Source organism: Somniosus microcephalus, chromosome 4, assembly GCF_052327205.1.
Source record: "Somniosus microcephalus isolate GS21.2 chromosome 4, FLI_Smic_1.0, whole genome shotgun sequence".
Lineage (NCBI taxonomy): Eukaryota > Metazoa > Chordata > Chondrichthyes > Squaliformes > Somniosidae > Somniosus > Somniosus microcephalus.
This window is the reverse complement of record NC_140990.1, coordinates 57,183,598-57,255,493: the sequence shown is the minus strand read 5'-3', so window position 1 is coordinate 57,255,493 and position 71,896 is coordinate 57,183,598. Positions and strand designations below refer to the sequence as shown.

The window sequence follows — 71,896 nt, the reverse complement described above, 5'->3', positions numbered from 1 at the left end:
GCCTGCCATTGGTCATTCACTGTTTTCCTGGACTATCTTTGTTTCCAGTCCACCTGTGCTCGATCCCTTCTCACATCACAGAAACTGGCTCTCTTCCAGCTGGGTATTTTCACCGTTGATTTTTCTTTGTCCCTTTCCATAACTACTTTAAACCTATTGATATTGAGATCACTGTTAACCAGATCCCTCCTGCCCCAGAACCGATGAGAGACCCTTTAAATGTTCTGACTGTGTAAAGAGGTTTCAGAGTTCATCCAACCTGCTGACTCACCAGCGAGTTCACACAGTTCCTCAAAGAAAGGAAGATGTTTTAGAAAGGCTGGCAGCACTAAAAGTTCGCAGCCATCTCAGAGTAGTGATCCTTTAATTACAATCTCGCAGAACTTGGAGAATCACTGTCCCTTTAACTACCACAAATCCCTGTGTGGAGGAGAGGGGGCGATACAGTCTGTCCCAGTAACTCGCAGAACAGAATTAACGACACTGTCCCATTGGGGCTTGACCCTCCCCACTCCCTGCTTTTCCTCAAGTGTCTCATCCTTAAAATTCTCATCCTTGTTTTCAAATCCCTCCGTGGCCTCACCCCTCCCTATCTCTGTAATCTCTTCCAGCCCCTACAACCTCCTGAGATATCTGCGCTCCTCTAATTCCGGCCTCTTGAGCATCCCCGATTTTAATCGCTCCACCATTGGCGGCCGTGCCTTCAGCTGCCTGGGCCCTGAGCTCTGGAATTCCTTCCCTAAACCACTCCATCTCTCTACCTCTCCTTTAAGATGCTCCTTAAAACCTACCTCTTTGACCAAGCTTTTGGTCATCTGCCCAAATATCTCCTTATGTGGCTCGGTGTCAAATTTTGTTTTATAACGATCCTGTGAAGAGCCTTGGGATGTTTTACGACATTAAAGGCGCTTTATAAATACAAGTGGTTGTTGTTGTTTCCTGAAACTAATAATAAATTCCCCAGAGGGAAAACAACTTGTCCTTTTACTCCCAAATATTAGAAAGGTTGTTCCACAGAAGCACGAGGTTTATCTGCTTTTATTGATGAATTTAAAAAGTCTATATTAAAACCTGAGCCAGTGTGTTGTGAGACAAAGAGCCTTGTGTCCAATAAGGGGAATAAAGGCCCACAGCCTCCCCTGGCCCCGGGCCCTGAACAAGGGACTGGGGAAACTCGCTGCCCTGTGGATCAGACAATCAGCCGGCGCTAGTCCCGCCCAAATAACAACAGAAAATGCTGGAAAAACTCAGCAAGTCAGGCAACATCCGTGGAGAGAAATTTGAGTTGACGTTTCGGGTTTGACCCTTCTTCAAAACTGGAGAGAAAAGGAACTAGATCGAAGGCAGGGCTGCGATCGGACAAAAGAATGAAAGAACCAAAAGAAGTAAAAGAGATTAGAAGCTAGATGAGATGGTAATAGGCTGTGATTAGGTGTAAAGTGTACTGGCAGGGCAAAAGATAGCTGCCAGGTGTGAGAGAGAAACAAAAGGAAAGGGGGGGGTGGGGAAAGGAAAGGAGTGGAAAAATATAAGTGAAAATGAAATAGGGGCCGAGGTTATGATCTGAAATTGTTGAACTCGATATTGAGACCGGAAGGCTGCAGACTGCCTAATCGGAAGATGAGGTGCTGTTCCTCGAGTTTACGTTGAGCTTCCGTGGAACAGTACAAGAGGCCAAGGACGGTGAGGTCCGAGTGGGAATGGAGCGGTGAATTGAAATGACAGGCGACCGGAAGCTCGGGGTCACCCTTACGGACTGAACGGAGGTGTTCCGCAAAGCGGTCACCCAATCTGCGTTTGGTCTCCCCAATGTAGAGGAGACCGCATCGTGAGCAGCGAATACAGTATACTAGATTGCGAGAAGTACAAGTAAATCGCTGTTTCACCTGGAAGGGGTGTTTGGGGCCCTGGACAGTGGGGAGGGGGGAGGTATAGGGGCAGGTGTTACATCTCCTCCGCTTGCACGGGAAGGTGCCAGGCGAAGGGGAAGGGCTGTTTGGGGTGATAGAGGAGTGGACTAGGGTGTCTCGGAGAGAGCGGTCCCTGCGGAATGCTGAAAGGGGAGGGGAGGCTAGTCCCGCCCCTCCGGCTCCCCGATTGGTTGGAGGACCCACCACCGGCTCGCTCCTCCAGCCCCGCCCCGCTTGCTTCCTATTGGTCGGAAGCTCCCGTCAATCAGGCAGTGGGCCCAGATCATGTGTCCATGAGGCGGTGACGTTACTGAAGCCGCGGGCCCTAGTCACGTGTCTCTGAAGACGTCTGACCCGCTCCGCAAAGCTGAATCCGCTCCGTACGATTCCCGGGACCCTCGGACTCCCAGGTTTGTGTTCACCGTCATTTATTTCCCCGTCTCTTTCCACTCGTCCGTCTAGCTGAAAAAACTCGCTTTCTGCCGGTAATTCCGACTCTTCAACCGTTAACGACCGTTGCCCAGTGTGTCGCCCCGGAGCATGCGCACCAGCAGCTGGTCCTGGTACTCTGCTACCCTGAGCATGCGCACTAGCAGCTGGTTCTGGGACTCTGCCCCTGAGCATGCGCACTAGCAGCTGGTCCTGGGACTCTGCTGCCCCTGAGCATGCCCACTAGCAGCTGGTCCTGGGACTCTGCCGCTAAGCATGCCCACTAACAGCTGGTCCTGGGACTCTGCTGTCCCTGAGCATGCCCACTAGCAGCTGGCCCTGGGACTCTGCCCCTGAGCATGCGCACTAGCAGCTGGTCCTGGGACTCTGCTGCCCCTGAGCATGCGCACTAGCAGCTGGCCCTGGGACTCTGCCCCTGGGCATGCGCACTAGCAGCTGGCCCTGGGACTCTGCCCCTGAGTATGCCCACTAGCAGCTGGCCCTGGGACTCTGCCCCTGAGCATGTGCACTAGCAGCTGGCCCTGGGACTCTGCCCCTGAGTATGCCCACTAGCAGCTGGCCCTGGGACTCTGCCCCTGAGCATGCCCACTAGCAGCTGGCCCTGGGACTCTGCCCCTGAGCATGTGCACTAGCAGCTGGTCCTGGGACCCCGCTGCCCCTGAGCACGCACACTAGCAGCTGGTTCTGGGACTCTGCCTGAGCATGCGCGTTCTAAACCCCAACAAGAGCAGCGCATGCGGACATTGAGGTGCCCGGAGAGGAATCTGTCAATTGCCTTTGATCAATAGCCCTCATGGTCTTGAGGACCTCCATCAGGCTGGCCCTCATCCTTCGCTGCTTCAGTGCAAAAAAAAAGCCCCAAACTTCTCCAATCTCTGTTACTAACTGCTCTTTGGAACAGAGGAGACTGAGGGAGATTTGATTGAGGTGTATAAAATTATGAGGGGCCTGGATAGAGTGGGTAGGAAGGACCTATTTTCCTTAGCAGCGAGGTCAATAACCAGGGGCCATAAATTTAAAGTAATTGGTAGAAGGATTACAGGGGAGTTGAGAACTTTTTTCACTCGGAGGGTGGTCGGGGTCTGGAACTTTCTGCCTGAAAGGGTGGTAGAGGCAGAAACCCTCATCCCAGTTAAAAAGTACATGAAGTGCTGTCACCTGCAGGGCTACGGACCAAGAGCTGGAAAGCTGTTTTTCGGCTGGCTCGGGCACGATGGGCCGAATGACCTCCTTCTGTGCCCTAAATTTCTGTGATTCTATGATAACCCCTCCATTGCTAGACAGTCTGGGTCAAAATGGAGTGATAAAGAGAAACAAAGAACTTAAAGAAAGAAAAGAAAGACTTGCATTTATATAGCGCCTTTCACGACCATCGCACATCCCAAAGCGCTTTACAGCCAATGAAGTGGAGTCACTGTTGTAATGTAGGAAAAGCGGCAGCCAATTTGTGCTCAGCAAGCTCCCACAAACAGCAATTCCATAATGTATAGAATTTTGGAACAGTTCCTGCAGATTGGAGGGTGGCAAATGTAACCCCGCTATTAGCCTAACATCAGTTGTAGGGAAAATACTAGACTCGATTATAAAGGATGTGATAACAGGACACTTAGAAATATCAACGGGATTAGACAGAGTCAGCATGGATTTATGAAAGGGAAATCGTGTTTGACAAACCTACTGGAGTTTTTTGAGGATGTAACTGGTAGAATAGATAAGGGAGAACCAGTGGATGTGGTGTATTTGGATTTTCAGAAGGCCTTTGATTAAAGTCCCACATAAGAGGTTAGTGTGCAAAATGAAAGCTCATGGGATTGGGGGTAATATACTGGCATGGATTGAAAATTGGTTAACAGACAGGAAACAGAGAGTAGGAATAAATGGTTCTTTTTCGGGGTGGCCGGCGGTGACTAGTGGGGTACCGCAGGGATCAGTGCTTGGGCCCCAGCTATTCACAATATATATCAATGATTTGGATGAGAACCAAATGTAATATTTCCAAGTTTGCTGACGACACGAAACTAGGTGGGATTGTGAGTTGTGAGGAGGATGCAAAGAGGCTTCAAGGTGATTTAGACAAGTTGAGTGAGTGGGCGAATACATGGCAGATGCAGTATAACGTGGATAAATGTGAAGTTATCCACTTCGGTAGAAAAAACAGAAAGGCAGAGTATTATTTAAATGGTGATAGATTGGGAAATGTTGATGTACAAAGGGACCTGGGTGTCCTTGTACACCAGTCACTGAAAGCAAACATGCAGGTGCAGGAAGCAGTTAGGAAGGCAAATGGTATGTTGGCCTTCATTGCAAGAGGATTTGAGTACAGGAGCAAGGATGTCTTACTGCAGTTATACAGGGCCTTGGTGAGGCCACGCCTGGAGTACTGTGTGCAGTTTTGGTCTCGTTACCTAAGAAAGGATATACTTGCCATAGAGGGAGTGCAGCGAAGGTTCACCAGACTGATTCCTGGGATGGCAGGACTGTCGTATGAGGAGAGATTGGGTCGACTAGGCCTGTATTCACTAGAGTTTAGAAGAATGAGAGAGGATCTCATTGAAATGTATAAAATTCTGACAGGGCTAGACAGTCTGGATGCAGGGAGGATGTTTCCCCTGGCTGGGGGGTCTAGAACGAGGGGTCACAGTCTCAGGATACGGGGTAGGACATTTAGGACTGAGATGAGGAGAAATTTCTTCACTCAGAGGGTGGTGAACCTGTGGAATTCTCTACCACAGCAGGCTGTGGATGCCAAGTCACTGAATATATTTAAGAAGGAGATAGATAGATTTCTAGACACAAAAGGCATCAAGGGGTATGGGGAGAGAGCGGGAATATGGTATTGAGATAGAGGATCAGCCATGATCATATTGAATGGCGGAGCAGGCTCGAAGGGCCGAATGGCCTACTCCTGCTCCTATTTTTCTGTTTTCTATGTTTCTATGCAATGTGATGATGACTAGATAATCTTTTTTTTAGTTATATTGATTGAGGGATAGATATTGGCCAGGACACCGGGGATAATTCCCGTAATCTTCTTCGAAATAGTGCCGTGGGATCATTTACGTCCACCCGAGAGAGCAGACGAGGCGTCGGTTTAACGTCTCATCTGAAAGACGGCACCTCTGACAGTGCAGCAGTCCCTCTGCACTGCACTGTAGTGTCAGCCTGGATTTTTGCTCTCAAGTCTCTGGAGTGGGACTTGAACCCACAACCTCTGACTCAGAGGCGAGAGTGCATTTACTCGCCGCCCTTCACGGCCCAAGGATGCCCATAACGCTTCACGGCCAATTCATTGATTTTGAATTGCTGCCACTGCTGTAATGTAGGGAAAGGCGCCAGCCAATTTATACTCGGGGACCCTCCGTTATTCCTTCCCCTGGCTTCCCTCAGAATCCTCGGATGGAAACCATCATGTCCCTGGGATTTGTCCCCCCTCCATTTGAGGAATGTCTTCAGTCCCGTATCTTGTAGCTTTTAAAAGCTCTTTAGAATAATTTGTCCGTGACTACACTGTTGTGGAGTATTTTAAACCAACACTCGACACAAGGTTTTAGATCAATCGTCAAGTTGTCTTTATTACACCGGTGGGGAAACAGTCTGCTCTGTCTTAGCCAGACCTTTCCAAATTGGTACAGCAAACACTACATTTTTATACATTACAATACACATGGCCATCTCATGCACAATTCATTCCTGCCACCCGATTGGACCTTGGCCCGCATGCATCTTCACTGATTGGTTGCCTATGCTGCGTTACATTAAAGCACCGCCTTTATTATCATCCGTTATCCCACAAGCTGTTGTTGCACCTCTGACCTTTGTTTATGCCAGATGGGTCTCATCAACATTGTACTTCTGACTCATTGTCCTCCTTTCCTGCCTCTCTCGGCCTCTTTCATTGTTTTACTTTCCTGCCAAAACAGAACTTACATCCTCTTGGGTCTCTTATGGTTTCCACATCTGACTATGTTATCCACTTAGAAAAAGCTTTCTACTGCAAAAGGCCCATTAGATTATTGTCTTTATTACACCATTCAGTGAAACTGCCAGCGATGTCAGTTTAACTCTTTCCCCACTGCAATCCCCCCTTTTGGTACTTGGCCCTTGCCCAAGTTAAACCACATGTATAAGCATCGCTGTGCCTCCTGCCCCATGCGGTGATCAGGCGCTGGTTCGGGAGGCCCTGCATACCCATCATGTTTAGAGCAATCTTGTGTTTTCCGACTCGCTTTAGCTCTTTGTTTGATCCGTTTCTTTTTACAAGTGGTGCATGCTGCTATTCCCCATCCTATAGCCATGACTAACTGTACTATCCCTAATATATGAGAAATGATGCGGATCCATGGGTGTATGTTGACATTCATTCCCCAATCCCACAGCTTCTCATACCACGGGACGTCCTGTAGCTCTACCTCTGTCCCTTTCTAATTCCCCAAGATTCCTTTGCAACACTATGTATTGTTTCACCATCTTACTTAAATCCTCTTTCATTTCTTGCAGATCCTCTTGCAGGCGGGGTATTGGGGCCCTGGCCGGATCTTCATAATTAACCAACTCATCCTTTAGACTATCTGGCACATTTAGTTTTATCTCCTCCCTTGAATGTACATACACCAATCTGGTGTGTCCAATTGTCACAGGGATCTTTGGTGTAAAGCAAAAGTTAGGCATTGTGATTGCACATACAAGGTTACTATATTGGTACTCAGTCTCTGTGGTGACTATACAATACTCCCCTTCGCCTCTGTATCCCGAGCGGGTGTGATGGTGATCAACATGTGATAATTCCAACACACACCCCTCTGTCTTATTATAGCCGCACTCATCCTTAGGGCCTTCTCCTACCGGATGTGGGCATATCGTAAGCGTGCCTTTCCCGTGGCATCCGTTTAGGGAGACTCCTCTCATAGTACCATTCTTCCTGATGGCATAGGTATCAATTGGATAGTATTGGAGGTATGTCTCACCCCTCACTATGCCTATGTTTGTTACCTGGTACTGTGGGTATGGAGTCGTGTCTAGTCCCACCACTGGTATCAGGAGTACCATGCCTATCATTGCTGTCACTTCTGCTTTACATTTTTGTATCACTGGATATACTCTGGTCATCCCCTTGAGGGTAGAAGCACTGAGGGCCTGGATTATGGCTCAGGCCATAGAGCTGTGTGCTGTTAATCCAGTCTGGTACCTCGCCTCGCGGTATCTGTGCCAGATTATGTTTTAACTGTCCGGTGATCCATTGGCCATAGGCATGACACAAGCCTCTCCCTACCCCGTCTTTTGCCTGTTCCTCATCTCTATGGTTTAGTTTGTTGATAATGCTAGCATGGTCCTCTATAACCTTGATTCCCTCGAGTAATTTCCTTATCGTATGTCCTCCCAACTCTGATCCTTGTCGAACCAAACCAGTTTCCTTCTCTAAAATCTGCTGTATTACCCTTTGTAGTCGTTCCACATGACTCTGGACTCCTTGTAGATCTAGGGCATTAATGAATGATGTCCCCGTGTTTATTCCCGTGAGTATATCGGTTCCTAAGCTCCTCTTAATCCTTTGGTGGAATGCAGCATATCCCCTAAAATTAGTAGCCCCTGTCGCATCAGCAGCTTGGTTAATTACATTCTTCATCATATATGGATACAATTCTCTAGTTTTAGTAAACCTTTCACAATATCCTGGCCATTGTAACATGGTTAAGTTCATTAGCACCAGTACAATTTCATGTCTCACGTTACCATACAATTGTCCTCCCTCGGTAAATAATACTAGTCCATTCATGGGTCCAGGTTTCATATCTGGACATTGTAGCATCCTCGGTTCGCTTGTCTCTTCTTTCTGTGTATTGGGAGCCGTGGATGAGACTCCGAATGTGATTGTTCCATTAAAACATGGTGCTTCTTCATCATGTACTTGTCGTGTAATGTGGGATGTCCCTTTGCTTATTTCATGTCCCAGCAGTAATCCCACCTTCATGGTGAAGTTTCCCTGTAAATTAAGCAGAAGCCTGGTCGTCACCAGAGGTTAGTTTATCTCCGGTGTTTATTCCATTGTTCCTGTGGGATTTAAGATCAGATGGGTTATTGCTTTATCGTTTTAATTGGGTCCAATGTTTCCATCTACCCTTTCCCCTCATATCTATACATGCGTACGTATCACTGGTCATAACCTCAAATGGTCCGGTCCATCTAGGTGAGAATCCCGATCTCTCTGGCAATATTTTAACAAATAACTGCTCGCCCACCTTGGGTAGGGGCTCCGAGGCCCCCTGCTTTTGTGTATTTTTATCTCTGATGTCTTGTTGTTCTTTAACTTCTTGTTTGAGCTGCTTCAATTGATTATCCAATGTTTGTATGTATTTCCTCACTTTATCTTTTAAGGGTCCTAGTCCCTCACTACCAGATGCTACTCCTTCCAGCAGACACATTGCTCGTCCAGTCCTGAGTTCATATGGTGTCAGTCCGGTCACCCTGTGATCCTTTTTCCATATTCCATCTCTACCTTTGGCTGCGCCTCTCTTTGTCCACTGCTCCTGCTCCTCCATTTCGGTCTCCTCTTGGATTCTTTTAATGTTCACTTCCTCTGCTGTTATTCCACCTGCTGCTCTTGCTGCCTGATCAGCTAGCATATTTCCTTTTTGTTGCTCGCTCACTATCTTGCGGTGTGCCTTTATTTTAATCACTGCTCCCTCTTCTGCTCCTTTTACCGCTTCTACTGGGTCTCTCACTACCTCCTCATGCTGTATTTGTCCTCCTCCGGAGGTTACATATCCTCTCCTATTCCACGCTATCATATAATCACGCACTACCCCAAACGCATACCCACTATCTGTGTATATATTTACTCGTTTTCCCTTTGCCAATTTCAATGCTTCCGTGAGAGCCACTGGTTCTGCTACTTGAGCTGAGGTTCCTCCTTCAAGCCCTCCCTTTGCGACTGTTTCTCCGTTCTCGGGTACTACTGCCCAGCCGTGTGTTGCTCCCCATTTATATATCGGCGAGATCCGTCTACATAAAAGGTGTTTTGGGGATTTTCAAGGGGCGATTCTTATACGGTTCCTCTGACCTCTTCTTCGATTACTAACTGACACTCGTGTGCCTCACCCTCTGATAGCATTCCCTCTGCGGGGTTGACTCTATGTTCCCTTATAATCTGGACAGATCCGTCCTTGGGTATCAATACTGCTTCCCAAGCCACCCTCCTTCTGTCTGATACAGCCTTCATTTTGCCTGTGTTTAGCAGGTCCACACTGTGTGTTGCGTGTGTAATATTAGCTGTCCTGACATAGTGACGGGCTCGCATATCCGCACCGCCCATGTGGCGCAGTCAAGGGCCGCCACACATCTCGCCATTTCTCTAGCCACGGGGGTTTGTTGGGTGGAGTAATAGGCAATTGGCCTCATATCTCCCCCGTACTCTTGGGTGACTACAGCGTTATAGAAGTTCCCGTCTATACTATAGTATATATGGAATGGTTTGACTATATTTGGCAATCCTAGTGCGGGTGCGGATGTCAGGGCTGCTTTTAATTTTGCATAAGCCTCGTCCTGCTCCGATTCCCATTCTATCTTATCAGTGGCGGGTCTCCCCCTTTAACTAACCGTTGAATCGGCTCTGCTTTCCCTGCAAAGTCTGATATAAAATTCCTGCAGTAGTTAAACAGTCCCAACACTTTCCTCACTCCCCGGACGGTCACTGGCCTTGGCATGTCTTTTATGGCTGCCTTTCGTTCCTGCGGGAGTGCCTTATACCCCTGGCTCATTTCGTGCCCCAGATACTTTACTTTGGACAGTCCAACCTGTACCTTTTTGGGGTTCAATTTAAAGCCAGCTTTCTGAAGTGTCTAGAGGGTGGCTAGTACTGCTCCCATGTGTCCTTTGGCATCCTCTGATGCAATCATTACATCATTGACATATTGGAGTAGGGCGCTCTGGTACTTTGATAGGTCTAACCCGTCTAAGGCTTGACTCAGTACACGGTGGAATATATTTGGACTGTTGTGGAACCCCCGCGGGACCCTGGTCCATGTGTACTGTCTATCCCCGACAGTAAAGGCGAATTTCCCTTGTGATTCCTCTGCCAATGGTATGGACCAGAACCCGTTCGCTATATCCAAGACTGTGAATATTTTAAAGTCTGGTTTCAGACCATTAAATATCTTATTCAATGCGGTCCACACAAATTTACACCAACCAGAATTTCACCGTGGCCACAATAAAAGTCTGGTTTTAATAGGTTAATTAACCTCATAACTCCAATCCAATCCAGATCAATTTTTTTTAACTAACCAGTATCACTTGGAAAAGAAAGAAACCATAGCTTCGTTTTCTTCCAGGCACATTGGCAACTGTGACTTCAAGGCTGAAGCTTATCTTTTGTAAAACAATTAACAAACTTAAAACAACACGCGCTTGTCCATCATTCAAGACAAGTCTTCAAAGGGTTAAACAGATTTTAGCTCTCTGTACAAAAGAGTGGGTGGAGCTAAAACAAACACAACAGACATTTTCTTTCAAAGACAGAAAACTTCCCCACTTTTAACACACACTTTCACACAAACCGAGATTCCAGCATTCCTTTTAAGATTCCTTTCACTCAGCAAATCCTGGATTTTACTTGTTTTGGACAGAAACTGATATCATCTGTGTCGATAAAACTTAAATTTTTTTCCTTATTCCCTTTCCTAAATTACTGGTACTCGAGTACAATTTTGGCACCGTTTTTGGTCCAAATTCGAGTACGTCTACTCAACTCAATATGCACGAGCCACTAATTCCTTTAATTTTGTTTCTTTAGCCCACCATTCTCTTTGTTTGGCCGGTGGGTCGTTCGGTTGCCAATCTTTTTTAACCATTTTATCAATTAATCTTTTATTTTTGTCGCTAAATAGCAAGTCAGAGACCCCACCGGTCCCCACTCGAGTTTTTCACTTCCCATGGTTCATTGTTGTCAGCGGTACGTCCCTTACTTTACTCTCAGTGAGACGGTACTTGTAACCGCAGTTGTCAGAGGTACCTCCCTTACTTTACTCTCACAGTGAGACGGTACTTGTAACCCCAGTTGTCAGAGGTACCTCCCTTACTTTACTCTCGCAGAGTGAGACGGTACTTGTAACCGCAGTTGTCAGAGGTACCTCCCTTACTTTACTCTCACAGTGAGACGGTACTTGTAACCGCAGTTGTCAGAGGTACCTCCCTTGCTTACTCTCGCAGAGTGGGATGGTACTTGTAACTGCAGTTGTCAGAGGTACGTCCCATACTTTACTCTCGCAGAGTGGGATGGTACTTGTAACTGCAGTTGTCAGAGGTACGTCCCTTACTTTACTCTCGCAGAGTGGGACGGTACTTGTAACTGCAGTTGTCAGAGGTACGTCCCATACTTTACTCTCGCAGAGTGGGATGGTACTTGTAACTGCAGTTGTCAGAGGTACGTCCCATACTTTACTCTCGCAGAGTGGGACGGTACTTGTAACTGCAGTTGTCAGAGGTACGTCCCATTACTTTACTCTCGCAGAGTGGGACGGTACTTGTAACCACAGTTGTCAGAGGTACCTCCCTTACTTTACTCTCGCAGAGTGAGACGGTACTTGTAACCACAGTTGTCAGAGGTACCTCCCTTGCTTTACTCTCGCAGAGTGAGACGGTACTTGTAACCCCAGTTGTCAGGGGTACCTCCCTTACTTTACTCTCACAGAGTGGGATGGTACTTGTAACTGCAGTTGTCAGAAGTATGTTTTAGACTTTTTCTCCAAACTTAACGCACTACTTGCAACTCATACCCCGCCTATTCTTCCACGCGTTTCACCCTAACCCCAAGACCGCTTGACTTATCGATGCAAACCTTTTAGTTCTTTGATTCCAAAGGGGGCGGTGGACACGAGACGGTGTTGCCTTGCCCTAACTGTACGTGGTATTTAAAAATACTCACGTTTTTGGCTCAGCTTCACTCGCCCGTGCCTCCCGTCTGTGTGGATCCTGTTCGTGACGCCAATTGTTGTGGAGTATTTTAAACCAACACTCGACACGAGGTTTTAGATCGATAGTCAAGTTGTCTTTATTACACCGGTGGGGAAACAGTCTGCTCTGTCTTAGCCAGACCTTTCCAAATTGGTGCAGCAAACACTACATTTTTATACATTACAATACACATTTCCAGCTCATGCAAAATTCATTCCTGCCACATGATTGGACCTTGGCCCACATACATCTTCACTGATTGGCTGCCTATGCCACGTTACATTAAAGCACCACCTTTATTATTGGGAAAGTATATGTCCGTTGATGTAAAAGACTACTGAGCACTTGGTTTGAGTATAAAACAAGGCTTTAATCAACTGTTTCACAACCATGAGATTTCTAGTTACATCATTAGTTCCTGGTTACAGAAACATCCTGAGCAAGCTGGGCCCAGGCACGAGTATTTATACTCCTTGGACGGCGCCACCAGCTGGCCGCCCAGTGTTACTTCATGAGTCATGATAAGATTCATGACATTCTTCCCGCCTGAAAGTTTTGGAAGTCCAACGACTTCCTTTTAGTGGATTAGGCGGACCACGAATAGCCGCAGTCTTTTAGATCTTCGCTTGTAGCTGGAAGACGTGTCTCCTCGGACTGTGTCTCGGTCCCTGGGTCGCTTGGTCCGGATTGATAGATCGACAGGGCCCGTGTCGCCTTGATCGACCTGCGGAAGACCGGGGAGATCGTGACTCCGGGTGCGGGTCCCCACTGACGCAGAGCTGGGGTCATCTTGTTTGGTAGCTGGGGATTGACCGGCGTCCTGGCTTCGGGTGGCCATCCCCTGGGAAGCGCTCGGCTCCCCGAGTTGATCTGGTGGAGTAGCCGGCAGATCCCTTGATGTCCCAGGTAGGGCATCATCCTCAAAGGAGCGCAGAGCGTCGGCATCATTACCACGGATTCCTCCACCAGTTGGATCCGTGGGACTGGTTGCACAGGGAGCCAGATTTCGGAGTGAAACGGTGGACTCCCGGCCATCAGGGTACCGCACGTGCGCGTATGTGAGATTAACATCCGTTAGTTCCACCTCGTTGATGTGGGGATCGTTTTTGGAAGATCGGACAAATCTTCAGAGCAGCACGGGGCCGGGAGCTGCCAGCCATGATGGTAGGGACGTCCCATGAGTGGAGCAACGCTGGAACCTCAAGAATCGCTCGTGAGGAGTGACATTGGTGGACGTAGAAAGAAGAGACCTGATGGAATGCAACACGTCAGGGTGCACAGTTTCCCACTGCTGGTCTGGTAGGCTGCGTGACCTCAGTGCAAGACGAACAGCATTCCAAATGATAGCGTTGTATCTCTCAACCTGTCCGTTTCCAATAGGATGATATGGTGTTGTTTTACTTGTGGCGATTCCCCGTTGGGAAAGATAACTTTTGAGTTCACTTGACATGGAGGAGGGACCCCAATCAGAGTGAATGAAATTGGCCGTACCGCAAAGGGAAAAGACTTGATTGAGGCATTTGATCACTGTGGAAGTAAGCATATTGGGACAGGGGAAAGCAAAGGGAAATCGTGAATACTCTTCCACCATAGTAAGTAAGTAGGTGTTTCGTGTGGAGGAAGGCAATGGCCCTTTAAAGTCAATGCTGAGTCGCTGCATAGGCTGCATAGCGTGCATGAGCGCCATCCGATGGACGGAAGAATTGCTGTTTTAATTCCGCACAGATTCTACAGGTGGAGCAAGTTCTTTTCACATCTTCCGTAGAAAATGGGAGATTTTTAGATCGCACAAAATGCAACATACGGGTAACGCCAGGATGGCATAAGTCAGTATGAAGATCCGCAAAAGCCGAAGTTGACATAGAAGAGCAGAATGCACGCGTGAGGGTATCCGGGGCCACATTCTCTTTGCCGGGTCGATGATGTATGGTGTAGCCAAAGACGGCCAATTCCATCCTCCAGAGTTGTATTTTGTTATTCTTGATCATAGTGCATTTATGGTTATCCAGCATAAAGGCCACGGAGCGCTGATCAGTTATAAGCGTGAAATGACAACGAGCGAGAAAATGACTATATTTACGTACTGCTTTGATGATAGCCGTAGCCTCCTTCTTGACAGGAGGATAATGGAGCTCGCTACCCTGCAAAGTTCTGGACAGAAATGCAATGGTTCGACCACCTTGATCTGAGATCGCCACCTCCGATGCATTGCATGCGACCACGAAAGGGAGATTTTCATCGATGGAACGAAGTGTGGCTTTTTCCAGTTGTTGCTTGAGGAGGTTGAAAGCTGAAATAGCCATTGGCTCCAACGGAAATGACTTCGCGTGAAGCAGGATCTTGTCGGAGAAGTGGGGTATCCACTTCGCATAATAGGCGAACATGCCGAGTGCCTGACGAAGAGAGCCAAGATTCGTAGGGGGAGGGAGCTCCTGAAGCGGATGAAATCACTCCAGATCCGGTTTGATGACACCGTTGCCCACCCAGTAGCCAAGGATGTTGACTGATGGTACGGATTTCACAGATTTGGACTCATTTAAGGTTAAGTTGAGACGACGGAGAATGTCAAAAAATTTCTGGAGGTTGGCATCATGCTCCTTCTGGTCATGACCAGCAATGGTGATATTATCTAGATATGGAAAAGTATCCGTTAAGTTCTCCTGTTTGACTAGGCTATCCATTGCCCATTGAAAGATGGCCACCCCATTGGTGACCCCAAATGGAAGGCGACAAAACTGGTAAAGCCAACCATTGGCCTCAAAGGCCGTATACTTTTTGTCAGAGTCCTTTAACGGTACTTGATGGTATGCGCTCTTTAAATCAAAAGTTGAAAATACCTTGTAGTTGGCAAGGTTATTGACCATGTCATCGATGCGTGGTAGTGGGTAGGCATCCAGGTCGGTATACTGGTTAATAGTTTGTGAGTAATCGATGCAAAGACGTTTCTTGTGTTGCTTCAGAGGATTTTTAACAACGACAACTTGAGCCCGCCAGGGAGATGAACATGGCTCATTTATACCGTCAGCTAGAAGGCGAGAGATTTCTGCCTCGATAAAGGATCAATCATCTTGGCTGAAACGTCGTGCTTTAGTGACTATGGGCTTACATCGGGGGGAAAGATTGGAAAACAAGGAGGGCTCGTCGAGCGAAGCCGCCGAAAGCGCACAAAACGGTACTTTGGAAATAGTAAGCTCTGGCTTTGACCCTCCAAACTCGATCGAAAGTGAGTCTTTTGAGTTGTTTCTGGAAATCCTGTCCCAGGAGCACATCACTGCATAGGTTCTTGAGCACCCCGAGCTGGGTGGAGAAATAAGTGCGGCCATTGAGAATAAGGTCGAAAAGACAAAAGCCGGAAGGGTTGGTGGTCAGTGTCGTCAGAGCCATTGCAATTTCCCTGTCTGAGGGGTAAATACGCAGTTTTAACTTACTGACAGCCCGCTCACTAATGAAGCTGTCAGAGCTGCATGAGTCAATTTGTGCACTCAAAATGTGTCCATTTACCGAAACCTTCGTGGCTACATGGGACAGACTTTGGGGAAAAACAGCTGTGATAGGAGATGGGGCAGTTTTACCCTTGACAGCTGTAACCTTAGTAGTGGTTCTTGGGGGAGGAGCAGTTTTATAGATTACAGCTGTAACCTTAGTAGTGGCTCTTGGGGGAGGAGCAGTTTTATAGATAATAGCTGCAAAACTAACAGGGGCTCTCGACTGGTATACCTTAGAAAAGTGGCCTTTCTTACTAACAGAGGCTCTTGACTGGCATACCTTAGAAAAGTGACCTTTCTTACTGCAATGATTGCAGACTGCGTTATGAGCAGGACAAAATTTCCTATAGTGGAATGCACCTCCACAGAAGAAACACTTCCTTCCAGATTGCCAAGATGCCGCTCGGGCAGGGTCGTCATCAGTGAAGGCTTCTAGGGCAGGGTTGTCTTCAGCTAGGTTAGAGTCATCATCAGTGAAGGCTTATGCCCGAGACCTATCGAAGGAGTCATTAAAAGTGATAGCAGCAGCCCGCGCACGTGGTAAAAGATAGGTATCTGCATTCCTCTTTGCTAAGTCCAGGGAACCTGCCTGGTCGTAGGCAGCCTGTAACTCAAGGGTTTTATTCTTCAACAGACGCTGGCGTATGAAGGGAGATGCAATCCCATTAATAAAGGAATCATGAATTAACTCCTCCTGGTACTGCTCAGCTGTGACAGCTTTAAGATTACAATCCTTGCTGAGCCTGCAAAGCTTTTGAAGGAATTCGTCAAGTGATTCCCCGGGTTGTTGTCAAGTTGTGGCCAGTAGATGCCGAGCAAAAATGTTGTTTGGGACCTTAACATATAATCGCTGTAATATTAGGATAGCAGAGTCATAGTCTACACAGTCTTCGATATAGTCAAACACATGAGATACATAATTAGCAAGTATCTCTAATTTATCAGGAACACTTTCACCACACACCCTGAGGAAGTTGCTGAAGGTGCGATACCAGTGTTTCCATACCTTTGTAGTTGTAGGTGAATTCAGGTCCAGGTCAAGACGGGCGGGTCTGAGTAGTTTGTCCATGCTGGATTGATTACTACGCCAGAGTTCCCTTCTACAGTTGAAGTCATAACTGGCTGTTCCCGAAATCACTCAGAGCGTGGAGCCGATACACAGTTGATTAAATTGATGTAAAAAGACTTCTGAGCACTTGGTTTGAGTATAAAACAAGGCTTTAATCAACTGTTTCAAAACCATGAGATTTCTAGTTACAGAAACATTCTGAGCAAGCTGGGCCCAGGCCCGAGTATTTATACTCCTTGGATGGCGCCACCAGCTGGCCGCCCAGTGTTACTTCATGAGTCATGATAAGATTCATGACATCCGTTATCCCACAAGCTGTTGTTGCACCTATGACCTCTGTTTATGCCAGATGTGGTCTAACCAACATTGTATTTCTGACTCATTGTCCTCCTTTCCTGCCTCTCTAGGCCTCTTTACTTCCAACTTATTGTTTTACTTTCCTGCCAGAACAGAACTTACATCCTCTCGGCCTCTTATGGTTCCACGTTATACAGTTTGCAGTCATCAGTCATTCTAACACTACTGCTTAGGTTATCTCAACTGCCAGTTCAGCAATTTAGAAAAAGCTTACTACTGCAAAGACCTATTCGATTATTGTCTTTATTACATCTTTCAGTGAAACTGCCAATGATGTCAGTTTCCCCACTGCAGCAGGAATGACGTATGAGGAGAGATTGGGTCGATTGGGCTTGTATTCGCTAGAGTTTAGAAGAATGAGAGGGGATCTCATTGAAACATAAAATTCTAACAGGACTAGACAGACCAGATGCAGGAGGGATGTTCCTGATGGCAGGGGAGTCCAGAACCAGGGGTCACAGTCTAAGGATAAGGGGTAAGCCATTTAGGACAGAGATGAGGAGGAATTTCTTCACCCAGAGAGTGGTGAACCTGTGGAATTCTCTACCACACGAGGCAGTTGAGGCCAATTCATTAAATATATTCAAGAAGGAGTTAGATATATTTCTTAAGGCTAAAGGGATCAAGGGATATGGGGAGAAAGCAGGGACAGGGTACTGAATTTGGATGATCAGCCATGATCTCATTAAATGGCGGAACAGGCTCGAGGGGCCGAATGGCCTACTCCTGCTCCTATCTTCTATGTTTCTAATTGGTGGAAGGTTTAGAGGGGATTCGAGGGGAAATTTCTTCAGGGCTGTGGGCGTCTGGAACTCACTGCTTGAAAGGGTGGTAGAGGCAGGAACCCTAACCACATTTAAAAAGTACTTGGATGTGCACTTGGGATGCTCTAACCTGCAGGGCTACGGACCAAGAGCTGGGAAGTGGGATTAGGCTGGATAGCTCTTTGTTGGCCGGTGCGGACAGGATGGGCCGAAATGGCCTCCTTCTGTGCTGTAACTTTCTATGATTCTATGAAACCGAAGTTTGCAGGCGTGATGCTCTATTCACACATCGAAGGTGAGAGAGATGCTGTGGGTCACACACTAAGCCCAGTAGCTGAAAGTGATTAACAGACTGGGTTTTGTGTTTAGTGACCCCGGGCATGTTACCGATACCTTCCCTGGATACCAAGGCTAGGAGAGGCACTCTGGAATGTATGGGGAGCTGGTACTTGTCCATGAGAGTAACCAAAGGTATGAGAACTGAAATAATCTAGAGTTAGAGAGGAGAAAAGGTCCAAAAATGGAGCAGTCAGTAACAGGACATCAAATAGTCTCCTCTTATCTTGGGGAAATCAAATACTCGACACACTGTGTATTTCAAGCAAAGCTGAATAAGGTTAGTGAGCAACAAGCACAATTAGCTGTGTGGCAATATGATGCTGTGGCAATAATGGAAACGTGGCTTAAAAACGGTGAGGATTGGGCACTTAATATTCAAGGGTACAAGGTAGAAAAGATAGGGAAGGAGGAAAGGGCAGTGGGGTGGCAGTGCTGATTAAGGAAGACATTGTAGTGTTGGAAAGGGAGGATGTTCTTGAGGGGACAAGGACAGAATCCATTTGGTTAGAGTCGAGGAGCAAAAAGGGTACGATCACACTATTGGGGAATTCTATAGGTCTCCAAGTAGTGAGAGGGAGGTAGAGGAGCAAATCTGCAGGGAAATCGCAGAGATATGCAAGAGCTATAGAGTGGTGATATTGGGGGATTTTAATTACTCAAATATCGATTGGGATAATGCTAGGGTAAAGGGAAAGGAGGGGGAGGAATTTCTGAAATGTGTTCAGGAGAATTTCCTTGACCAACATGTTCTTGGCCCAACTAGGAAGGAGGCATTGCTGGATCTGGTGTTGGGGAATGAGGTGGGCCAGGTCGACCAAGTGTCTGTGGGGGTACACTTGGGTACAAGTGATCATCGTATCACAAGATTTAGATTAGCAATGGAGAGGAGCAAGGAACAATCTAGAGTGGAACTTCTAAACTGGAATAGGGCTAACTTCAATGGGATGCGAAAGGATCTAGCCAGGGTAAAATGGAACCAAAGACTGACAAGAAAAACTGTAATGGAACAATGGGTGATCTTTAAGGAGGAGATGTTCCAAGTACAGGCTAGGTACATTCCAACAAGAGGGAAGGGTAAGGGAACCAAGGGAAGGGTAAGGGAACCAAAGCAAGGGCTCCTTGGATGATGAGGGAGATAGAGAAGATGATGAAACAAAAAAAGAGGGTGTATGATGCATATCAGGTGAATTCTTCAAGGGAGAACCAGACCAAATACAATAAATTGAGAGGGGATGTGAATATGAAAATCAGATTGGCAAAGAGAGAATATGAGAGTAGAATGGCGATTAACATAAAAGGGAACCCCAAAATGTTCTACCGGCATGTAAACATTAAGCGGGTAGTAAGAGGCGGGGTGGGGCCTATTAGAGACAAAGAAGGTGATATATGCTTAGAGGCGCAGGGCAAGGCTAGAATACTCAATGAGTACTTTGTATCGGTGTTTACTAAGGAGGTGGATGCTGACAAAATATCGGTAGAAGTGGAAATGGTAGAAGCAATGGAAGGGGTGAAAACTGATGGACAGAGTGTACTAGAAAGGCTGGGTATGTTTAGAGTGGATAAGTTGCCTGGTCCAGATGGCTTGCATCCCAGGTTGCTAAGGGAATTGGGGGAGGAGATAGCGGAAGGGCTTGCCATAATTTTCCAATCTTCCCTAGATGCAGGGGAGGTGCCTGGTGATTGGAAAGTGGCAAATGTGACACCATTGTTCAAGAAAGGGTGTGAGGACAATCCTAGTAACTACAGGTCGGTCAGTTTAACATCAGTGGTGGGTAAAGTTTTAGAAACAATAATCAAGGAAAATATTAACAGGCATTTGGAGAGATTTAAGCTAATTAAGGAAAGCCAACACGGATCTGTAAAAGGCAGATTGTGTTTGACTAATCTAATTGAATTTTTTGATGAAGTAACAGAGCGGACTGATGGAAGGGAATGCAATGGATGTTGTCTGCATGGATTTTCGTAAGGCGTTTGACAAAGTACCACATAGAAGGCTGGTTAAAAAAATTGAGGCTCATGGAATAGGTGGGTCAGTGACAGCTTGGATAAGGAATTGGCTTAAGGACAGAAAACAGCAAGTTGTGGTAAATGGCTGTTTTTCAGACTGGAGGATGGTAGACAGTGGTGTTCCCCAAGGGTCAGTACTGGGGCCACTGCTTTTTTGATATATATAAATGACCTGGATATTGGAATACAGAGTAGAATTTCTAAATTTGCCGACGACACCAAACTTGGGGGTGTGGCAAACATTGATGATGATACCAATCGACTGCAACAGGACATAGAAAGGCTAACAGAATGGGCAGACAAGTGGCAGATGGAATTTAATACAGAGAAGTGTGAGGTGATGCATTTTGGCAGAAGGAACAGGGAGAGGCAATATACACTTAATGGCACAGTTTTAAAGAGTGTGCAGGGACAGAGGGACCTGGGAGTTAATGTGCACAGGTCCCTGAAGGTGGCAGGACACATTGAGAGAGTGGTTAACAAAGCATATGGGATCTTGGGCTTCATAAATAGAGGTATTGAGTACAAAAGTAGAGAAGTTATGCTGAACCTTTATAAAGCGCTGGTTAGGCCACAACTGGATAATTGCGTCCAGTTCTGGTCACCACACTTTAGGAAGGATGTGAAGGCCCTTGAGAGGGTTCAGAGGAGATTTACCAGAATAGTTCCGGGGATGGGGGATCTTAGCTACAAGGACAGGTTGGAGAAGATGCATTTGCTTTCATTAGAGCAAAGGAGGTTGAGGGGTGATTTGATAGAGGTGTACAAGATTATGACGGGTTTGGATAGGCTAGGCGGGGAAAGGCTGTTCCTACTAGTTGATGGTACAAGGACTAGGGGACACAGATTTAAGGTTTGGGCAAGAGATACAGGGGGGATGTGAGGAAAAACTTTTTTACGCAGCGAGTGGTGATGACATGGAATTCGCTGCCGATGGATGTGGTGGAAGCGAAGACACGCAATATTTTCAAGAGGAGACACTTGAGGGAAATAAACTTGCAGGGCTACGGGATAGAGTGGGGGAATGGGACTGACTGGATTGCTCTGCAGAGAGCCGGCACGGACTCGATGGGCCAAATGGCCTCCTTCTGTGCCTCTATGACTCTATGACAGATATCCAGAATATTAATAACTCCAATAACTGGGCTGGAGTTTAAGATCAGCAGAAACAAACCCCAACAGTCAGAATGAACATGGTTCAGTCCTGGATGTGATTAACAGCAGCAACAACAGCAAAATCCAACCCCTGCAGTCACTTGTGAACTCGCTGGTGTTTCAGCAGGTGGGATGACTGAGTGAATCCCCTCCCACACTCAGAGCAGGTGAACGGCCTCTCCCCAGTGTGAGTGCGTTGGTGTTGCATCAGATCCTTTTTGCTTTTAAAGCTCTTCTCACAGTCAGAACATTTAAATGGTCTCTTACCAGTGTGAACAAGTTGATGTGCAGTGAGGTGGGATGACTGAGTGAACCTCTTCCCACATACGGAGCAAGTGAACGGTCTTTCCCCAGTGCGAACTCGCTGGTGTGTCAGCAGGTGGGATGACTGAGTAAATCCCTTCCCACACACGGAGCAGGTGAACGGCCTCTCCCCAGTGTGAATATGCCGGTGTGTCAGAAGGTGGGTTGACTGAGTGAATCCCTTTCCACACAGGGAGCAGGTGAACAGCCTCTCCCCGGTGTGACTGCGTCGATGAATTTCCAGCTTGGATGGGTAATTGAATCCTTTCCCACAGTCCCTACATTTCCACGGTTTCTCCGTTGTGTGGGTGTCCTTGTGTCTCTCCAGGTTGGATGATCAGTTGAAGCCTCGTCCACACACAGAACACATGTACGGTTTCTCCCCGCTGTGAATGGTGCGATGTTTTTTCAGGCTGTGTAACTGGTTAAAGCTCTTTCCACAGTCGTGCACTGGAACACTCTCACTCGGGTGTGTGTGTCTCGGTGCCTTTCCAGTCACACTGATGTTTGAAATCTTTTCCCACAGACAGAACAGACAAACGTTTCTCCTTCCACATTCAAAGGCCGATGTTATTCGGGTCCTGATGAATTTAGTGACTGTCAGATCTTGATGTGATCTTTGGTTTGAGTTTCCTGTCTGCAAATCCTCCCCTTCTAATACCCTGTAAAAGGAGTGCAGTGGGGAAAGAGTTAAACGGACATCGCTGGCAGTTTCAATGAATGGTGTAATAAAGACAATAATCTCAGTAGTAAGCTTTTTCTAAGTTAATAACATAGCCGGACGTGGAACCATAAGAGGCCGAGAGGATGTAAGTTCTGTTCTGGCAGGAAAGTAAAACAATGAGTTGGAAGTAAAAGAGGCCTAGAGAGGCAGGAAAGGAGGACAATGAGTACCCCATCTGGCATAAACAGAGGTCAGAGGTGCAACAACAGCTTGAGGGATAACGGCCAATAATAAACGTGGTGCTTTAATGTAACGCAGCACAGGCAACCAATCAGTGAAGCGGCATATGGGCCAAGGTCCAATCAGGCAGCAGGAATGAATTTTGACAAGTGTAATTGATGGGCCTTCAATAACCACAAAACTAGAAGTTATAGACTTAAATAAGTTGGCTTTTAATCACTAAGATCAGAGCTAACATCTCAACACGCCGACTGGTTCACAGGAATGAGTCATACAGATCCTGGGATCTTTATGTAAGAGAAGTCAGGGGCAGAGCCAAGAGCCAAGACCTGGAACCTCCCAGGTTAGTTGGGAAAGAGGAAGTGAAACTATACACAGTGGGGGAGGGTAATATACATGAGTGCAAAACGAATACAGGATCAAGACAAACAGATTTCATTACATTCACCCCTTCTATAGATTTAGTCCATCGGGGTGATGTTTCTTAAAAGTTGGTATAAGTGAGTCTGTCAGGAGGTTTTGCAGTTCTCAGTGATCGGCGCAAAGCTGGTTGGGGTGCCTCTAGGGGAATGGATTCTGGTTCCTCCGCTGTCCGGGCCTCCGCAGTGTCTTCCAGGTTATCTGCAGTGTCCTCCAGGTTAAAGTTGGGTATTGATACCTCTGGGCGTCCTGTCTCTTTGTAGTGTAGGTCTTCATCGGGTAGTCTCCCATCGTTCTCTCCGCTCCCCGAGGGAGCGAGGTCTTTTATGGAAACAGTGTCCTCTCGCCCGTCAGAGTATTCGATATAGGCGTACTGAGGGTTTGCATGGAGGAGATGTACCTTTTCCATAAGGGGGTCCGTTTTATGGCCTCTCACGCCGCAATAGTACTGTCCCCGGAGACGTCAGCCACGCGAGTAGAGATATGCCCGAGGTGGATTTCCGGGGAAAATGAACATCTTTTCGTGAGGGGTAGCGTTAGTGGCAGTACATAACAGAGACCTTATGGAGTGGAGCACGTCTGGGAGGACTTCCTGCCAGCGGGAGGTCGGAAGGCCTTTTGACTTTAAGGCTAACGTGACAGCCTTCCAAACAGTAGCATTCTCCCTTTCCACTTGCCCATTACCCCGGGGGTTGTAGCTAGTGGTTCTGCTAGTGGCTATCCCCTTCGAGAGCAAGAACTGGCGCAGCTCGTCACTCATGAATGACGTCCCCCTATCGCTGTGTATGTAGTTCGGCATGCCAAACATGCAGAATAGATTACAGAGACACTTGATGACCGTGGCACTGGTCATGTCTGGGCAGGGAATGGCGAAGGGGAAGCGGGAATATTCATCAATGATATTGAGGAAGTATACGTTACGGTCGGCAGAGGGAAGGGGTCCCTTGAAGTCCAGACTTAGGCGCTCGAATGGCCGTGTGGCTTTGATAAGGTGTGCACGGTCAGGCCTGTAGAAACGAGGCTTGCATTCCGCACAGATGCGGCAGGCTCTGGTCATTGCCCTGACCTCCTTGATGGAGTGGGGCAGATTGCGGGACTTTATAAAATGGTATAGTCGGGTGACCCCTGGGTGACAGAGGTCGTTGTGGAGACCCTGTACTTTGTCCGTATGAATGCTGGCACACATTCCCCGCGATAGGGCGTCTGGGGGTTCATTAAGGGCTCCCGGCCTGTACACAATATCATAGTCGAACGTGGATAGTTCGATCCTCCACCTGAGTATTTTGTCATTCTTGATTTTCCCCCTTTGTTTGTTATTAAACATGAAAGCCACCGACCGCTGGTCGGTGAGCAGGGTGAAACGCTTGCCGGCTAGGTAGTGTCTCCAGTGCCGCACTGCCTCCACTATAGCCTATGCCTCCTTCTCGACAGAAGAGTGCCTGATTTCAGGTCCCTGAAGGGTTCGGGAGAAGAAGGCCACAGGTCTCACAGCCTGATTGAGGGTCGCAGCTAAGGCAAAGTCTGACGCATCGCTTTCGACTTGAAAGGGAATGCATTCGTCCACTGCACACACTGCAGCCCTTTCCATGTCCTGTTTAATACTGGTGAAAGCCTCCCGAGCTTCAGCTGACAGTGGGAAGGACGTCGATTTAATGAGGGGTCGGGCCTTATCAGAGTAATTGGGCACCCATTGGGCATAATACGAAAAAAATCCCAGGCACCTTTTTAAAGCTTTGGGATTGTGTGGCAGGGGCAGTTCCTTTAGGGGGCGTAATCGGTCAGGGTCCAGTCCAATTACCCCATCTTCCACCACACAGCCGAGGATACAGAGACGGGTTGTGTTGAAGACACATTTGTCTTCGTTGTAGGTTAGGTTCAGCTTTAGGGCAGTTTTTAAAAATCTCGCAAGATTTAGATCGTGGTCTTGCTGGTTGTGCCCGCAGATAGTGACATTGTCCAGATAGGGGTAGGTAGCTTGTAGTTTATTCTCGTCAACCATGCGGTCCATCTCACGTTGGAAGATCGAGACCCCATTTGTTACCCCGAAGGGCACTCTGAGAAAATGGTAGAGGCGCCCGTTCGCCTCGAAGGCGGTGTATGGGCGGTCCTCCGTTCTAATGGGGAGCTGGTGATACGCGGATTTGAGGTCGATAGTCGAGAAGACTCGGTATTGCGCAATCTGGTTGACCATTTCTGATATGTGGGGTAAAGGGTAGGCATCCAGCTGGGTATAAATATTAACAGTCTGGCTGTAGTCAATTACCATCCGTTTCTTTTCGCTATTTTTAACTATGACTACTTGGGCACGCCACGGGCTGGTACTGCATTCAATAATGCCTTCCCGCAGGAGTCTGTCCACTTCCGCCTTGATAAAGTGTCTGTCTTCCAGACTGTACCGTCTACTTTTGGTCGCTATGGGCCTACAGTTCGGAGCGAGATTAGCGAATAAAGAGGGCGGGCTGATTTTTAAGGTTGATAGGCCACAGACTGTGAGTGGCGGCTGGGACCCGCCATATGCTAGTGTGACACTTTCGTGGTGGCACTGGAAGTCCAGGCCCAAGATTACATTAACACAGAGTTCTGGCATCACGAGGAATTTAAAATCCTTGTAGTCCGTGCCTTTTACAGTCAGTGTTACCACACAGTAGCCCAAAATGTCTGAAGTGTGGGGCTTAGCAGCCATAGCAATTCTGCTCCGTGTAGGGGTTACCGTTAATGAGGGCCGCCGTACCAGGCTAGGGTGGATAAAACTCTCGGTACTCCCACAGTCAATTAAACATTTTGTTAAATTCCCGTTTACCTGTATGTCCATCATGGATTTTGTCAACGGGTGTGGCCTGGATTGATCCACCGTGATCGAAGCCACTGTTAGGTCCTGGGCGGATGTTAATTCGGGAAAAGATGGCGGATCCCAAGATGGCGGCCCGCACAGCACGCACGAGGCGGTGACGGAGTTGGAAATCGGATTCCCCCTGCAGACTTTGCTAAAATGCCCCTTTTTCTTACATTTGAAGCATGTAGCGTCCTTCGCTGGGCATCGTTGTCTGGGGTGCTTGGCCTGGCCGCAGAAGTAACATTTCAGGCCTCAAGACATTGCCGCTGTAGTAGGACTCCTGGGTGAACTTCTGTGTGGGGACTCCGGCGGCGTAGAGCTGGTCTGAGACCTGGATGGGGAAGATGGCTGATTCCAAGATGGCGGCCCCCTCGGCACGCACGAGGCGGTGGGGGCCGCATGGCCGGAAGAATAAGAGTCAGAGTTTCTCTGGGCCATGTCCAGCGATCGCGCAGTGGCCACTGCCTTTTTTAAGTCCAGAACCTCCTTCTCCAGCAGTCTCTGCCGGATATAATTCGATTTGAGGCCCGTGATGAAGGAATCGCGGACCAATTCGTCAGAGTACGCGTTGGCCGTCACGGCCTTGCAGTTACAGTCCCGGACCAGGTCCTTTAGGCCCTGTAAGAAACCGTCCATTGATTCCTCCGGTCGCTGCCTGCGTGTAGCCAGCAGATGTCTGGCGTACAGTTCGTTGACCGGCCTCTGGTATTGGGCCTTCAGGATAGTGATGGCCTCCGTGTAAGAGGTGGTGTCCCGGATGAACGAATAAATCTGATGACTTACGCGAGTAGTCAGTAGACTCAGTTTATCTACCTCGCTAGCGGATGAGGCCCCCGCGAAGAGTTCGAAGCATTTGAGCCAGTGTCCAAATTGATTTGATGCTTCAGCAGAATGTGGATCCAAGTCCAGACGCTCTGGTTTTAGGAGTCGATCCATCCTAGTATTCTTTAGTGATTAAAATTGATGGGCCTTCAATAACCACAAAACTAGAAGTTAAAAACTTAAACAAGTTGGCTTTTAATCACTAAGATCAGAGCTAACATCTCAACACGCCGACTGGTTCACAGGAATGAGTCATACAGATCCTGGGATCTTTATGTAAGAGAAGTCAGGGGCGGAGCCAAGAGCCAAGACCTGGAACCTCCCAGGTTAGTCGGGAAAGAGGAAGTGAAACTAGACACAGTGGGGGAGGGTAATATACATAAGTGCAAAACGAATACAGGATCAAGACAAACAGATTTCATTACAGTATTGTAATGTATAAATATGTAGTGTTTGCTGTACCAATTTGGAAAGGTCTTGACTATTGATCTAAAACCTTGTGTTGAGTGTTGGTTTAAAATACTCCACAACTTAAGTTTACAAAAGTCATCACTATAAGTAAAGGATAGAAATTCAGAACAGACAATTCTAGTTTCTATGGAACATCCTTTCCTCTCTTGTTCCCCAAAAGCTGTAAATCCCCGTCCCACACACTCTCCCTCCTCCCTGTGCTGAAATCCAAACTCATCGCACCATCTCCAACATTTTTTCCTCTGCTCCCAGTTTTCCTTCTCCCCTGAAGGTGCTGACTCTGGCTGGGTTCAGTTCTACACTCACTGGTTCCCCTCTCTCTCCTCCCCTGAAGGTGCTGAATCTGGCTGGGTTCAGTTCTACACTCACTGGTCCCTCTCCCTCTCCTCCCCTGAAGGTGCTGACTCTGGCTGGGTTCAGATCTACACTCACTGGTCCCTCTCCCTCTCCTCCCCTGAAGGTGCTGACTCTGGCTGGGTTCAGTTCTACACTCACTGGTTCCCCACTCTCTCCTCCCCTGAAGGTGTGGACTCTGGCTGGGTTCAGTTCTACATTCACTGGTTCTCTGCTCACTCCTCCCCTGAAGGTGCTGACCCTGGCTGGGTTCAGTTCTACACTCACTGGTTCCCCTCCCTCTCCTCCCCGGAAGGTGCTGTCTCTGGCTGGGTTCAGTTCTACACTCGCTGGTTCCCCCCTCTCTCCTCCCGTGAAGGTGCTGTCTCTGATTGGGTTCAGTTCTATACTCACTGGTTCCCCTCTCTCTCCTCCCCTGAAGGTGCTGTCTCTGGCTGGGTTCAGTTCTACACTCACTGGTTCCCCTCTCTCTCCTCCGCTGAAGGTGCGGACTCTAGCTGGGCTCAGTTCTGCAGTCACTGGTTCCCCTCCCTCTCCTCCCCTGAAGGTGCTGAATCTGGCTGGGTTCAGTTCTACGCTCACTGGTTCCCCCCTCTCTCCTCCCGTGAAGGTGCTGTCTCTGATTGGGTTCAGTTCTATACTCACTGGTTCCCCTCTCTCTCCTCCCCTGAAGGTGCTGTCTCTGGCTGGGTTCAGTTCTACACTCACTGGTTCCCCTCTCTCTCCTCCGCTGAAGGTGCGGACTCTGGCTGGGTTCAGTTCTACACTCGCTGGTTCCCCTCCCTCTCCTCCCCTGAAGGTGCTGACTCTGGCTGGGCTCAGTTCTGCACTCATCTGTTGCTGTCCAATGTGTGACCTGTGTGCGCCATCTACATATAAACTCTCTGGGAGTTAGACCAAATGCGCAGTCCCTCTGGGGACCGGACCCCTGGCCCGAATCAAAGGTTTCAGAGCAGGAGAGATTGATAAAACTATTTGAAAGACGGTGTGCTGGTGAAATGTTGGGCAGGTGCTCAGCATCTCACACATTGTGTAAGATTAACATTCCACATGTGTGATCCTTTCATTCCGTCCCTGATTTGGGAATCTCTTGAGCTGGCACTTCTTGTCCCATTATACCGAATTGATGCAATGGGAGAGCCAGGGATCAGGGGGATATTGGACAGGAAGCACACAGCACGAACATTACACTGCAGGTGGGATATCTGAGAGTGTTACAGTGAGGGCTTCGGGCACTTTATTAAACACACAGACAGCAGAAGCACATTAATCTGATGGGAGATCACTGACACACGAGCAGCCAGTGGTGTGGAGCCTCCTGAGAGTCCGGTCCCTTTCCAGCCAGTATTTACAGGAGCTGGGACACAGAAAGAGTCTCATTAAAATCACTGATATATTTGTTCACACAAACCAACCCCCAAAAAATGCTGAATGATTTCTCCCAGACGCTTCCTGACCAGTCACCATTTCTTCTCCATTTACAGACGCTCCCTGACCAGTCACCATTTCTCCTCCGTTTACAGATGCTCCCTGACCAGTCACCATTTCTCCTACATTTACAGACGCTCCCTGACTCACTTCCTGTCTGTCCCGGAGTTTGGCGCTTTGTTGAGATTCGGGCCGGAGTGAAACGGGAACCCGCGGGTGGAGGCGGATCATGTTCACTGCTCTTATAATCGGGCCTGGGGCCGCACTCAGGGTGTGTGAAGCCTGGGTCCCCCCGGGGTTCATTAACCCGCCGCCCTCTGACCTGCTGCAGCCTCACCACCCGCGCATGCTCAGCACACCTTCCATTGTTCGGGTTTAAAGGTCAAGCCCCGCCCCTCACACACTCTGGTTGGAGGACCCGCCACCCGTTCAGTCCTCCAGCCCCACCCCACTCTTCCTATTGGTCCGGAGCTCCCGTCAATCACCCGGGCAGTGTGAGCTGAGCATGTGCGGACCTTTGCAGCAGCCGCTGACACATCAGGTGAGAGAGCTCAGGGAGCGGGTTCATGAACCCCGGGGGGCCGCGGGACGCTCACACCCCGAGCTCAGGGAGCGGGTTCATGAACCCCGGGGGGCCGCGGGACGCTCACACCCCGAGCTCAGGGAGCGGGTTCATGAACCCCGGGGGGCCGCGGGACGCTCACACCCCGAGCTCAGGGAGCGGGTTCATGAACCCCGGGGGGACGCGGGCCGCTCACACCCCGAGCTCAGGGAGCGGGTTCATGAACCCTGGGGGGCCGCGGGCCGCTCACACCCCGAGCTCAGGGAGCGGGTTCATGAACCCCGGGGGGACGCGGGCCGCTCACACCCCGAGCTCAGGGAGCGGGTTCATGAACCCCGGGGGGACGCGGGCCGCTCACACCCCGAGCTCAGGGAGCGGGTTCATGAACCCCGGGGGGACGCGGGCCGCTCACACCCCGAGCTCAGGGAGCGGGTTCATGAACCCCGGGGGGACGCGGGCCGCTCACACCCCGAGCTCAGGGAGCGGGTTCATGAACCCCGGGGGGACGCGGGCCGCTCACACCCCGAGCTCAGGGAGCGGGTTCATGAACCCCGGGGGGACGCGGGCCGCTCACACCCCGAGCTCAGGGAGCGGGTTCATGAACCCCGGGGGGACGCGGGCCGCTCACACCCTGAGCTCAGGGAGCGGGTTCATGAACCCCGGGAGGACGCGGGCTGCTCACACCCCGAGCTCAGGGAGCGGGTTCATGAACCCCGGGGGGACGCGGGCCGCTCACACCCCGAGCTCAGGGAGCGGGTTCATGAACCCCGGAGGGACGCGGGCCGCTCACACCTCGAGCTCAGGGAGCGGGTTCATGAACCCCGGGGGGACGCGGGCCGCTCACACCTCGGGCTCAGGGAGCGGGTTCATGAACCCCGGGGGGACGCGGCCCGCTCGCACCCCGAGCTCAGGGAGTGGGTTCATGAACCCCGGGGGGACGCGGGCCGCTCACACCCCGAGCTCAGGGAGCGGGTTCATGAACCCCGGGGGACGCGGGCCGCTCACACCCCGAGCTCAGGGAGCGGGTTCATGAACCCCGGGGGGACGCGGGCCGCTCACACCCCGAGCTCAGGGAGCGGGTTAAGAACCCCGGGGGGACGCGGGCCGCTCACACCCCGAGCTCAGGGAGCGGGTTCATGAACCCCGGGGGGACGCGGGCCGCTCACACCCCGAGCTCAGGGAGCAGGTTCATGAACCCCGGGGGGACGCGGGCCGCTCACACCCCGAGCTCAGGGAGCGGGTTCATGAACCCCGGGGGGCCGCGGGCCGCTCACACCCCGAGCTCAGGGAGCGGGTTCATGAACCCCGGGGGGACGCGGGCCGCTCACACCCCGAGCTCAGGGAGCGGGTTCATGAACCCCGGGGGGACGCGGGCCGCTCACACCCCGAGCTCAGGGAGCGGGTTCGTGAACCCCGGGGGGACGCGGGCTGCTCACACCCCGAGCTCGGGGAGCGGGTTCATGAACCCCGGGGGGACGCGGGCCGCTCACACCCCGAGCTCAGGGAGCGGGTTCATGAACCCCGGGGGGACGCGGGCCGCTCACACCCCGAGCTCAGGCAGCGGGTTCATGAACCCCGGGGGGACGCGGGCCGCTCACACCCCGAGCTCAGGGAGCGGGTTCATGAACCCCGGGGGGACGCGGGACGCTCACACCCCGAGCTCAGGGAGCGGGTTCATGAACCCCGGGGGGACGCGGGCCGCTCACACCCCGAGCTCAGGCAGCGGGTTCATGAACCCCGGGGGGACGCGGGCCGCTCACACCCCGAGCTCAGGCAGCGGGTTCATGAACCCCGGGGGGACGCGGGCCGCTCACACCCCGAGCTCAGGCAGCGGGTTCATGAACCCCGGGGGGACGCGGGCCGCTCACACCCCGAGCTCAGGGAGCGGGTTCATGAACCCCGGGGGGACGCGGGCCGCTCACACCCCGAGCTCAGGGAGCGGGTTCATGAACCCCGGGGGGACGCGGGCCGCTCACACCCCGAGCTCAGGGAGTGGGTTCATGAATCCCGGGGGGACGCGGGTCACTCACACCCCGAGCTCAGGGAAAGGGTTCATGAACCCCGGGGGGACGCGGGCCGCTCACACCCCGAGCTCAGGGAGCGGGTTCATGAACCCCGGGGGGACGCGGGCTGCTCACACCCCATTATTAAAACGCTCAAAATTATCCGCCTCCCCAGAACTTTATCCGCCTCCCCACAACTACACGCCAGTTTACGACACAAACTCCGGGACAACCAGGAAGTGTTGGGAAATCCCCAGCGAGTCAGGGAGCGTCTGTAAATGGAGGAGAAATGGTGATTGGTCAGGGAGCGTCTAAATGGAGGAGAAATTACTCAGTATTTTGTGGCTATTGGTTTGTGTGAACAAATATATCCGTGATTTTAATGAGACGCTTTTCTGTGTCCCAGCTCCTGTAAATACTGGCTGGAATGTTTCTCTCTCCCCGGATGCTGCCTGCCCTGCTGAGTATTTCCAGCATTTTCTGTTATTTCAGATTTCCAGCATCTGCAGTATTTTGCTATTGTATGAGATAAATGATCTTGGCTTGGCAGATCGTGATGTAGAACTGGAATCAGTTTGGGTGGAGCTACGAAACAGCAAAAGGTGGAAAACATTGGTGGGAGTTGTGTATGGGCCACCAAACAGTAGTGGTAATGTAGGGCACAGTATCAATCAAGAGATTAGAAGTGCATGTAACAAGGGCAATACGGTCATCATGGGGGACTTTAATCTACATATTGACTGGGCAAATCAAATTACCACTAATGGTGTGGAGGATGAATTCTTGGAATGCATGTGAGATGGTTTCCTGGATCAGAATGTGGAGGAAGCAACCAGGGAACAGGCTATTCTGGATCTGGTACTGTGTAATGAGAAAGGGCTAATCAATAATCTTGTGGTAAAGGGGCCTTTAGGGACAAGTGACCATAATATGATTGAAGTTTACATTAAGTTTGAGAGTGATGTAGTCCAATCTGAAACTAAGGTCTTCAATCTAAATGGAGGAAACTACAAGGGTATGAGGGACAAGTTGGCCATGGTAGATTGGGAGACTACACTAAAAGGTATGAAGGTGGACATACAATGGCTAACATTCAAGATAATAATGCATAATTTGCAACAAGCATATATTCCTCTAGGGCATAAAAACCCAAAAGGAAAAGTGATCCAACCATGGCTAACAAAAGAAATTAAAGCTAGCATTAATCAAAGGAGGAAGCTTATAAAGTTGCCAGAAAAAGCAGTAAGCCTGAGGATTGGGATCTTTTTGGAAATCAGCAAAGGGGGACCAAGAAATTGATAAAGAAAGGGAAAATGGAATATGAGCGCAAACTAGTGAAAAATATAAAAATGGATTGTAAAAGCTTCTATAGATATGTAAAAAGGAAAAGACTGGCGAAGGTAAATGTAGGTCCTTTACAGTCAGAGACTGGGGAATTTATAATGGGGAATGAGGAAATGGAGGAGAAATTAAGTAAATACTTTGTTTCTGTCTTCACGGAAGAAAACACAAAAAACCTCCCAGAAATACGAGAAAACCAAGGGTGTTCCGAGAATGAGGAACTTAGAGATGATTATTAGTAAAAAAACAGTACTAGCAAAATTAATGGGACTAAAATTCGATAAATCCCAAGGACCGGATGACCTACATCCTAAGGTTTTGAAAGAGGTGGACGCATTGGAATAGTGGACGCATTGGTTGTCATCTTCCAAAATTCTATAGATTCTGGAATGGTTCCTGCAGATTGGAGGATAGCAAATGTAACCCCGCTATTTAAGAATGGAGGGAAGAGAGAAAACGGGGAACTACAGACCTGTTAGCCTCACATGAGTAGTTGGGAAAATGCTGGAATCTATTATAAAGGATGCAATAACTGGGCACTTAGAAACTAATAGTAAGATTGGGCAGAGTCAACATGGATTTATGAAAGGGAAATCCTGTTTGACAAACCTATTGGAGTTCTTTGAGGATGTAACTGGTGGAATAGACAAAGGGGAACCGGTAGATGTGATGTATCTGGATTTTCAGAAGGCCTTCGATAAGGTCCCACACAAGAGGTTGGTGAACAAAATGAGAGCACATGGAATTGGGGGTAATATATTAGCACGGATTGAGAATTGGTTAACAGACAGAAAACAAAGAGTAGGGATAAACAGGTCTTTTTCAGGATGGCAGGCTGTGACTAGTGGGGTACCACAAGGATCGGTGCTTGGGCCCCAGCTATTCACAATCTATATCAATGATTTGGATGAGGGGACTAAATGTAACATTTCCAAATTTGCTGATGATACAAAGTTGGTGGCAGTGTCAGTTGTGAAGAGGTTTCAAGGGGATCTCGACAGGCTCAGTGAGTGGGAAAGAACATGGCAGATGGAATATAATGTGGATAAATGTGAAGTTATCCACTTTGGTAGAAAAAACAGAAAGGCAGAGTATTTCCTAAATGGTGAAAGATTGGGGAATGCAGATGCTCAAAGGGACCTGGGTGTCCTTGTACATGAGTCACTGAAAGTGAATGTGCAGGTGCAGCAAGCCATTAGGAAGGCAAATGGTATGCTGGCCTTCATTACAAGAGGATTTGAGTACAGGAGTAAAGATGTCTTACTGCAATTCTATAGGGTGAGACCACACCTGGAGTACTGTGTACAATTTTGGTCTCCTTACCTAAGGAAGGATATACTTGCCATAGAGGGAGTGCAACGAAGGTTCACGAGGTTGATTCCTGGGATGGCGGGACTGTCGTATGAGAAGAGATTGAGTAAACTAGGCCTGTATTCTCATAAGAACATAAGAACATAAGAAATAGGAGCAGGAGTAGGCCAATCGGCCCCTCGAGCCTGCTCCGCCATTCAATAAGATCATGGCTGACCTGATCCTAACCGCCAATCCACTATCACAGAACCATATCCTGAATGTAACAGAATTAGACACACGAAATAGGAGCAGGATCAGGCTACACGGCCCCTGGGCCCGCTCCGCTACCCACAGGGCCATGACCGATCCGAACCTAGACTCATGTCCAAATTCCTGCCCGCTCCCCGTAACCTTTAATTCCCTTTACTTCTAGGAAACTGTCTATTTCTGTTTTAAATTTATGTAATGATGTAGCTTCTACAGCTTTTTGGGGCAGCATATTCCATGGACCTACCACCCTCTGAGTGAAGTAGTTCCTCCTCATCTCAGTTTTGAAAGAACAGCCCCTTATTCTAAGACTATGCCCCCTAGTTCTAGTTTCACCCATCATCGGGAACATCCTCCCCGCATCCACCTGATCCAAACCCTTCACAATCTTATATGTTTCAATAAGATCGCCTCTCATTCTTCTGAACTCCAATGAGTAGAGTCCCAATCTACTCAACCTCTCCTCATATGTCCATCCCCTCATCCCCGGGATTAACCGAGTGAACCTTCTTTGTACTGGCTCGAGAGCAAGTATGTCTTTTCTTAAGTATGGACACCAAAACTGTATGCAGTATTCCAGGTGCGGTCTCACCAATACCTTGTACAACTGAAGCAATACCTCCCTATTTTTATATTCTATCCCCCTAGCAATGAAAGCCAACATTCCATTGGCCTTCTTAATCACTTGCTGCACCTGCATACTAACCTTTTGAGTTTCGTGCACCAGGACCCCCAGATCCCTTTGTACTTCAGTACTTTCCAGTTTCTTGCCATTAAGATAATAACTTGCTCTACGATTTTTCCTGCCAAAGTGCATAACCTCACACTTTCCAGTATTGTATTCCATCTGCCAAATCTCTGCCCACTTACTTAGCCTGTCGGTGTCCCCTTGCAGGTTTTTTATGTCCTCCTCACTCACTACTTTCCCTCCCATCTTAGTATCATCTGCAAACTTTGATATGTTACACTCGGTCCCCTCCTCCAAATCGTTAATATAGATTGTAAAGAGTTGGGTACCAAGCACTGACCCCTGCGGAACACCACTAGTTACTGATTGCCAGTCTGAGAATGAACCATTTTCCCAACTCTCTGCCTTCTGTTAGATAGACAATCCTCTATCCATGCCAGAATATTACCCCCAATCCTGTGATTTTTTATCTTAAGCAATAATCTTTTGTGTGGCACCTTGTCAAATGCCTTTTGGAAGTCTAAATACACTACGTCCACTGGTTCCCCTTTATCCACCCTATATGTTACTTCCTCAAAGAACTCCAGCAAATTTGTCAAACATGACTTCCCCTTCATAAAACCATGCTGACTTTGTCCTATTAAATTATGATTATCCAAATGTCCTGTTACTGTCTCCTTAATAATGGACTCCAAAATTTTACCTACCACAGATGTTAGGCTAACCGGTCTATAGTTTCCAGCCTTCTGTCTACTGCCCTTTTTAAATAAGGGTGTTACATTAGCAGTTTTCCAGTCTGCCGGGACCTTTGCCGAGTCCAGGGAGTTTTGGAAAATTATTACCAATGCATCCACAATCCCTACCGCCACTTCCCTCAAGACCCTAGGATGTAAGCCATCAGGTCCAGGTGATTTATCCGCCTTGAGTCCCATTATTTTACCGAGTACCACTTCCTTCGTGATTTTGATCGTGTTTAGCTCCTACCCCCCCTTTAGCCCCCCGTTTGTCCAGTGTTGGGATATTCTTAGTGTCTTCTACTGTAAAGACTGATATAAAATATTCATTCAGTGTTTTTGCCATCTCCATATTTCCCACTATTAATTTCCCGGTCTCATCCTCTAAGGGACCAACATTTACTTTAGCCACCCTTTTTCTTTTTATATAACTATAAAATCTCTTACTATCTGTTTTTATATTTTTTGCTAATTTACTTTCATAATCTATCTTCCCTTTCTTAATCAATCTTTTTGTTATTTTTTGCTGTCTTTTAAAGTTTTCCCAATCCTCTATCCTCCCACTAGATTTGGCTACCTTATATGCCCTTGTTTTTAGTCGAATACTATCCTTAATTTCTTTACTTAGCCACGGATGGCTGTCTTTTCTTTTACACCCTTTTCTTCTCAGTGGAATATATATTTTTTGGAAGTTGTAAAATAACTCCTTAAATGTATCGTCTTACCCTTTAATCTATTTTCCCAATCCACTCTACTCAATTCCGCTCTCATACCTTCATAGTCTCCTTTATTCAAGCTTAGCACGCTTGTTTGAGATCCAACCTTCTCACCCTCTAATTGAATATGGAATTCAACCATGTTATGGTCACTCATTCCAAGGGGATCCTTTACTAGGACATTTTTAATTAATCCTGTCTCGTTACACAGGACCAGATCTAAGGTTGCTTGCCCCCTGGTCGGTTCAGTTACATACTGCTCAAGAAACCCATCCCTAATACACTCAATGAACTCATCCTCAAGGCAGCCCTGCCCAATTTGATTTGTCCAATTAATATGATAGTTAAAATCCCCCATAATTATAGATGCAGTTAAAATCCCCCATAATTATAGATGCTCCCTTATTAGAAGCCTCAACTATTTCCTGATTGATACTCCGTCCAACAGAGTTGCCACTGTTCGGAGGCCTATAGACTACGCCCACTAGTGTTTTTTTCCCCTTATTATTCCTTACCTCCACCCAAACTGTTTCATTATCCTGATCTTTTGACCCAATATCATTTCTCTGTATTACAGTGATTCCTTCCTTTATTAACATAGCCACCCCACCGCCCCTTCCTTCCTGCCTGTCCTTCCTGATCATTAAATAACCTGGTATGTTTAATTCCCAGGCATTGTCACCCTGCAGCCATGTTTCTGTAATGGCCACAAGATCATACCCATATGTAGTTATTTGTGCCATTAACTCATCTATTTTGTTACGAATGCTACGTGCATTCAGATAGAGAACTTTCAAAGATGTTTTGTGACACTTAGTTCCTGCTTTTGCCCTTTTTATTACTTTACCTTTTACTCCATACCTTCTGCCCCTTCCTGACATGCTCTGGTTATTAATTTCCCCACTGCTACCTAAGTCTATGACCTTCTCTGTTGTCATTTTTATTATTTGCTCTCTAGGAACCTCCCTCCTACTAGTTAGTTTAAAGCCCTCTCTACAGTCCTAGTTATATGATCCGCCAGGACTCTAGTCCCAGCACTGGCCAAGTGAAGCCCGTCCCAACGGAACAGCTCCCTCCTGCCCCAGTACTGGTGCCAGTGTCCCAGGAAGCAAAACCCATTTCTCCCACACCAGTCTTTGAACCACGCATTTAACTCTCTAATTTTATTTGTCCTAGCCAAATTCACTCGTGGCTCAGGTTATTACCCTTGTGGTTCTGCTTTTTAATTTGGCCCCTAGCTGCTCAAACTCCCTCAGCAGAACCTCCTTCCTTGTCCTATCTATGTCGTTGGTACCAACATGGACCACGACAACTGGATCCGCCCCCTCCCACTCCAAGTTTCTCTCCAGTCCAGAGGAGATGTCCTTAACCCTGGCACCAGGCAGGCAGCACCGCCTTCGGGACTCTCGCTCTCGGCTGCAAAGAACTCTATCTATCCCCCTAACGATACTATCCCCTACCACTACAACATTTCTTATAACTCCCCTCACTTGAATGGCCCCCTGCTCCACGGTGCTGTGGCCAGGTTGCTCATCCTCCCCGCAGTCCCTGTTCCCATCCTCACAGGGAGTAAGAGCCTCGAACCTGTTCGACAAGTGCAAGGGCTGCGGCTCCTCCAACACTACCTCCTGGATCCCCGTACCTGCCTGACTTTTAGTCACACCATCCTGACCCTGGCCACGGACTACATCTGAATTAATTAATCTAATTGGTGTGAATACCTCGTGATACACAGAGTCCAGGTAACTCTCCCCCTCCCTGATGTGTCTCAGTGTTTGAAGCTCAGACTTCAGCTCTTCAACACGGAGCCGGAATTCCTTGAGCAGCCAACATTTACTGCAAATGTGATCACCGTTAGCATCAATGGTGTCCACGAGCTCCCACATATTGCAGCAGCAACACATCACCTGATCTCCCATTCTATGTAATTAATTAAATTTATTAATATTATTCTTAAATACCCTCTGCCCCGATTCTAGATGGTGAATATCACACCTTAGAAACTATAAACCAAAGAGATTTAAGCTTAAAAAGGGAGAAATACTTACCAACCAATCACTTACCCGCTTTCTGGTGACGTCACACTTGGATTACTTTTTACCTCTCTCCTTCCCTCCGAGTCCCGAGTTTGGAGATTGGTGAACCTTACCTGGTCTCTGGGCCTTTTATAGCCGCGCTCTGCCGCTCGAGATTCCCGCCGACGCTGTGAGGCCTTACCTGGTCTCTGGGCCTTTTATAGCCCCGCTCTGCCGCTCGAGATTCCCGCCGACGCTGTGAGGCCTTACCTGGTCTCTGGGGCCTTTTATACCCCGCTCTGCCGCTCAGGATTCCCGCCGACGCTGTGAGGCCTTACCTGGTCTCTGGGGCTTTTATACCCCGCTCTGCCGCTCGAGATTCCCGCTGATGCTGTGAGGCCTTACCTGGTCTCTGGGCCTTTTATAGCCCCGCTCTGCCGCTCGAGTTTCCCGCCGACGCTGTGAGGCCTTACCTGGTCTCTGGGGCCTTTTATAGCCCCGCTCTGCCGCTCGAGATTCCCGCCGACGCTGTGAGGCCTTACCTGGTCTCTGGGGCCTTTTATAGCCCCGCTCTGCCGCTCGAGATTCCCGCCGACGCTGTGAGGCCTTACCTGGTCTCTGGGGCCTTTTATAGCCCCGCTCTGCCGCTCGAGTTTCCCGCCGACGCTGTGAGGCCTTACCTGGTCTCTGGGACCTTTTATAGCCCCGCTCTGCCGCTCGAGTTTCCCGCCGACGCTGTGAGGCCTTCCCTGGTCTCTGGGACTTTTATAGCCCCGCTCTGCCGCTCGAGATTCCCGCCGACGCTGTGAGGCCTTACCTGGTCTCTGGGACTTTTATAGCCCCGCTCTGCCGCTCGAGTTTCCCGCCGACGCTGTGAGGCCTTACCTGGTCTCTGGGGCCTTTTATAGCCCCGCTCTGCCGCTCGAGATTCCCGCCAACGCTGTGAGGCCTTACCTGGTCTCTGGGACCTTTTATAGCCCCGCTCTGCCGCTCGAGATTCCCGCCGACGCTGTGAGGCCTTACCTGGTCTCTGGGGCCTTTTATAGCCCCGCTCTGCCCCTCGAGATTCCCGCCGACGCTGTGAGGCCTTACCTGGTCTCTGGAGCCTTTTATAGCCCCGCTCTGCCGCTCGAGATTCCCGCCGACGCTGTGAGGCCTTACCTGGTCTCTGGGGCCTTTTATAGCCCCGCTCTGCCGCTCGAGATTCCCGCCGACGCTGTGAGGCCTTACCTGGGTCTCTGGAGCCTTTTATAGCCCCGCTCTGCCGCTCGAGATTCCCGCCAACGCTGTGAGGCCTTACCTGGTCTCTGGAGCCTTTTATAGCCCCGCTCTGCCGCTCGAGATTCCCGCCGACGCTGTGAGGCCTTACCTGGTCTCTGGGGCCTTTTATACCCCGCTCTGCCGCTCAGGATTCCCGCCGACGCTGTGAGGCCTTACCTGGTCTCTGGGGCTTTTATACCCCGCTCTGCCGCTCGAGATTCCCGCTGATGCTGTGAGGCCTTACCTGGTCTCTGGGCCTTTTATAGCCCCGCTCTGCCGCTCGAGTTTCCCGCCGACGCTGTGAGGCCTTACCTGGTCTCTGGGGCCTTTTATAGCCCCGCTCTGCCGCTCGAGATTCCCGCCGACGCTGTGAGGCCTTACCTGGTCTCTGGGGCCTTTTATAGCCCCGCTCTGCCGCTCGAGATTCCCGCCGACGCTGTGAGGCCTTACCTGGTCTCTGGGGCCTTTTATAGCCCCGCTCTGCCGCTCGAGTTTCCCGCCGACGCTGTGAGGCCTTACCTGGTCTCTGGGACCTTTTATAGCCCCGCTCTGCCGCTCGAGTTTCCCGCCGACGCTGTGAGGCCTTCCCTGGTCTCTGGGACTTTTATAGCCCCGCTCTGCCGCTCGAGATTCCCGCCAACGCTGTGAGGCCTTACCTGGTCTCTGGGACCTTTTATAGCCCCGCTCTGCCGCTCGAGATTCCCGCCGACGCTGTGAGGCCTTCCCTGGTCTCTGGGAATTTTATAGCCCCGCTCTGCCGCTCAGGATTCCCGCCAACGCTGTGAGGCCTTACCTGGTCTCTGGGAATTTTATAGCCCCGCTCTGCCGCTCGAGATTCCCGCCGACGCTGTGAGGCCTTACCTGGTCTCTGGGACTTTTATAGCCCCGCTCTGCCGCTCGAGATTCCCGCCGACGCTGTGAGGCCTTACCTGGGTCTCTGGGGCCTTTTATAGCCCCGCTCTGCCGCTCGAGTTTCCCGCCGACACTGTGAGGCCTTACCTGGTCTCTGGGGCCTTTTATAGCCCCGCTCTGCCGCTCGAGATTCCCGCCGACGCTGTGGGCCTTACCTGGTCTCTGGGACTTTTATAGCCCCGCTCTGCCGCTCGAGATTCCCGCCGACGCTGTGAGGCCTTACCTGGTCTCTGGGGCCTTTTATAGCCCCGCTCTGCCGCTCGAGATTGCCGCCGACGCTGTGAGGCCTTACCTGGTCTCTGGGCCTTTTATAGCCCCGCTCTGCCGCTCGAGATTGCCGCCGACGCTGTGAGGCCTTACCTGGTCTCTGGGCCTTTTATAGCCCCGCTCTGCCGCTCGCGATTCCCGCCGACGCTGTGAGGCCTTACCTGGTCTCTGGGCCTTTTATAGCCCCGCTCTGCCGCTCAGGATTCCCGCCGACGCTGTGAGGCCTTACCTGGTCTCTGGGCCTTTTATAGCCCCGCTCTGCCGCTCGAGATTCCCGCCGACGCTGTGAGGCCTTACCTGGTCTCTGGGGCTTTTATAGCCCCGCTCTGCCGCTCGAGTTTCCTGCCGACGCTGTGAGGCCTTACCTGGTCTCTGGGCCTTTTATAGCCCCGCTCTGCCGCTCGAGATTCCCGCCGACGCTGTGAGGCCTTACCTGGTCTCTGGGCCTTTTATAGCCCCACTCTGCCGCTCGAGTTTCCTGCCGACGCTGTGAGGCCTTACCTGGTCTCTGGGCCTTTTATAGCCCCGCTCTGCCGCTCGAGATTCCCGCCGACGCTGTGAGGCCTTACCTGGTCTCTGGGCCTTTTATAGCCCCGCTCTGCCGCTCGAGTTTCCTGCCGACGCTGTGAGGCCTTACCTGGTCTCTGGGGCCTTTTATAGCCCCGCTCTGCCGCTCGAGATTCCCGCCGACGCTTGAATTCAGAAGAATGAGAGGGGATCTCATTGAAGCATACAAAATTATTACAGGGCTTGATAGGGTGGATGCTGGGAGAATGTTTCCCTTGGCTGTGGAGCTTAGAACCAGGGGCCACAGCCTCAGGATAAAGGGTCGGCCATTCAGGACTGAGATGAGAAGAAATTTCTTTACACAGAGGGTGGTGAATCTTTGTAATTCTCTACCCCAGAGGGCTGTGGAGGCTCAGTCATTGGGTATATTCACAACAGAAGTGGATAGATTCCTGACTAGTAAGGGCATCAAGGGATGTGGCGATAGGGCCGGTGAATGGAGTTGAGGCAGAAGATCAGCCATGATCTCATTGAATGGCGGAGCAGGCTCGAGGGGCCGAATGGCCCACTCCTGCTCCTATTTCTTATTTTCTTATGTTCTTAAAGGGGCTGGACTCGCGGGAGGCTCCACACCACTGACTGCTTGTGTGTAAGTGATCTCCTATCAGATTAATGTGCTTCTGCTGTGTGTTTAATAAAGTGGCCGGAGCACTTCACGAAAGGTGGGCCTTTATTACAAGAGGATTTGAGTATAAGAGTAAAGACGTCTTACTGCAATTATATAGGGCCCTGGTGAGACCACACCTGGAGTATTGTGTACAGTTTTGGTCTCCTTGCCATAGAGGGAGTGCAACGAAGGTTCACCAGACTGATTCCCGGGATGGCGGGATTGTCCTATGAGGACAGATTGAGTAGACTAGGCCTATATTCTGTAGTGTTTAGAAGAATGAGAGGTGATCTCATTGAAACATACAAAATTCTTACAGGGCTTGACAGGGTAGATGCAGGGAGAATGTTTCCCTTGGCTGGGGAATCAAGAACCAGGGGTCACAGTCTCAGAATAAGGGGTCAGCCATTTAGGACTGAGATGAGGAGAAATTTCTTCACACAGAGGGTGGTGAATCTTTGGAATTCTCTACCCCAGAGGGCTGTGGAGGCTCAGTCATTGGGTATATTCAAAACAGAAGTCGATAGATGTCTGACTAGTAAAGGCATCAAGGGATATGGCGCTAGGGCCGGTGAATGGAATTGAGGCAGAAGATCAGCCATGATCTCATTGAATGGTGGAGCAGGCTCGAGGGGCCGAATGGCCACTCCTGCTCCTATTTCTTATGTTCTTATGAACCAGTGAGTGTAGAACTGACTGCAGCCAGATTCAGCACCTTCAGGGGAGGGGAAAGAGGGGGACCAGTGAGTGTAGAACTGAACCCAGCCAGAGTCAGCACCTTTAGGGGAGGGGAAAGAGGGGGACCAGTGAGTGTAGAACTGAACCCAGCCAGAGTCAGCACCTTCAGGGGAGGGGAAAGAGGGGGACCAGTGAGTGTAGAACTGAACCCAGCCAGAGTCAGCACCTTCAGGGGAGGAGAGAGGGGAACCAGTGAGTGTAGAACTGAACCCAGCCAGAGTCAGCACCTTCAGGGGAGGAGAGAGGGGAACCAGTGAATGTAGAACTGAGCCCAGCCAGAGTCAGCACCGAGAATTGTCTGTTCTGATTTTCTATTCTTGCTTTGCAGTGATGACTTTTGTAAACTCCTTTTACAGGCTGTAAGACCGCAAACTTAAACCAAACATCACGTCAAGATCTGAGCGAGTCACTTAATTCATCAGGACCCGAATATCATTGGCCTTTGAATGTGGAAGGAGAAATGTTTGTCTGTTATGTCTGTGGGAAAAAATTTCAACCACCAGTGTGACTGGAAAAGCACTGAGACACACACACCGAATGAGAGTGTTCTAGTGCACTGACTGTGGAAAGAGCTTTAACCAGTTACACAGCCTGAAAAACATCGCACCATTCACAGCGGGGAGAAACCGTACACGTGTTCTGTGTGTGGACGAGGCTTCAACTGATCGTCCAACCTAGAGAGACACAAGGACACCCGCACCGCGGAGAAACCGTGGAAATGTGGGGACTGTGGGACGGGATTCAATTACCCATCCCAGCTGGAAACTCATTGATGCAGTCACACTGGGGAGAGACTGTTCAATTGCCCTCACTGCCTGAAGACTTTAAAAGAATCATCAAAACTGCTGAAACACCAGCAAATTCACACTGGGGAGAGGCCATTCACCTGCTCATTGTGTGGGAAGGGATTTTCTCAGTCTAACCACCTGCTGACACACCAGCGAGTTCACAGTGACGAGAGACCATTCAGGTGCTCTCACTGTGCAAAGATATTTGCCCACTCATCCAACCTGCTGAAACACCAGCGAGTTCACACTGGGGAGAGGTCGTTCACTTGCTCTGTATGTGGGAAGGGGTTCACTCGTTCATCCAACCTGCTGACACACTAGCGAGTTCACAATGGGGAGAGGTTATTCTCCTGCTCTGTATGTGGGAAAGAATTTACTCGTTCATCCAACCTGCTGACACACAAGCGAGTTCACACTGGGGAGAGGCCGTTCACCTGCTCTGTGTTTGTGGGATGAGGTTCACTCAGTCATCCAACTTCCGGACACATTAACTTGTTCACACTAATAAGAGACCTTTTAAATGTTCTGAGTGTGAGAAGAGTTTTAAAAGCACAAAGGATCTGCTGACACAGCAGCGAATTCACACTGGGGAGAGGCCATTCACCTGCCCTGAGTGTGCAAAGGGATTCACTAATTTATCCAACCTGCGGACACACCAGCAAGTTCACACTGGGGAGACGCCGTTCACCTGCTCTGTGTGTGGGAAGGGATTCGGTCAGTCGTCCAACCTGCTGAGACACCAGCGAGTTCACAAGTGACTGCAGGGTTTGGATTCTGTTGTTATTGCTGCTGTTAATCACATCCAGGATTGAACCTTGTTCATTCTGACAGTTGGGGTTTGTTTCAGTTGATGTTAGTAACCCCTATAACTGGGCTGGAGTTTAATCTGTATCAATGTCAAATAAATGAGCTTTGTTTCGCACACACGCAGTGTGTCGAGTCCTTGATGTCTCGACAATAAGACGAGCTGATTGAGGACTTGTTACAAACTGAGCGGAATCCATCTGAGAACTGAGATTCCACAACTTGTTAAAAGATGGATCTACAAGATGTCCAAGTCTGACAGGACAGAAAATTCTATTATATCACAGGGTCCACTTCAACCATCCAGGGCAGTGAGTCCCTGTAACATTGGATTTTAACCTATGGGAAATATTCTGATAATCTGTTATTGTCACGGGGCAAAGCAGCCTTGTTACTTTAACATCAATTTAATCAAACTCAATAGACAATCCGATCTCCAAAGGGAAACGTCTCCTTAAAGCTGACGGTGTCGGCAGTTCTGCAGCTCATTTCTCAGTATGAGCGTGTCAGAATGAAAAGCTTTAACAACAGCCGATGTTTCACAAAGGGAGACCTCACCAGACCAAAGGCCATTGGTGGAGTTTAATGGGCTGTTTGTGTCACTGGGCTACAGGAGGCCATTTTTAACCGAAGGAAAACTGGTCACAGCAAACAGAGAGTTTAACAGACTGTCCCTGGTCCACTCGAACCCCCACCTTCTCTCTCTCACTATTTATGGGCACTGCTGCAGTAATTGTTCCTCTGACCTTTCCTCTCTTGTCCCTCCTACACCCCTAATACACGGCCTGACACAATCTCCCTCCCCCTACATCCTCACTGTGCTGGAATCCACACCAGTCTCCCCATCTGCTCCTTGTTCTCTCCCTGGATCCTAAAACTACTGAACTCACTCTTCCCCTCCTGAAGTGTGCAGGTTCTAAAACTGAAGCTTGGTGCCCCTCAGTCCCGACTCCTTGATTTACCTCCCCTTCTCTCCTCCTCTTTCCCCCTTGGTTGTGTTCCACACTCTGGGCCTTGGGCCTTCCCCGGGGATTCTCAGTATGAACAGGTGGGATGTGTTTGGAGACAGGGTGTCCCGGCTCTCCACCTTTAAAGGGACAAGGAGACAACCAGCTGGGCTGAATGGCCCTGCTTTATGACATCACTGCAGTGCCTAGCAACCAGCCTCCCTGGGCCCTGCTCATTATGGGCTGGGTTTAGCTCAGTGCTGTTACAGGAAGGGAAACAGGAGCAGGATTCGCCCCGTGTGGAGCCCAGGATTAATGGGGAGAGGTACAGGATCAATTTATACCTTATTGAGTGAGAAATGTCATTGTCCCGGACACTCCCTGTCCCTCGGTATCTGTGTCGGGGAGCGGCTGATGGGTTCACTCTGTATCTAACCCGTGCTGTACCCGACTGGAGAGTGTTTGATGCTGACACTAGGGGCTCAGCTCCACGAGCACAACATTTAACCCAAAGATGATCTGATAAACCCATCAGCTTCTCCCCTGGACACAGGTCCTGAAGGACAGGGAGTGTGTCTGATATTTTGGTCGGGGTTTTTGATCAAGTTTAAACGCCTCGCTCACATCTCCTCTCACCCTGCTTTGTTCTAATGAGAAGTGCCCCAGTTTCTCTCGTCTCTCCTCCTGGGAAAGAGAAGTTCGCCTCAGTTAGAAACTCAAACAGGCGCTTCACTGCAGACAGGTCATCATGAGGAAACATTTCTTTACCCAGCGAGTTATTATGATCTGGAATGCACTGCCTGAAAGGGTGGAGGAAGCAGATTCAAGAGTAACTTTCAACAGAGAATTGGATAAATATTTGAAGGGAAAACATTTACCAGGATATGGGGAAAGAGCAAGGGAGTGGGACTAATTGGATAGCTCTCCCAAAGAGCTGGCACAAGCATGATGGGCCGAATGGCCGCCTTTTGTGCTGTTTCATTCTATGATTCTCTGATAACTAAAGCCTCTCATCCGTGGTATAACCTCGGTGAATTTATTCTGCAGCCTCTCTGTGGCCCTGACATCGTTCCTAGTGTAAGATGCCCAAAACAGAGAAACATAAAAGATAGGAGCAGGAGTAGGCCATTCAGCCCTTCGAGCCTGCTCCGCCATTCAATGAGATCATGGCTGATCATCCAAATTCAGTACCCTGTCCCTGCCTTCTCCCCATATCCCTTGATCCCTTTAGCCTTAAGAAATATATCCAACTCTTTCTTGATTATATTTAATGAACTGGCCTCCACCGCCCTCTGTGGCAGAGAATTCCACAGGTTCACCACTCTCTGGGTGAAGAAATTCCTCCTCATTTCAGTCCTAAATGGCTTACCTCTTATCCTTACACTATGACCCCTGGTTCGGGACTCCCCGGCCATCATAAACATCCTTCCTGCATCTAGTCTGTCCAGACCTGACAGAATTTTATAGGTTTCGATGAGATCCCCTCTCAATCTTCTAAACTCCAGTGAGTATAAGCCCAATCGACACAATCTCTCCTCATACGTCATTCCTGCCATCTCAGGTATCAGTCTGGTGAATCTTCGCTGCACTCCCTCCATGGCAAGAACGTCCTTCCTCAGGTAAGGTGACCAAAACTGCACACAATACTCAAGGTGTGGTCTCACCAAGGCCCTGTACAACCGTAGCAAGACATCCTTGTTCCTGTACTTGAACCCTCTTGCTACGAAGGCCAACATACCATTTGCCTTCTTAACTGCCTGCTGCACCTGCATGCTTACCTTCAGCGACTGGTGCACAAGAACACCCAGGTCTCTTTGCACTTCCCCTTCTCCCAATCTATTGCCATTCAAATAATAATCTGCCTTCCTGTTTTTGCCACCAAAGTGGATAACCTCACATTTATCCACATTATAGTGCATTTGCCATGTTTCTGCCCAATCACCCAACCTGTCCAAATCGTACTGGAGTTTCACGACATCCTCCTCACAACTTACCCTCCCACCCAGCTTTGTGTCATCTGCTAATTTGGAGATATTACATCCAATTCCCTCGTCCAGATCATTAATATATATTGTGAACAGCTGGGGTCCTAGGACCAATCCTTGCGGTACCCCACGAGTCACTGCCTGCCACTTGGGAAAACGACCCGTTTATTCCAACTCTTTGCTTTCTGTCCGCCAACCAGTTCTCTATCCAAGTCAATACCTTGCCCCCAGTCCCATGTGCCTTAATATTGCACGCTAATCTCTTATGTGGGACGTTATCGAAAGCCTTCTGAAAGTCCAAATACACCACATCCACTGGTTCTCCCTTATCTATTTTACCAGTTACATCCTCAAAAAATTCCAGTAGATTAGTCAAGCATGATTTACCTTTTGTAAATCCATGTTGACTTTGTCCAATCCTGTCACTGCTTTCCAAGTGCTCTGCTATTACATCTTTTATAATGGACTCTAGCATTTTCCCCACTACCGATGTCAGGCTTACCGGTCTATAATTCCCCGCTTTTTCTCTACCACCTTTTTTGAATAGTGGGGTAACATTAGCTACCCTCCAATCCATGGGTACTGTTCCAGAGTCTATCGAGTTCTGGAAGATGACCAGCAATGCATCTACTATTTCTAGGGCCACTTCCTTAAGTACCCTGGGATGCAGATTATCAGGCCCTGGGGATTTATCGGCCTTCAGTCCCATCAATTTTCCTAACACCATTTCCCTCCAATACTGATTTCTTTCAGTTCCACCCTTTCATCAGACCCTATGTTCCCCGGCATCTCTGGGAGGTTATTTGTGTCCTCCTTTGTGAAGACAGAACCAAAGTATGTATTTAGTTGGTCTGCCATTTCTGTTTCCCATTATAAATTCCCCTGATTCTGACTGCAAGGGACCTACGCTTGACTTCACCAATCTTTTTCTCTTTACATATCTATAAAAGCTTTTACAGTCAGTTTTTATGTTCCCTGCAAGCTTACTCTCATATTCTATTTTCCCTTTCTTAATTAATCCCTTGGTCCTCCGTTGTTGAATCCTAAACTGCTCCCAATCCTCAGGATTATTGCTTTTTCTGGCCAATTTATATGTCCTCTCCTTGGATCTTATGCTATCCCTTATTTCCCTTGTTAGCCATGGTTGAGTCACCTTTTTTGTTTTATTTTTATGCCAAACTGGGATGAACAAATTCTGTAGCTCATCCATTCGGTCTTTGAATGTTTGCCATTGCCTATCCACCGTCAACCCTTTGAGTGCCATTCCCCAATCAATCCTACCCAACTCGCTCCTCAGACCATCGTAGTTTCCTTTATTTAAACTGAGGACCCTAGTCTCTGAGTCAACTACTTCATTCTCCATCTTAATGAAGAATTCTATCATATTATGATCGCTCCGACCCAAGGGGCCTCGTACAACAAGATTGTTAATTAATCCTTTCTCGTTAAATAATACCCAGTCTAAGATGGCCTGATCTCTGGTTGGTTCCTCGACATATTGGTCCAGGAAACCATCCCATAAACACTCCAGGAATTCCTCCTCCACAGTATTGTTTCTAATTTGGTTGGCCCAATCTACATGTAGATTAAAGTCACCCATGATAACTGTTGTGCCCTTATTGCACGCTTCTTTAATTTCCCTTTTAATGCCATCCCCAACCTCCGCCTTACTGTTTGGAGGTCTATATACCACTCCCACTAATGTTTTTTTTCCCCTTAGTATTTCTCAATTCTACCCATACAGATTCCATATCATCAGAGCTAATATCCTTCATTACAATTGTATTAATCCCTTCTTTAACCAGTAATGCTACCCCACCTCCCTTTCCTTTTCGCCTATCTTTCCTGAATATCGAATACCCCTGGATGTTGAGTTCCCAGTCTTGGCCATCCTTGAGCCACGTTTCCATAATCCCAGCCAAATCATATTTGTTTACCTCTATTTGCGCAGCCAATTCGTCCACCTTGTTACAAATGCTCCTCGCATTAAGACACAAAGCCTTCAGGCTTGTTTTTTTAACGCTCTTAGACCTATTAGAATTATTATTCACTGTGGCCACATTTGATTTGAACCGTTGATTTCTCTGACTGCCACTTTTGTTGTTCTTCCTATCTTTTGCTTTTATCCCTGTTTCCCTTTCCTCTTTCTCCCTGCTCAGGTTCCCAACCCCCTGCCTTTTTAGTTTTAAACCCCCCCGAACAGTGCTAGCAAACCTCCCTGCAAGGATATTTGTCCTGTTCTGGTTCAGGTGCAACCCGTCCGACTTGCACAAGTCCCACCTTCCCCAGAAGCAGGCCCAGTGATCCAGGAAACTAAAGCCCTCCCTCCTGCACCAACTCTTTAGCCACGCATTCATCTGCTCTATCCTCCTATTCCTATACTCACTAGCACGTGGCACCGGGAGTAATCCAGAGATTACAACCTTTGAGGTCCTGCTCTTTAATCTGCTACCTAGCTCCCTAAATTCTTGCTGCAGGACCTCATCCCTCTTCCTACCCATGTCATTGGTCCCAATGTGAACCACGACCTCTGACTGTTCACCCTCCCCCTTCAGAATGCCCTGCAGCCGTTCAGTGACATCTTGACCCTGGCACCAGGGAGGCAACAAACCATCCTGGAGTCATGTCTACGGCCACAGAAACGCCTATCTGTTCCCCTTACGATAGAATCCCCTACCACTATTGCTCTCCTACTGTTTTTCCTCCCTTCCTGAGCAGCAGAAGCACCCCTGGTGCCAGGAAGTTGGCTGCTGCTGCTTTCCTCTGGTAAGTCATCCCTCTCAACAGTATCCAAATCGGTATACCTGTTTGAGAGGGGGATGGCCACAGGGGTCCCCTGCATTACCTGCCTGCCTCTACTGCTCTGCCTGATGGTCACCCATTTCCCTTCTGCCTGTGCAGCCCTTACCTGCGGTGTGACCAACTCAGTAAACGTGTTTTCCACGACCCTCTCAGCATCGTGAATGCTCCAAAGCCCATCCATCCGCAGCTCCAGCGCCTTCATGCGGTCTGCTAGTAGCTGCAGCTGGATGCATTTCTGGCACACATGGTCGTCGGGGCACAGGCAGCGCCCCTGAATTCCCACATAGAGCAAGAGGAGCATAACACTGGGCTGGGCTGTCTTGACATGACTTACCCTTTAATTCATTTAAATTAATTCACTACCACCAATTAAAGATAAACTCTAGGGTGCTTGTATGGTTTACCAACAGTCCCCGCTACACCAGAAAGACCTTAGCAACTATAAACCACAGAGTTAAAGTTTAAAAAATAGAGAAATACCAACCAACCTGTGAAGTCTAATTCAATAAATATTTTCAAGAGAGAATTGGATATATTTCTGAAGGCTAAGGGGATTAAGGGTTACGGAGAAAAGGCGGGGACGGAGTACTGAACTGGTAAGATCAGCTAAGATCTCAGACGAAGATCAGCCATGATCTCATTGAATGGCGGAGCAGGCTCGAAGGGCCGAATGGCCTACTCCTGTTCCTATCTCTATGTTTCTATGTTTCAATCACTTACCTGCTCCCTGGTGACGTCACACTCTGATTACTTTTTACCCCTCTCCCCGCTGCTGAGTTGGTAAGCCTCGCTGCTCCCTGGTCCGAACTGGCCGGGCCTCGTGGCTCGCGCCGGTTTTTATACCGCGCTCCTCGCCTCGCTGCTCCCTGGTCCGAACTTATTCTAACTGCAGCCGAACCGATAATTTTGTTTTCTACGCCCGATTTATAAAAAACCTCGGGTAACATTTTTAAACCACTTTATAAACTTGTCCTCCAACTTTTAAAGATTTCTGTAACTGATCTCCCTGTAGATTTTAGAGATATTAACATAACATGGTTAAAATACGTTGACATTAAATGTCTGATATAGTGTGTATTATGAGAAAGGGGAGTTTAGTCTGAGTTAGAAACTCAAACAGGCATTTCACTGCAGACAGGTCGCCATGGCAACACTGATAAGACATTCCATTCACTGAATTGACTGGTTGGAATCTGTAATCAGATCAGGGGAAAGAACAGGTTTTGTCTGTTATTAACCACAATATAAGCTTAAAATCAGAGAATGGTTACAGCACAAAAGGAGGCCATTCAGCCCGTCGAGCCCATGCTGGCTCTCTGCAAGAGCACTTCAGCTAGTCCCACTCCCCCGCAGTCCTGCAAATGTTTTTCTTTCAGATACTTATCCAAGTCCCTTTTGAAAGCCTTGATTGAATCTGTCTTCACCACCCTTTCAGGCAGTGCATTCCAGATGCTAACCACTCGCTGCGTTAAAAAGTTTTTCCTCATATCGCCTTTGGTTCTTTTGCCAATCAACTTAAATCTGTGTCCTCTGGTTGTCGACCCTTCTGCCAATGGGAACAGCTTCTCTCTATCCAAAACCCTCATGATTTTGAACACCTCTATCAAATCTCCTCTCAACCTCTGCTCTAAGGAGAACCACCCCAGCTTCTCCAGTCTATCCACGTAACTGAAGTCCCTCATCCCTGGAATCATTCTTGTAAATCTTTTCTGCACCCTCTCTAAGGCCTTCACATCCTTCCTAAAGTGCGGGGCCCAAAATTGGACACAATACTCCAGTTGAGGCCGAACCAGTGTTTTATAAAGGTTCATCATAACTTCCTTGCTTTTGGACTCTGTGCCTTCCTTGCTTTTGTTGCCTCTTGTTGCTGGCTCCAGGCACTGGAGCGGTTCCTGTGTGTTCAGCTCTCAGCTGCAGTCAGTACCTGGGCCGGGCTCAGCACTTTACCCAGCACATCTCTGTCCACGTTGTCATACTTGACACGGAGGGGCTGTGCAGGCTTCTCGTCCACCTCGGTCAGGGCGAGAGGTCCCGACCACTCGTACAAGTCTACGGGCATGTTGTGGCCGCACTGCGGACAGCCCAGGCTAAGGCTGCGTGAGCTACACTGGAGAAGGTTGAGATTCCAGAAATAGTGGGGAACCAAGGGGCTAATGAGAGTGAGCAACTTAAAGTAATTCATATCAGTTGAGAAAAAGTACTTGAGAAACTAACGGGACTAATAGCCGACAAATCCCCTGGACCTGACGGCCTACATCCTATGGTTCTAAAAGAGGTCGCTGCAGAGATAGTGGATGCATTGGTCGTGATCTTCCAAAATTCCCTAGATTCTGGAAAGGTCCTCGTGGAATGGAAGGTAGCAAATGTAACCCCGCTATTCAAGAAAGGAGGGAGAGAGAAAACAGGGATCGACAGGCCAGTTAGCCTGACATCAGTCCTCGGGAAAATGCTGGAATCCATTATTAAGGAAGTGGAACAGGGCACTTAGAAAATGATTATATGATTAGGCAAAATCAACATGGTTTTATGAAAGGGAAATCGTGTTTGCATAAAGCTCAAAAGTGGGTTCCAAATCATTAATGGTCCAACTTCTAAGATTGGGAAGTGAACAGCTGTGAAATGGTAGGTTTTAGACCACTTCTGCAGCTTTCACCTGTTCACAGCAATCCACAGTCATTGAGAACCCGACATACTTACCTGACCTGATAGCCGCTCTCCGGGAACCTTGTTAAAAACCTGGGACAATGGTAAGTACTTGGGAAAATGGTGCTTAACTACCTTTTAACAAGCTTTAAAGTATCTAAATTGGCTGACCCGCCGCTTGGTCTCGGGTCTGTTCAGGGATGACAGGCCCGACACTTAGGAAACTCACAAGGAGGCGGTTCAGAGCGGGATACCGACCCGCTGTCATTTTTGTGGTTTTGACAGCGGACCCGCCTCCAAACCCGCACTCTGAGCACCAGCAAAATTCAGCCCTTAGAGAACTGCGTACAGTTCTGGTCACCATATTATAAATAGGATACAGAGGCACTGGAGAGGGTGCAGAGAAGATTTAGAAGGATGATACCAGAAATGCGAGGGTATACATATCAGGAAAGGATGAACAGGCTGGGTCTTTTTCTTTTGAAAAAAGGCTGAGGGGTGACCTAATAGAGGTCCTTAAAATTATGACATTTTTTTGATAGAGTGGATACAGAGAGAATGTTTCCACTTGTGGGGAAGAGCATAACTAGAGGCCGTCAATATAAGATAGTCACCAAGAAATCCAATGGGGAATTCAGAAGAAACTTCTTTGCCCAGAGAGTGGTGAGAATGTGGAACTCACTACCACAGGGAGTGGTTGAAGTGAATAGTATCGATGCATTTAAGGGGAGGCTGGACAAGCATATGAGGGAGAAGGGAATAGAGGGTTATGCTGATAGATTTAGATGAGGAAAGACAGGAGGAGGCTCGAGTGGAGCATAAACACCGGCATGGACTGGTTGGACCGAATGGCCTGTTTCTGTGCTGTGTATTCTCTGTAATTCTAACAATCTCAGTTTTGCAATTTTCAATTCACTATTTCCTGTAAAGCGATTTTTAAAACCTGAGCCAGTGTGTTGTGAGACAAAGGGCCTTGTGTCCAATAAGAGGAATAAAGGCCCACAGCCTCCCCTGGCCCTGGGCCCTGAACAAGGGACTGGAGAAACTCGCTGCCCTGCGGATCAGACAATCAGCCGGCACTAGTCCTGCCCCTCGGGCTCCCCGTTTGGTTGGAGGACCCGCCGCCAGCTCGCTCCTCCAGCCCCGCCCTGCTCACTCCCTATTGGTCGGAAGCTCCCGTCAATCAGGCCGCAGGCCCGGGTCACGTGTCCCTCGCCGGGCGGAGCTGCATGTTGGCAGGAGCGGGGTCGGGAGATTAATAAACTGCGGGTAGGCCGCGCTGCAGGGTTTATAAAGTTGGTGGAGGGAGCAGGTTAATGAACCCCGGGGGGACGTGGGCTGCTCACACCGCGAGTGCGGCCCCAGGCCCCATTATTAAAACACTCAACATTATCCGCTTCACACACATTATCCGAGCTTCTGACACACCAGCGAGTTCACACCGGGGAGAGGCCGTTCACCTGCTCAGTGTGTGGGAAGGGATTCACTCAGTCATCCAACCTGCTGACACACCAGCGAGTTCACCTGTGACTGCAGGGGTTGGATTCTGCTGTTATTGCTGCTGTTAATCACATCCAGGACTGAACCATGTTCATTCTGACAGTTGGAGTTTGTTTCTGCTGGTGTTATTAACCCTATAACTGGGCTGGAGTTTCATATTCTGGATATATGTCAAATATATCAGCTTTGCTTTCAATGCATTCCTGCAGATTTTTGTCACCATTTCTCCTTCATTTACAGACGCCCCCTGACCAGCCACCATTTCTCCTCCATTTACAGACGCTCCCTGACCAGTCACCATTTCTCCTCCATTTACAGACACTTCCTGACCAGCCACCATTTCTCCTCCATTTACAGACGCTCCCTGACCAGTCACCATTTCTTCACCATTTACAGATGCACCCTGACCAGTCACCATTTCTCCTCCATTTACAGACGCTCCCTGACTGCCTATCTGTCACAGAGTTTGGCGCGGGGGTCCCTTTGCTGAGGGAACAGGCGGGTGGATAATGTTCACTGTTTTTATAATCGGGCCTGGGGCCGCACTCAGTGTAGTGAGGGAGGAAATGTAGTGGGTGTTGTGGAGATGGATCGTCAAAAGCCTCGGCCACATACAGAACACGTGGACGGTTTCTCCCCGCTCTGAATGGTGCGATGTTTTTTCAGGCTGTGTAACTGGTTAAAGCTTTTTCCACAGTCAGTGTGTAAGGGGTTTCGTCCTCGAGAGGTTTCCCTGAGGTTTCTCTCTCGAGAGGCCTCTCTCTCTTGCACAGTAAACCTTGAGTGGTTCGACCCACTCGCCCCTTAGATTCTGTACTCTGGACTTAGGCGCAGGAACTACAATGTAGAGAAAACTCGTGTAGACCAAGTTTGATGAAACAAAATGAAATTTTGTCGCATAAGGAAAAATATTAAATCAAATGCAAGCAGATAAAGGAGTAGATGGGAGGGAAAAACACACAAACAAATCATAACGACACAGTACTAACTAAAGCAACTACAGGCATCTTATACTCTACAAAGATCATCATGAAATAAGGAAACACACGGAACATCGAGGGACAACAACTCATGTTAATTGTACCCTTAAATCCACCCCCTTATTAAACCTATCTAGATCTGATTGTGAAGGGCCAGAAACATGCTCACCAATCCCACTAGGAAGTGCAAGGTTTTGAAATCGAGTCTGTGTTTGGTCCTTTCAGGCGTCTCGTCTCCACGTGGATCGTGGAGCCCCTGCGAGCTGCGCCACACCTCTCTCCTGAGGTGGGGGTCGGGGGCGGCTGGACACCGGCGGGCCTGGATGTTGGCGGGGTCGAGGATCGTCGGCTCGACCCTGGTTAGAGGAGCCTTGGGCTGGCTCCCATCGCTCCTTCAGGTTCCTTTCCTCTCTTCTACCGAGCCGTGGTGGCTGGAAGGTTTCTTCGCTTGGGACCTTTATTTTTTTGTCTCTTCTCCCAAGCTGGGTCTATGGCCTCTCGTTCCGGCAACGGCCCGGGGACGGTCGATGATCTCCCGATGTGCTTCCCCCGGGGCGGAACGCCTGCGATTGACTGCTCCTTCTTCAAACTTGCTCGTCCTGAGTGTGTGAGCGTGTCCTCCAGCTGCCAGCTTGTTCACTGCCCAAAAAGTCTCTCCAGATATGCCTTTCTTCCAGAGGCTTCACTTCCCACCCAAAATCAGGTTAGTCTTTGTTTTAATTTTGGCGGGCTGCGAGCACAGTGGGGTAGCCATTATATTTTAAAATGTCTTAAACGGCTGGTAACAGGCCCATCTCTGGTTTGGAATTACCTCCATTGTTTTTAATGTCCTGCTGATCTCGTTATCTAGTCCTCGGTGCTGTTCTCATGAATATGAAATTGTCCCCTTTTGTCTGGGTCAACATTTTGATGGCCTCTGTCTCCAGGCCGATCTTGACTAGATCTGCATCTAATCCATATGTATATGTGTGGGTCTGGTTTCGTTCTCTCAGAAACGGCTTCCAGAACTTACTGTGGGTTGAATCCACAAATCAGTCTGAGGTTGCGCAGGAACCATTTTAAAGTGTCCCAATAAGCTGGTCACATGGTATGGCGGCCATTTTGTATGCCCCTTTTTCTGGGCTTCTTTTAAAACAGTCTTTAAAATCATGGCCTCTTCTGCCATTTGACCCATATTAATACAAAGTCCAATTTTGCGGATCCTACAAGTGCACTGGAACACTCTCACTCGGGTGTGTGTGTCTCGGTGCTTTTCCAGTCACACTGATGTTTGAAATCTTTTCCCACAGACAGAACAGACAAACATTCCTCCTTCCACATTCAGAGGGTATTCAGGTCCTAATGAATCGAGTGACTCCGTCAGATCTTGATGTGATGTTTGGCTTGAGTTTCCTGTCTGCATATCCTCCCCTTCTAACACCCTGTAAAAGGAGTTTACAAATGTCATCACTGTAGATAGCAACATAGTAACAGGAGGAGGCCATTCAGCCCCTCAAGCCTGTTCCACCATTCTATTAGATCACGGCTGGTCTGTATCTTAACTCCATTTACCCGCCGCGGTTCTGTAACCTTTAGTACTCTTGCCTAACAAAACTCTACTACACTCAGTTTTGACATTTTCAATTGACCCTCAGCCTCAACAGTTTTTGGGGGAGAGAGTTCCAGATTTCCAATACCCTTTGTGTGAAGATGTGCTTCCTGAAAATCGCCCCTGAATGGCCGAGCTCCAGTTGGAAGGTTGTGTCCCCTTGTTGTGGACTCTCCCATCAGAGGAAACCGTTTCTCTGTATCTACCCTGTCAACTCCTTTAATCATCTTAAACACCTCAATCAGATCACCCCGTAATCTTCTATATTCAAGGGAATACAAGCCCAGTCTGTGCAACCTGTCCTCATAACTTTACATCGAGTTACGGACAGGGTAGAAATTCTGAACAGACAGTACTCGTTTCCCTGGAACATTCTTTCCTCTCTTGCCCCTCCTAAGCTATAAAACCCTCGTCTCACACACTCTCTCATCGCCTCATCCTCACTGTTTGAAATCCCCATTTATTGCAGGCTCGGATTATTCTCCATTTCACTCCTGAAGTTGCTGCCCGATGGTGGGGTTCGGCCCCAGTCACTGTCGGCCCTCCAGTACCTCACCAAGTGGTAATTCTGAGCTGTGAGCCTATACTGAAGGTGCTGTGTGATGGTGGGGTTCGGCCCCAGTCACTGTCTGCCCTCCAGTACCTCAGCAAGTGGTAATTCTGAGCTGTGAGCCTATACTGAAGGTGTTGTGTGATGGTGGGGTTCGGCCCCAGCCACTGTCTGCCCTCCAGTACCTCAGCAAGTGGTAATTCTGAGCTGTGAGCCTATACTGAAGGTGCTGTGTGATGGTGGGGTTCGGCCCCAGTCACTGTCTGACCTCCAGTACCTCAGCAAGTGGTAATTCTGAGCTGTGAGCCTATACTGAAGGTGCTGTGTGATGGTGGGGTTCGGCCCCAGCCACTGTCTGCCCTCCAGTACCTCACCATGTGGTAATTCTGAGCTGTGAGCCTATACTGAATGTGTTGTGTGATGGTGGGGTTCGGCCCAGTCATTGTCTGCCCTCCAATACATTGCTAATTCTGAGCTTGTGAGCCGATACAGCGAGCTGCCAACATTTCGACCATGGGGAGCAGCACAGCCGCCGGCCCTGGCTGATTCTGTCTGGCAAAGCTGAAGCCAATGGTAACACAGCAACAACAACTTTCATTTACATAGCGCCTATAACGTAGTAAAACCTTCCAAGGAGCTTCACTCGAGCGGAATCAGTCAAAAACTGACAGCGAGACAAAGGAGGAGACTTTAGACAATGTGGAAAATTGCCCAGGAATGTCCTCTCCACAAAAAGCAGGACAAATCCAATCCGGCCAATTACTGCGCCATCACTCTACTCTCAATTATCAGCAAAGTCATGGAAGGTGTCATCGACAGTGCTATCAAGCGGCACTTACTCACCAATAACCTGCTCACCGATGTTCAGTTTGGGTTCCACCACGACCACTCGGCTCCAGACCTCATTACAGCCTTGGTCAAAACATGGACAGAAGAGCTGAATTCGAGAGGTGAGGTGAGAGTGACTGCCCTTGACACAAGGCAGCATTTGACCGAGTGCAGCATCAAGGAGCCCGAGTATAACTGGAGCCAATGGGAATCAGGCGGAAAACTCTCCACTGGCTGGAGTCACACCGAGCACAAAGGAAGAGAGTTGTGGTTGTTGAAGGTCAATCATCTCAGCCCCAGGACATCGCTGCAGGAGTTCCTCAGGGCAGTGTCCTCGGCTTACCATCTTCAGCTGTTTCACCAATGTCCTTCCCTTACCATAAGGTCAGAAGTGGGGGTGTTTGCTGATGATTGCACAGTGATCAATTCCATTCACAACTCCTCAGATAATGAAGTAGTCCATGCCCACATGCAGCAAGACTTAGAAGACATTCAGGCTTGAGCTGATAAGTGGCAAGTAACATTCGCACCACACAAGAGCCAGGCATTGACTATCTCTAACAAGAGAGAGTCTAACCACTGACCCTTGACATTCAACGGCATTACCATCACTGAATCTCCCACCATCAACATTCTGGGGGTTACCATTGACCAGAAACTTAACTGGACCAGCCACATAAATACTGTGGCTACAAGAGCAGGTCAGAGGCTGGATATTCTGCGGTGAGTGTCTCATCTCCTGAATCCAAAAGCCTTTCTACCATCTACAAGGCACAAGTCAGGAGTCTGATGGAAATACTCTCCACTTGCCTGGATGAGTGCAGCTCCAGCAACACTCGAGGCTCAACACCATTCAGGACAAAGCAGCCCGCTTGATGGGCTCCCCATCCACCACTTGCCAAGGGCCGCGAATGCTCAGCTCACCTTCTGTTGTTCTGGTTTAAAGGTCAAGCACCGCCCCTCGCACACTCCGATTTATTGGAGGACCCGCCGCCTGCTCGGTCCTCCAGTCCCGCCCCGCTCTTCCTATTGGTCCGGAGCTCCCGTCAATCACCCGGGCAGTGTGAGCTGAGCACGCGCGGAACTTGGCAGCAGCCGCTGACACGTCAGGTGAGAGGTCAGGGAGCGGGTTCATGAATCCCGGGGGGACGCGGGCCGCTCACACCCCGAGCTCAGGGAGCGGGTTCATGAAACCTGGGGGGACGCGGGCTGCTCACAGCCCGAGCTCAGGGAGCGGGTTCATGAACCCGGGGGGGGATGCGGGCTGCACACACCCCGAGCACAGGGAGCGGGTTCATGAACCCCGGGGTGATGCGGGCTGCTCACACCCCGAGTGCGGCCCCAGGCCCCATTATTAAAACACTCAACATTATCCGCTTCACAAACACCCGGGGTGGGCCTCAAGCCCCGAACAAGAGCCTCCGGGCTGGGCGTTTGCCCCGAGTGGGGCGGCATCTGCGGGGCTTTCTCCCGGTGACAGGCCCGGGGTAGCGGCCGCCATCTTGAGAGGCTCAGGGGGCAGCAGGCGCATGCGCGGCCCCCTTGGCCAGGAATCAGGAGGAGAGAATCTTGTCAATTTCTATCCTGGACTCACAGTGATGGCTTTTGTAAACTCCCTTTACAGGCTGTGAGAAGGGCAGCATTTACACACCACAAACTCAGACCAAACATCACATCAAGATCTGACAGAGTCACTCCATTCATCAGAACCTGAATATCATCGGCCTCTGAATGTGGAAGGAGGAATGTTTGTCTGTTCTGTCTGTGGGGAAAGATTTCAAACATCAGTGTGACTGGAAAAGCACCGAGACTCTCACACCCGAGTGAGAGTGTTCCAGTGCACTGACTGTGGAAAGAGCTTTAACCAGTTACACAGCCTGAAAAATCATCGCACCCTTCACAGTGAGGAGAAACCATACACGTGTTCTGTGTGTGGACGAGGCTTTAACCGATCGTCCAACCTGGAGAGACAAAAGGACACTCGCACCACAGGGAAACCGTGGAAATGTGGGGACTGTGGGAAGGGATTCAGCTCCCCATCCCGACTGGAAACTCATCGGCGCATTCACACCGGGTAGAGGCCGTTCACCTGCTCTGTGTGGGAAGGGATTCAGTCAGTCATCACACCTTCTGACACACCAGCGAGTTCATACTGGGGAGAGACCGTTCAGTTGCTCTCATTGCGGGAAGAGAGTCAGGCAGTTATCTAACCTCACTGACCACCAGCGAATTCACACACGAGAGAGTCCATTCAGTTGCTCTCAGTGCGGGAAGAGGTTCGGGCAGTCATCTAGTCTCACTGACCACCAGCGAGTTCACACTGGGGAGAGACCGTTCACCTGCATTGTGTGTGGAAAGGGATTTGCTCGATTAGCCAACCTCTCTAAACACCAACATGTTCATACTGAAAAGAGGCCTTTCAAATGTTCTGAGTGTGAGAAGAGCTTTAAAAGCACAAGAGATCTACTGACACACCAACACACTCACACTGGGGAGAGGCCGTTCACCTGCTCTGTTTGTGGGAAGGGATTTGCTAATTCATCCAACCTGCTGACACACCATCGAGTTCACACTGGGGAGAGGGCGTTCACCTGCTCCATTTGTGGGAAAAAATTCATTCAGTCATCCCACCTGCTGACACACCAGCGAGTTCACACTGGGGAGCGGGTGTTCACCTGCTCCGTGTGTGGGAAGGGATTCAGTGATTCATCCACCCTGCTGAGACATCAGCGAGTTCACACTGGGGAGAGGCCATTCACCTGCTCCAAGTGTGGGAAGGGATTCACTCGGTCATCCCACCTGCTTAGACACCAGCAAGTTCACAAGTGACTGCAGAGGTTGGATTCTGCTGTTATTGCTGCTGTTAATTGCATCCAGGACTGAACCGTGTTCATTCTGACAGTTCAGATTTGTTTCTGCTGATGTTAAACTCCAGCCCAGTTATAGGGGTTATTAATATTCTGGATATATGGCTGATTGACTTGTTGGGGTTGCAGTGTCCCTTTAAGAACCGCAGTCTGTGATCATTCCCCTTAATTCAGGGACTCCCATCAGAAATTTGTTTGCAATAAAATTATGAACTTTTACTTCAATGCTAAATTGAGCTTTCGTACAAAATCTACAATTCAATATCTGAAAGGTTTCACTGATTAACATCTCCAATTAGAAAGTGCTGATTAATGCTCACTGACAGTTCTCACTGACTTGAAGATTACATGGTGTGGAGATGCCGGAGTTGGACTGGGGTGGACAAATGTAAGAAGTCACACAACACGAGGTTATAGTCCAACAGCTTTATTTGAAATCACAAGCTTTCAGAGCGCTGCTCCTTCTTCAGGTGAAGTGAAGAAGGAGCAGCGCTCCGAAAGCTTGTGATTTCAAATAAAGCTGTTGGACTATAACCTGGTGTTGTGTGACTTCTTACATTTGAAGATTACACACAGTGGCACCTCCATTATCCAGCAGAAAGAAGGGGAATGGGAATTGGTGGAGAATCGAGAGTCCCCAAATGTTGCCCCTCCTGTCTGATACAGCAATCCCCTCGGCATGGGAATGGAGACAGTACGCAGTACTCCAGGTGTGGTCTCACTAATACCCTGTACAGTTGCAGCAGTTTGAGAGTGATGTAGTCCAATCTAAAACTACAGTCTTCAATCTAAACAGAGGAAACTACAAGGGTATGAGGGACAAGTTGGCCATGGTAGATTGGGAGATTACACTAAAAGGTATGAAGGTGGATATACAATGGCTAACATTCAAGGAAATAAAGCATAATTTGCAACTAACATATATTCCTCCAGGGCATAAAAACCCAAAAGGAAATGTGATCCAACCATGGCTAACAAAAGAAATTAAAGCTAGTATTAAGTCGAAGGAGGAAGTTTATAAAGTTGCCAGAAAAAGCGGTCAGCCTGAGGATTGGGATCTTTTTAGAAATCAGCAAAGGGGGACCAAGAAATTGATAAAGAAAGGGAAAATGGAATATGAGCACAAACTAGCAAAAAATATAAAAATGGATTGTAAAAGCTTCTATAGGTATGTGAAACGGAAAAGACTTGCGAAGGTAAATGTAGGTCTTTTACAGTAAGAGACGGGGGAATTTATAATGGGGAATGAGGAAATGGCAGGGAAATTAAATAAATACTTTGGGCTGGATTTTGCTACGGGGGCGGGTTGGGGTCGTGTTCCCCACATTTCGTGTTTCCCACACGAATCCTGAACGATGTGGGAAATTGATGCAATTTTGATTTTATAGCCCAATTGATTCCCCACGTGTGGGAACCCCTAGCCGGAGAGCTTTTCGGGTGGGAAGCTCGCCTCCGATGACATCATCACTGCTGCTTCATTTAAGGGCTTCCACAAGCCTTGCTCACTTCAGCAGACTGCCAAGTTTCTGGCCCTGGCAGCTGCTGCTACCATCATCAATCATGGCGACACATCGGAGTAAGGCATCCCCCAGATTTGACGAGGCAGCCCTCCAGGCATTGGTGGAGGGAGCGACAGAGAGCAGGGAGGTGCTCTTCCCCTCCTCGGGGAGGAAGAAGCCACCCCAGCAAACCAAGGCTGTGTGGCTGAGGGTGGCAGAGCAGGTGAACACCAGCTCGAATACCAGCAGAACATGGATCCAGTGTCGGAAACGCTTCCATGACCTTCTGCGCACTGGAAACGTGAGTATGATGTTCCCATCACTCTTAATCTGATCCCCATTGCCTTTCCTCACCAGCTCTCAGCTTTACCAATCTCTTCCTCCACATCCCACTTGACACTGACATCCATGTGCCCTTTCCCACTCCCTCTCTCTCTATGGTCACATTCACCTAGCTAATGGACTATGCAGCCCTCACACTCCCTATCACTGTCATGCTATGAAAACAACTTACATCACATAGGGAGGGCCCTTGGTCTTGCCATCTCACTCCATCTTTCTCTCCTTCTAAGCATCTATGCCATCGATTCTCTACATTCACTCCTTCATTCTCGCTCAAACTCCACTTGTCTCCCCCATTGCAGGAAAAGAGAGCTCACAACCGAAAAGAGTGAGCCAGGACAGGGGGAGGGGCAGCCTCCTTAGCCCAGCTGACCCCATGGGAGGAGGCAATCCTGGAGATCGTCGGCATCCAGGACGACACACAAGTGGGGGACGGAGAGACCGGTGCAGCAGAGCAAGCTGGTGACAGAAGAGTTTTCCAACTCTCTCTCAATTGCATTGCATGACTCGCTGATAATGACTTGGAAGCTCTAGCAGATGGACCTCTGATCACCTGCAATAAGCACTGTGCAGGTAACCCTGGCCTCTCATCTCTGACACTTTCCTTTACTCCCCCACAGGACCATCGCAAGCTCCTGTCTCCAGGACGCAGGAGGAGGTTCAGCCTCAGCATCCAGACTCCTCAGAGGAAGCTGCAACCTCTGAGGGCGCAGCGTCAGCAGAAGGCAACGCACCCAGCACCAGCGCAGACACTCACACCTCGGTGGGACCTTCGGGACATAGAGTAGTGTTGTCACCTGGTGTATCACAGCTCACAAGTGAGCCTCAGCAGATGGTGGAGACAGGGACAGCAGTGGAGAGTCCTAGTCGGAGGGCGCAGCACTCTCCCAGCTCGGCTCAGCTGCATGTCGACCCTCTGCCTCTGGGTCCATCCACAGTATCAGCGGTGATGGCACTCCAGGAAAATATGCAGGAGTCTCTGGCAGGTTTTGTCTCCAGGGTTGCTGCGAGTGTGGAGCGAATGGTTGAGTCCGTCGCTAACATGAGCAGAGCCTTTGTGGAGTCATTGGCGCATCAACGCATTACCACGGAAAGGATGGCAACCTCCGTGGAAAGGCTGGCTACGGCCATGGAGGAGATAAGTCGCGCGAGTGTTGAAAACATGGTGAGTGTTCAGACTAGACTGACATCTCTAGAGGAGTGATGGGCAGCGATTGAACAGAGAAACCAGACCTTCATGGCAGTCCCTCTGAGAAGGACTGCCAGTCCCGACACGGGTCCCCATGGCTCCCCTGATGTGCAGCAAGGTGCTCTCTCGCCACTTGCAAGCGCTGAGGGGGATCTGACCCATGAGAGGGATGATGGTGGCAGAGAACAAGGAGGTGGGGGCTCCTCTCCAAGCGCTCAAACTTCCATGCCACTGACAAGTCCTCGGTCAGAGCCCCACCTGAGTCAGCACCTAAGTGAGATCGGCGTCTCAACCACTGCACAGCCGCAGGAGCAGCAGACTCTTGCGCAGCCCTTACAGGCACAAACATGCAAAATTTCCTTCTTGTGGTCACACACCAGCTGAACGTTGAGGGAGTGGAAGCCCTTGCGGTTGACAAAAACACCAGGATTGCGATGGGGAGCCTTAAGGGCCACATGTGTGCAATCAACGATGCCCTGCACCCTTGGAAAGCCTGCAAGATTAGCAAATCCAACCGCTCTCGCCATGACACTTGCTCGATCCTTGGTGAAATGGATGTGATTGTGCGCGATGGTAAAGAGGGCATCGGTTACCCGCTTGATGCAGGTGAGTGCGGCCGCCTGGGAGATGCCGCTGATGTCTGCTGCTGATCCCTGGAATGAGCCTGAGTCAAAAAAGTTGAGTGCGATGGTGACTTTGACGGCCACTGATAAGGGGTGTCCAGCTGCTCCTCTGGGCTCCAGGTCTTGCTGCAGCATTGCGCAAATGTCAGCCACTATCTCTCGCGAAAGTCGGAGCCACCTTTGGCACTGCTGCTCAGACATGTTGAGGTAGCTGACCCTGCGTCTGTAGACCCTGTTTGGGGGGTATCTCCTGCGCCGACGGCCTTCCATGCGCTGGCCCCTTCTGGCCTGTGCATCCTCAGGTGGGGCAGCAGCAGCTTGGCGCAACTGTTGTTGCTGCTGCTGTTGGGCGGCCTCATGTAATATCCAGAAGGGCAGGACAAAAATGGCTCCCATGCTTCTGGTAGATGCCTCAGTTGAGGAAGCGCTGAGTGAAGGTGGCGAGAGGGGTTTCCCAGGAGGTCACACTGGAGATGGTTGTCAGGCTGCAAACTTCCAGAGCTGTGGGTATGCCTTCTGAAAGATCCCCCAGACCTGAGAGAGCAAAGTTATGCCACCTGCAATTAAAGCCTGTTCAAATCTGCCATTTAATGGTTGAGCTGCAGCTGCTACTTCACAAGCCAGTTGTGCTCCCGCCAGGTTTCAGATGTGTGTTTCCCACCAGGCGTGTTTCACGTGGGAAAACGAGTAAACTTGCAAGTGGTTAGGAAAATGGGATTATAGAGAAAATTGAGGGCTTGTTAAGGGCCTTAAGGGCCTATCCCGCCTCCTGGAGGCGGGACGGAGTCAGAACCAGCAGACACGAATTTAGGAAAATTGCGTGGAGGCGGGATGGAGGCGGGTTTGGGCCCGCACGCCAGTTTTGCGATTTTTATTCCCCACACGCCTCCAATCCCGCCTCCCCGGCCCTAGCAAAATCCAGCCCTTTGTTTCTGCCTTCACGGAGGAAGACACAAAAAACCTCCCAGAAATACGAGAAAACCAAGGCTGTGGCAAGAATGAGGAACTTAAAAAAATTATTATTAGTAAACAAACAGTACTAGCAAAATTAATGGGACGAAAAGTCGATAAATCCCAAGGACCGGATGATCTACATCCTAGGGTTTTGAAAGAGGTGGCCATTAGGATACTGGACGCATTGGTTGTCATCTTCCAAAATTCTATAGATTCTGGAATAGTTCCTGCAGATTAGAGGATAGCAAATGCAACCCCGCTATTTAAGAAAGGAGGGAGAGAGAAAACGGGGAACTTCAGACCTGTTAGCCTCACATGAGTAGTTGGGAAAATGCTGGAATCTATTATAATGGATGCAATAACTGGGCACTTAGAAACTAATAGTAAGATTGGGCAGTGTCAAAGTGGATTTATGAAAGGGAAATCCTGTTTGACAAACCTATTGGAGTTCTTTGAGGTTGTAACTAGTGGCGTAGACAAAGGGGAACTGGTAGATGTGTATTTGGATTTTCAGAAGGCCTTTGATAAGGTCCCACACAAGAGGTTGGTGAACAAAATTAGGGGTAAGAAGGATTGAGAATTGGTTAACAGACAGAAAACAAAGAGTAGGGATAAACAGGTCTTTTTCAGGATGGCAGGCTGTGACTAGTGGGGTACCGCAAGGGTCGGTGCTTGGGCCCCAGCTATTCACAATCTATATCAATGATTTGGATGAGGGGACTAAATGTAACATTTCCAAATTTGCTGATGATACAAAGCTAGGTGGCAGTGTCAGTTGTGAAGAGGATGTGAAGAAGCTTCAAGTGGATCTCGACGGGCTCAGTGGGTGGGCGAGAACATGGCAGATGGAATATAATGTGGATAAATGTGAAGTTATCCACTTTGGTAGAAAAAACAGAAAGGCAGAGTATTTCCTAAATGGTGAAAGATTGGGGAATGCAGATGCTCAAAGGGACCTGGGTGTCCTTGTACATGAGTCACTGAAAGTGAATGTGCAGGTGCAGCAAGCCATTAGGAAGGCAAATGGTATGCTGGCCTTCATTACAAGAGGATTTGAGTACAGGAGTAATGAAGTCTTACTGCAATTCTATAGGGCCTTGGTGAGACCACACCTGGAGTACTGTGTACAGTTCTGGTCTCCTTACCTAAGGAAGGATATACTTGCCACAGAGGGAGTGCAACGAAGGTTCATGAAATTAATTCCTGGGATGGCGGGACTGTCGTATGAGAAGAGATTGAGTAAACTGGGCCTGTATTCTCTTGAATTCAGAAGAATGAGAGGGGATCTCATTGAAGCATACAAAATTACTACAGGACTTGATAGGGTGGATGCTGGGAGAATGTTTCCCTTGGCTGGGGAGTCTAGAACCAGGGGGTCACAGCCTCAGGATAAAGGGTCGGCCATTCAGGACTGAGATGATGAGAAATTTCTTCACACAGAGGGTGATGAATCTTTGGAATTTTCTACCTCAGAGGGCTGTGGAGGCTCAGTCATTGGGTATATTCCAAACAGAAGTGGATATATTTCTGACTAGTAAGGGCATCAAGGGATACGGCGATAGGGCCAGTGAATGGAATTGAGGCAGAAGATCAGCCATGATCTCATTGAATGGCGGAGCAGGCTTGAAAGACCGAATGGCCACTCCTGCTCCTGTTTCTTATGTTCTTATGAGACCTATGCATGGAGGCAGAGGCCATGCCTGAGGTATTAAATGAGTACTTTGCATCTGTCTTCACCAAGGAAGCAGATGCTGCTAAAGTCATAGTGAAAGAGGAGGTAGTGGAGATACTGGTTGAGATAAGAATTGATAAAGAGGAGGTACTAGAAAGGCTGTCTGAACTTAAAGTTGATAAGTCACCAGGACCTGATGGGATGCATCCTCGGATGCTGAGGGAGGTTAAGGATGAAATCGCGGAGATACTGGCCATAATCTTCCAATCCTCCTTCGATACAGGGGTGGTGCCAGAGGACTGGAGAATTGCAGATGTTACACCCTTGTTCAAAAAAGGATGTAAGGATAAACGCAGCAACTACAGGCTAGTCAGTTTAACCTCAGTAGTGGGGAAGCTTTTGGAAATGATAATCAGGGACAAAGTTAACAGTCACTTGGAGAAATGTGGATTAATTAAGGAAAGCCAGCATGGATTTGTTAAAGGCAAATAAGTTTAACTAACTTGATCGAGTTTTTTGATGAGGTAACAGAGAGGGTTGATGAGGGCAATGCGGTTAACGTGGTGTACATGGATTTCCAAAAGGCGTTTGACAAAGTGCCACATAATAGGCTTCCCAGCAAAGTTGAAGCCCATGGAATAAAAGGGACAGTGGCAGCATGGATACGAAATTGGCAAAGTGACAGAAAACAGAGAGTAGTGGTGAACGGTTGTTTTTCGGACTGGAGGAAGGTACACAGTGGTGTTCCTCAGGGGTCGGTACTAGGACCACTGCTTTACTTGATATATATTAATGACTTAGACTTGGTGTACAGGACACAGTTTCAAAATTTGCAGATGACACAAAACTTGGAAGTATAGTGAACAGTGAGGAGGATAGTGATAGACTTCAAGAAGACATAGACAGGCTGGTGGAATGGGCGGACACGTGGCAGATAAAATTTAACGCAGAAAAGTGCGAAGTGATACATTTTGGTAGGAAGAACGAGGAGAGGTAATATAAACTAAAGGGTACAATCCTAAAGTGGGTGCATGAACAGAGAGACCTGGGGGTATGTGTGCACAAATCGTTGAAGGTGGCAGGGCAGGTTGAGAAAGTGGTTAAAAAAGCATACGGGATCCTGGGCTTTATAAATAGAGGCATAGAGTCCAAAAGCAAGGAAGTTATGATGAACCTTTATAAAACACTGGTTCTGCCTCAATTGGCGAATTGTGTCCAATTCTGGGCACCACACTTTAGGAAGGATGTGAAGGTCTTAGAGAGGGTGCAGAAAAGATTTACAAGAATGGTTCCAGGGATGAGGGACTTCAGTTACGTGGATAGACTGGAGAAGCTGGGGTGGTTCTCCTTAGAGCAGAGAAGGTTGAGTGGAGATTTGATAGAGGTGTTCAAAATCATGAGGGGTCTGGAAAGAGTAGATAGAGAGAAACTGTTCCCATTGGCAGAAGGGTCGAGAACCAGTGGACACAGATTTAAGGTGATTGGCAAAAGAACCAAAGGCGACATGAGGAAAAACTTTTTTATGCAGCGAGTGGTTAGGTTCTGGAATGCACTGCCTGAAAGGATGGTGGAGGCAGATTCAATCACGGCTTTCAAAAGGGAATTGCAGGGCTATGGGGAAAAGGTAGGGCAGTGGGACTAGCTGAAGTGGTTTTGCAGAGAGCTGGCACGGGCTCGACAGGCCGAATGGCCTCCTGCTGTGCTGTCACCATTCTATGATTCTATATATGTCAAATAAATCAGCTTTGTTTCAAACACAATGTGTTGAGTCCTTGACGTCTCCAAGATAAGAGGAGACTAATTGATGTCCTGTTACCGACTGCTCCATTTCTGGGCCTGTTCTCCTTTCTAACTCTAGATTATTTCAGTTCTCATACCTTCGGTTACTCTCATGGACAAGTCCCAGCTCCCCATACAGTCCAGAGTGCCTCTCCTAGCCTTGGTATCCAGGGAAGGTATCGGTAACACGCCCGGGATCACCAAACACAAAACCCAGTCTGTTAATCACTTTCAGCTACTGGGCTTAGTGTGTGTCCCACAGCATCTCTCTCACCTTCGATGTGTGAATAGAGCATCACGCCTGCAAACCTGATTTTAAATTTAAATCCACTCAGAAAATATATTTAACAAAATACGAAGAAATAAACACGTCACGGCCTAATAATCCAGCTCTATGTTCACAGGAAGAAGCCTGTTATCTAACTCCTCGAGTGGACAAAATAATGAAAGATCCCAAATGTAAGAGTCCCTCGAATCCTTTGTTAATACCTTTCAAATCCTGAACGGTTCCTGCCTTATTCTAGAATTCCCCATCCCTGTGGGAGTCGATATTGGTCAAAAACTACTAATTGGAAATTTCTCTCTTTCAGGTGTTTCAAGCTGACCAGGTCCTTCACTCAGAGAATCTCCAAGGAGACTCTTTGATTTAAACACAGCTCCCCCCTCTTTTATATCCGGGATTAGTTACCGGGAATTTGAATACCTGACCACTCAAATTTAAAAGGACCCTTCAGTGATATACAGATTGAACCAATCACACAGCTCTGGTGTGGAAGACTGCTAATGTGGTACCCTTGTTTAAAAAGGGAGAAAAGGATAGACTGAGTAATTACAGGCCAGTCAGCCTAACCTCGGTGGTGGGATAATTATTGTAAAGAATTCTGAAGGACAGGATAAATCTTCATTTAGAAAGACACGGATTAATCAAGAATAGTCAGCACGGATTTGTTAAGGGAAGGTCATGTCTGACAAATTTGATTGAATTTTTTGAGGAGCTAACAAGGGGGATAGATGAGGGTAGTGCATTTAATGCAGTGTATATGGACCTTAGCAAGGCTTTTGATAAGGTTCCACATGGCAGACTGGTCACGAAGTTAAAAGCCCATGGGATCCAGGGCAGTGTCAAGTTGAATTCAAAACTGGGTCGGAGACAGGAAGCAGAGGGTAATGGTTGATGGGTGTTTTTGTGACTGGAAGGCTGTTTCCAGTGGAGTCCCACAGGGCTCAGTGCTAGGTCCCTTGCTTTTTGTGGTATATATCAATGATCTAGACTTGAATATAGGGGGTATGATTAAGAAATTTGCAGATGCTAAAATTGGCTGTGTGGTTGATACTGAAGAAGGAAGCTGTAGACTGCAGAAAGATACCAATAAATTGGTCGGGTGGGCAGAACAGTGGCAAATGGAATTCAATCCGGAGAAGTGTGAGGTAATGCATTTGGGGAGGGCTAACAATGAAAGGGAATACACATTAAATGGTAGGACACTGAGTAGTGTAGAGGAATAAAGGGACCTTGGAGTGAATGCCCCTTTATCAACTTGTCCTCCCACTTTTAAAGGTTTGTGTATCTGAACTGCTTGTAGGTTTTAGAGATATTAACATAACATGGTTAAAATACATTAGCATAAAATGTCTGATAGAATGTGTATTTTGGGAAAGAGAAGTTTAGTCTGAGTTAGAAACTCAAACAGGCGTTTCACTGCAGACAGGTCGCCATGGCAACACTGATAAGACATTCCATTCACTGAATCGACTGGTTGGAATCTGTAATCAGATCAGGAGAAAGAACAGGGTAAGCTTAAACCAGGGTGAGTAATAGAATAGACTAGATTATAATGTGTGATGTTTATACCTATAATTGTGAAACTATAAGAAATAACATGATTAACAGCAGGCAGGGTAGTTTAGGGAAAAATGAGAAAATTACTGAAGAAAAGTAACTGCTGGGAACCAGGGAATGTGTCCTTGTAAATCACAGATTAGAGAAATTCCAGCTGTCTTTTCCTCGCTTCCTGCCAAAACCCAGAGTCCGGTGCCAGAGATGGATCACTGCAGGGTATAAAAGTGAGGGGATCCTGATGTAAGGGGGCAGTCGGGACTGGAGACACTGGAGATCAAGCTCAGGGTGCCCGAGGTTCCATCCAGCGGGCTGACCTCGTGTAAGTTACTGTGGACCCGCGGGATTTGCATGTTTACTCTGATAGAGGATCAATGTAAGGTATGGTGGAGGACAGAGAATCTGCTCATCTTATATTTCTTAGTAAGGTGTTAAAGTTGCTGAGACTGGACTCTCGAACCTGCTAATTAATAAGACAAGGCATCAGCTAGAATCTTACACCTCTTTACTGTTCTGCTCCTCTACTGCTTTTAAAGCTTTTCCATTTAATTTAATTTTCCTACTATTTCCTTCCTCCCAAAATGTATCACCTCACATTTGTCAGTGGTAAATTTCATCTGACATCTACCTGCCCCATTTACTAACCTGTGTATTCACACTGAAGTCACTTAACATTATCCGCCTCCCCACAACTACCCGCCAGTTTAAGACACAAACTCCGGGACAACCA

The 71,896-nt window shown here is 48.8% G+C and overlaps 1 protein-coding gene and 1 pseudogene across 1 annotated transcript; one reads left to right on the top strand and one right to left on the bottom strand.

The window, feature by feature from the left end:
* Positions 1 to 5,934: 5,934 nt before the first annotated feature.
* On the bottom strand, positions 5,935 to 22,096 carry LOC147118966 (uncharacterized). Its single transcript, XM_085984723.1, has 2 exons — positions 21,752 to 22,096; positions 5,935 to 8,359 (listed from the first exon to the last, which is right to left on the bottom strand). Exons 1-2 carry the CDS (start codon positions 21,808 to 21,810, stop codon positions 7,432 to 7,434), a joined length of 987 nt encoding a protein of 328 aa, XP_085840849.1. The 5' UTR covers positions 21,811 to 22,096; the 3' UTR covers positions 5,935 to 7,431.
* A 20,160-nt stretch (positions 22,097 to 42,256) lies between these two features.
* LOC147118965 (uncharacterized) lies at positions 42,257 to 61,490 on the top strand (annotated as a pseudogene).
* Positions 61,491 to 71,896: the final 10,406 nt, after the last annotated feature.

Bases quoted from the DNA above. Each gene is read 5' to 3' on its own strand.
- LOC147118966 (XM_085984723.1), bottom strand. From the start codon at position 21,810: ATGTGGGAAGAGGTTCACTCAGTCATCCCACCTCACTGCACATCAACT. The intron at 8,360-21,751 runs GTAAGAGACCAT...GGTGACGACCAG, and splicing joins ACATCAACTTGTTCACACTG to GCTTCTGCTTAATTTACAGG.